Below are 70,110 nucleotides of genomic sequence, written 5' to 3'. Positions count from 1 at the left end.
TATTGTACTACTCTCCTCCAAGTCAATTTAGGTCTACCTCTTTTTTTCTTTCTATCATCTAACCTAATGTGCTCTACTTGTCTAACTGGAGCCTCCGTATGTCTACGCTTTATATGACCAAACCACCTCAATCTCTCTTCTCTCAACTTATCCTCAATTGGCACCACTCCTACCTTTTCTCTAATACTCTCATTACGGACTTTATCTAGTCTAGTATGACCACTCATCCACATTAACATTCTCATCTCTGCAACTCTTATCTTAGATGCATACGATTCATTTAGTGCTCAACACTCACTATGGCTGTATGGTAAAATTTTCCTTTCAACTTATTGAGAATCTTGCGATCACATAGAACTCCCGTGGCACGTCTTCACTTTAACCATCCGGCTTTAATCCTATGACTAACATTCTCCTCACATCCCTCATCTATTTGAAGGACTGAGCCGAGATATTTAAAGTGATTACTTTGGGACAGTACCACTCCATCAAAACTAACTCGTTCTCTATCACCAGTTTGGCCTTCACTGAACTTGCAATGCATGTATTCTGTCTTCGTTCTATTTAACTTAAAGCCCTTTGACTCTATAGTACTTTTCCAAAGCTCTAGCTTTCTATTGACTCCTTCTCGCGTCTCATATATCAGAATAATATCATCCGCAAACATCATGCTCCAAGGAATACTCTCTTGTATATGTTTCATCAATTCATCTAAAACTAATGTATAAAGGTGAGGGCTTATAGCTGATCCTTGGTGTAAATTGATATTGGAAAATCTCTTGTGTCCCCTCCCATTGTGCGCATAATAGTAGTTGCTTCTTAATACATATCTTTCAATACTTATGTGTACCTAATAGATACCGTCTTTTATTCTAACACACTCCATAAGACATCTCTTGGAATACTATCATGAGCCTTCTCTAAATCAATAAAAACCATGTGTAGATCTTTCTTCACATCTCTATATTTCTCTATCAAGCTTTTAAAGAGAAAGATCACTTACATAGTTGAACGATAGGGCATGAAGCCAAATTGATTGAGAGAGATAGAAGTATTATGACGTAGTCGATGCTCCACTACTCTCTCCCATAACTTCATAATATGACTTATGAGTTTAATTATCCTATAGTTCAAGCAACTCTGTATGTCTCCCTTATTTTTAAAAATAGGTACTAAAACACTCTTCCTCCATTCATCAGGCATTTTCTTTGAGTTTAGAATCTTATTAAATAATTTAGTTAACCATGCCACTCCCATATCTCACAAATACTTCCACACTTCAATTGGTATTCCATCGGGTCCACAGGCTTTACACACTTTCATTCTTTTAACTACTCCCTTTACTTCTAAATATCTAATCCTTCTAGTATAATTCACATTCTTTTCTATTGTTCTATAGTCTATATCCACGCTATTACCATTTTGACTATTATTAAAGAGATCATTAAAAAAATTTCTCCATCTTTCTTTAATGTCCTCATCTTTCACTAACACTTTTCCTTCTTTATTCTTAATGCACCTAACTTGATTGAGATCTTGACATTTCCTTTCTCTCCTCCTTGCTAATCTATAAATATTTTTCTCCCCTTCTTCAGTTTCAAGTTTCTCATATAACTTTTCAAGACCTGTGCTCTTGCTTGACTAACTGCCTTTTTTGCCTCTTTCTTTGCTATCTTGTACTGTTCATATGCCTCATTATTATCACATTTAGGTAATTTTTTTATACCATTCCCTTTTTCTCTTCACTGCCTTTTGTACTTCCTCATTCCACCACCATCTCACTTTTGAGGGTGGTCCATGTCCTTTAGACTCTCCAAGTACTTTTTTAGCTACTTCTCTAATCTTTGATGCCTTCTATATCCACATATCATTGGCCTCCATATCCAACTTTCATGCTTCAGACTCGAAAAACTCATTTTTGAACGTCACTTGCTTTACTTCTTTGAACTCCCATCACTTTGTTCGAGCTACACTATTTCTTCTGACCTTACTTAAATTGTTCCTAAACTTGACATCCAAGACCACTAACCGATGTTGATTTGTTAAAGCCTCTCCTGGAATGACCTTGCAATCCTTGTATAGAGCTCTATTTGTCTTTCTGGTTAAGAAGAAGTCGATTTGGCTTCTATGTTGCCCACTTTTGAAAGTCACTAAATGTGACTCTCTTTTTATAAAGTAGGTATTTGCTAGTATTAGGTCGGATGCCATAGCAAAATTTAGGATGTTTTTTCCCTCCTCATTTCGACTGCCAAAACCAAAACCTCCATGAACATTCTCGTAACCTTGCCTATCACTTCCTACATGTCCATTCAAATCTCCACCAATGAAAACATTCTCTTCATTCGGTATGCTTTGCATTAAATCATCCATATCTTCCCAAAACCTTTGTTTACTTTCACTATCTAGTCCTATTTGTGGGGCATAAGCACTAACTACATTTATTGTTTCTCATTCTAGTACTAGCTTTACTAATATAATTCTATCTCCTACTCTTTTCACAGCTATTACAGCATCTTTCAATGTCCTGTCTATGATTATGCCCACTCCATTCTTGTTTCTCTCCTTTCCGGTAAACCACAGTTTGTACCCTGAATTACCCACTTCCTTGCTTTTCTCTCCTACCCATTTAGTCTCCTGAATGCAAGTAATATTCACCCTTCTCCTTTCCAAGGTATCCACAAGCTCCATTAATTTTCCTTTAAGTGATCCAACATTCCAAGTAGCAACCTTGATCCTCCTCCTGTCCTGTTCCTTCCTAATTAGTCTCCTTCTATGATATCTTCTATTGTTTTCTATGTCTATTTTTTGTTCTGTTCCACTATCTGTTCTACTATCTGTCTTATGGACTAAATTCTTTACCCACACCCGTCCATGATGTGGAACCCTTGCTCACTTAACACCACACCCAGGCGCCAACATGGCGTGTCGCTTTCGTTGAACGCCCTACACCCTTGCATATTTCTCACTACACCCGGAATTTGATGTAGCGTGTCATAAGTAGAGGATGCCCCAACATTTATATCATTTGAATCCATATCATAAGGTGTGATGAAATTTTTATGCTGGTTGTCACCTACCACAACCATTCTCCTTTATTTGGGCTTGGGATCGGCTAAGCGCAAATACTTAGGCTGAGTTGTATTTATTATATACACTTTAATTAATTTTATACAAATCTAAATATTAATATTTGATCTAACAATAATTAGATTTATTCTCATATGAAAGTAAGTTTATATTAGATACACTATTTTATAATTTATATACAGCTTTTGATTTCATCATTCATTAACTATTTATAGTTACATTTTAAGAACTTTACATTTGATGATAAGAGACTTCTTATTTATTACCTTTGTTTATTTTTATCTTTTGCATGATAATTAAGAAAATAATTAAATCATTTAAATTATAATAAAATTCTCATTAAATTTATTAAATTGTATTTTATCTCATCTAATTAAAATAAAAAAGAAAGTGACAAAATAAATCATATAAAATTATAAAAATAATTATTATACTTGGTAAAAATAACAATAACTTTTAAAAAATAATTAATACATTTTAATATATTCTTAAAGTGAGAGATAATTTTTTTGTCCTCAAAGATTAGATTTTCACTTACTAGAAATTGGGTTATGTATTCTATAGCAAATTATATATTCAAAGCCAAATATAGATGATTTTATTTTTCAAGATCTTGGAGTTTGTTTATCTCAAGTGTTGAAGGGTTTTCATCTTTTACGAGAATTCATTATTTTTTATTATTATTAATTCAAATTCAAAATAGCTGCATGTATTATTTAATAATAAGAAAAAATTATTATTTAGTCTCTATATTTTAATAAAATTAATTATTTAGTCTCACATTTTAAAAAATTTACTGTTTATTTTTTATATTTTACTTTCATTAAACTATTTAGCATTTTTATCAAATTTTTTATTATTCATGCTATTTAAACTATTATTCAGTTCCTTTATTTTAAGGAAATCAATTAGTTGATCCTTATATTTTGAAAAATACGACTATTTAGTTTCTTTATTTTAATGAAATTAATTAATTTGTCAATGTATTTTGAAAATATGGTATTTTGAAAATATAATATTGAATAAAAATAGAAATATTACCAAGTGGAGATTAAATATGAATTTACATTTTTGTTTTAAATTTCCAATTCCTTATATATCATTTTTATATTTTCTTTACTGAGAAATAATTTTCCTTAATTACTTAAAAATTTAAGAAAATTGAATAATTTTTTTGTGAGACAACTTGTATTGTTTTTACTAATAGATAAAAGCAAAGAGAGAATAATGGGAAAAAGCGCGGGCGTAAAGGAGATGAAACATGCAGAGGGAGAAATAAAGGAAGATCAAAGATAAATATTTAAGTATAAAAAATAATTATGAGACTAAATAGTTAATAAAGTCAAATTAAGGGATTAATTAATTTATTTTTTAAAAATATAGGGATTAATTAATTAATTTTACTAAAATAAAAGGACTAAATAATAGTTTAACTAATATTGACTAACGAAAAATTTAATAAAGAAATTAACAAGAATAAAATACAAATACTAAACAATATATCTTTCAAAATATAAAAATTAATTTTATTAAAATACAATGAATTAAATAATAATTTACCCTGATAATAATAACTAACAAGTAAATGCCACACACGACACGAGAACAAGATCTCTTGCATGGCTCTATACTGAGATTCATGAATGGACCTGAACTCGAATGGCATAGAACAACTCTTATTTCTATTTCTTTTTCAAAGTCAAAAGGAATATAAATTACTTTGCCTGCTGAAAAGAATAAAAATTGCTTTGGTTGCCGAGGAATAAGAAGCTTTTGCATTAATTCTGATACGTAAATGTTCCTTGGGATGATAGCAATTGACGATTTGGCCATTAGCACAATTTTTTATCATTCTATTTTCGAATTATTGTTTCCTAATTCCTATAACAGAGAATTACTGGTAATATAATGATTTGCACTGCAGGATCTGATTCAGTGACTTTAGTTAGCTTTTGAATAGAATTAAGTGTTGAGGCCTATTCCGCTGTTCCGCGATTATTTTTTAGATAACGTTTAATATTTTAATTAAAGTCAAAATAATATTTCTCATGTTTATATGGTTTGAGAATATAGTATTTTTATTAGTAAAAGATTGAGAGAATAGTTTATAAAAAATTACTTCTTATAATTTTTAAAAATTGAAAGAGTATTTTGATTAGAGTTGATAAGATTATATTTCTATTTTATTTTTATATTTAATAGTTAATCTAATAACTATTTTTACTAAACACTCATGTTTTAACTGTTATATACATAACTAATCACTAATTATTACTGCAACAACTAATATTATTGAATAGGGCCTAAAAAATTTAATTCAAAAATCAAATTAAATTAATATAATAGAATTTCTTTTATTAAGCTTTTAATTAATTAAATTTTAATTATATATTTTAAAAAATATTAATTAATTGATTTAATTTAGTATAAAGAGGAAGCCCCACTCACTCCTTGCTGTAATCGCCATGCATGGACTTCAACAAAATTTGATTTTGATAATGGAATTTATTGGGAAATTTAGGAGTTAAGAATTAGGAATTTGTGAATTGTTTAGTTAGTGAATTTATGAGTGAAAGGATTGTTAATTTTTAATTTTTTTATAGTTTGTTTTCAATTGAATTTCTACATTTATCAGAAAATTTTTATGATTATTGCTGTCTATGAAAATTTGGAAAATGAAAGAAATCATAGGTAAGAAAAAAAATATATAGAAACTGAAAAATAAAATAAAATTAAAATAATTAAGTGAATTCAATTCGATTTTTGTATTTTTACATTTTTAATAAATTAAGATTTTTGATTCAATTTAATTTAATTAAATCAATTGAATGCTCACCCTACTCATAGTATTGACAAACGATTTCAGCTTCAGTATTATATTTATAAATATGAACTACTAACACTTCCAACCAATGATTCAATGAAAAACTGAAAAATTAAATCCAACTCCTTAACTAATGATCAATTACTAGAAGTCTTGTTGAGTAGCATTCCATCTGTCTCGAATTCCTTGCAAGGCTCTGTTAGGAGCAACTTTTTCAAATTTGAACTGTAGTCGTGTTTAGTCTGAATATTACAAGAAGATTCACGTTACCCAACTCTCAAGCTATTGACCCAAGCATCGACACTAATGCCTCCATGTGCTGCTCCATTCCCAAGATGGGAGTGTCTTCCTATATATTCCCATGGCAAGAAACTCGAAACCATAAAAGATGGGGAGACAAGTGAAAGTGACTGAAGTTAGCATTTCTCATTAAATAAATATTATTAGCATGTTTTTTAGACTTGCTAAATATAGGATAGAGTATTCAATTCAAGTCTTTACTCACCAATCACCCCTCATTTATCAGCACTAATTACCATATTCAACCATATATTTCATCATAGATATTGAGGGTTTGTTTAATAGTGAAAAACAATATTTTTTATTTCTTTAAAAAAGCTATCATTTTCATATTTCATAGAAAATAAAAAAAATAGAAAATGTATTTACCTGTAAATAATAGAAAATAATTTTCTAATTTTAAAAAAACAATATCTTTTATAATTAAAAAATTATTATAAAATATCTTAATTTTTTTATTTTTAGATTTTTTAATTTGTTACTCATTTATTTTATAATAATATGATTAATTTTTTTATTATTATATATAAATATTTTTCTTAATAATTATTTAATTTTAGATATTAAAAAGTTAAAATATAATTTTAATTATAAAAAAGTCATGATTTTTCATTTGAAAAATAAAATATTTATTATAAAAAAAATTGAAAAATAATTTAAAGTTGTTTTCTAAATTTTAGTTAAAATTTAAAAAACTAGCATATCTAAATATGAAATTTAAATTGCAATTTTCTTATTTTAATAAGTTAAGACATCTGTAAGTGGTCCAACATCAAGACTAGGGTTAGGGTTGGCGTTGGTATCACGTTGATAAAATGAGCTAAGCGTACATCGCAAAAGGCATTTTGTGAGAGAGGATTGTCCAAGTCATATGTGAAACATTTTTTCTTAATAGCTGGTTGATGTAGGACTTAACAAATTCCATCTACCTCAATATCAATATCAACTCAATTTAACTACATCTACCTCCCTATCCACAAAAACTCTAGAGAAATAATCATCCACCACCACCTCCATAACTCAGATTTATGTGAGAGAGATCGAGACGAAGACAAACAAAAAAATCAAATGCAAAATATATTGATAAAAAAAACCCACAAATCAAATTTAAATCTACAAATTCAAACAAAGAAAGACAATTTAGGGTTTTAGAGGGAGAGAGAAGGGCATATAGAGAGTCGTAGAAGTTATTATTCTTAAGAATGTTTCACAGATGACTACAATCGCTATGATAACAAAATAATTTTTTTTCAAATAATTTTTTTCAATAGCATCTAAAATAATATTTTTATTCAGAAAAATAATTTTTGACTTCAAAATCCAATGCTAAACAGGCATTCCAAGAGCAAAACAGACATGGCAAGAATGAAATTGTGAAGCTACTATGAGAATATCATAAATTAGACATAATTAAGGATCATAATAAAAGAAAATTAAAATGAGGGTGAGTTTGCCACCCGAGAATATCACCATATAGTCTTTGACTCGAAATGTAAATGTGCTCACTCATTGCTGTAATTTTGCAAAACGAGACGTAGCACACATTTCTTAAAGGAATTACATCACCGAATATGCATGCATGCATGGGCTCACCGCCTGATTACTCCATTAATTAAGAAAGTCTACTTGATCACAAAATCTTTATTTCCTACAATGGGATAATCTTCTCTACAATGGTAGAATCTTTATTTCCTCAGCTTTCCTACAAATTCATCTTGCCAAATCCAACGGTGGCTAGGGAAAAATTAGAGAGCCATTGGCAGACCATGTTAAGAAATACAAAGAGATCATCTCGACCTTGCCGAGAGAAAAACGCGGCTGGAAAGGGTCAGATTATCTGTCAGTACCAAGGCTTTTGGTACCATGACATTTTCTTGGATGGAATTATGTCAACTCAAGGTCACTTTGACGCTCGATACAAACTATGGCTCCTATTTGAGCATTGAGTTTAAGAGAATAAAATTATTTTTCTGAATAAAAATATTATTTTAAATACTGTTAAGAAAAATAATTTATAAAAAAATTATTTTGTTATTTTAATATTTTTATGATTAAAATTGATTAAATTTAATTTTTAATTATTTTTTAATATTTTTTAATTAATATATTTAAAAAAATAATTTTCTCAGTAGCATTTTCAATAGTAATACTATACAGGTAATGTTAATTATCCAAAAACTGGCACAACTGGGCTTAAGGCCCTTACTATTGATATTGCTACTAGAACTTCCTTCAATAATTCAACCAACCGCCCTTTAGGGCTGAGCAGAATTCGTTTCAAACTGAAAAATTGAATCAAACTGAGTCAATTTGGTTCAATTAGTTTGATTTTAAAATTAAATCGATATGATTCGGTTTTACATTATGAAAATTTCAGTTATTTCAGTTCGGATCGGTTCGGTTTTAAAGAGAAAAAATTCGGTTAAATCGAACCGAACCGAATAGTAATTTATATAGTCAAATCAAACTAAATCGAACCGAATTGATTTTTGAATTGATTTATTTTATGAAAAATTTATGAATTATATTTAATTATATATATATTAATTATTTAATTTCATTGATTAATGGTTATTAAGTTCAAACCAAAGTTAAAATTAGATCAAATAACTTGAAAATCAAGCCTAAATTAAAAAATCAATAAAAAATCAAACCGATCGATTTAAATCGAATCAAATCAAAATAGAACGATTCAGTTCGATTCGATTTTACAATCATTTTAGTTCGGTTCAATTTCTAAAATTTACAATTTAATTTTTATAATTTAATTTGATTCGATTCGATTCGATTCGATTTGAACTGAATGACCACCTCTGCTGCCCTTTGCTCTTCAAGGTGCCGCATGAATGTGTTCCATTTTTGGAGATTGATCTTGCAATTGACTCGAGTAATAGCGACATGGATATTCATCTTGCGGCCACTCGCCTACCCTATGCTTCTTTACTAGACTCCATTCTTGCTTACATGTAAAACTTGGCAGTCGCAAAAAGGCAGTCATGTCTATCGTCTATATGTCAGAGGACAGATTAAAAAATAATAAATATTTAATTATATATATATATATATACACACACATACACACACTTAAAATCCAACCCAAAAGTGGTGGTGGCTGCCTATCTATCAATGGGATTTTGCGTTTTACTTTTTTTTTTTTTTTTTAAATGAAAGATAAAGTAAGCAATTTCAATTGCAATTCAATCTGGAGCCTAGTAAATATTTTTAATTTTTTAACTAACATAATATTACTAAAAAAAAAGTACATAAACCTATCCCAAGAATTGCATCCCATTCCCAATTCATAAAAACTAAATGTGGCTTTATGGTTTTTACTATCATTTCTGGGGATTAAAGGACTATATGATCCAGCTTGATTTACTACAAAATATGAATTGTATATATATATAAAAAAATTATACTGAAAATAAAAATGATAACATAAAGGTCAAGTTATGATTTGATGTAGTCATTGACCAAACAACCCCAGTGCCATGGGTACTCTCAAACTATGAATAACCAGCAATTTTACATTTCCTCTAGTGGATAGATCATGAAACTAATTTTTAATGCGATGATATTAATGTAGATTTCAGCAGATATCATAAAAACACGTGAACAATTAAGCTCTTATTTTCAAGCATTACAGGAGCGAGTAGTCTGAAAGCACTCAACATTATTCATTACACATTTTTAAGCAAATTCCAGAATTTTAAAAGACTTAAGCAAATGTAGTTTACTAATACTACTCATTCTTGCACAGAAGGCCATATTGCAATTTCAGAATACCCATCTTCGGTAGCACAAGCACGAAACATGCCAGTTGTATTAAAGGGCATGGTAACTTCTCCACTAGCAGACACAGCTACCAACCCAACCTTGCCTTTTGGAACACACTCCTCAACCACATAAGCTGCTGCTTCCCGGAGAGAAAGACCTTTGAACTCCATAAGAGCAGCCACATCCCTAGCTACAGTACCGCGAATGATTGATTCTCCTTTGCCTGTTGCAGAAACTGCACAGAGACTGTTGGCATATGTCCCTGCACCTATTATGGGTGTGTCCCCAATCCTACCCACCATTTTGTTTACCAATCCACCAGTAGAAGTTGCAGCAGCCAAGTTCCCATTCCCGTCAACAGCCACACATCCGACAGTTCCAATTTGGCTATCTCCATCACCATCAGCAATTGGATTTTCAGTTTTCCCATCTTTTTGAATGGGTTGTGTATAATCAATCTGAAGATACATAGCAGAAGTTACATGTTTAAAATCAATTCAAAAGAAATGCATAAAAATTCAAAAAATATAGGTCTAAAATCAGGTTGGGCACATGCAAACACCAAACAGTAGCGAAACCTGCAAGGAAGAAGCATACCTGCACTCTGTTAGCTTCTTTTGCCTGTTTTAGCCTCTCAACATTTTCAGGAGTCACAAAATGACTCGAATTAACAGTCTCAACACCCTGATAAATTTAAAAATGACATAATATAATTGATGTAGAATAAAGAGAACAATTAAAAAGGGGAAATGAATAAAATTCTCAAATTCTTATTAATTCTCAACGGTCAACAATAATCATAATAAGCTGTACCAAAATACCTAAATTGCATGGGTATTTAAAGTCTAATAACTAATTCTACTAGTAATAGGTTTAGGAATTGCAAAATAAGAAAACACTAAACAAATACTAATTAGAGAAATAATAAACATAATAAATCTTTTTAATTATTCTTGAAAAATAATTCCTAAATAATAAAAATACTACTTCCTAATTAAATTTTCTAAATAACAAAATTCTCAATTTATTGATTTTAAGAAAAAAAATTAATGCAAAATAATTTCTAAATTTAGTTTTCCTTGACAACATCACTGATCAAGGCGAACAAAAGCAAACTTGAGACAGAATGTCACTTTTTTGATGGTGAAAATATATTGCATAAGCAGAGTAAGATCGTCATCACCTGTTCCCTTGCAAAATACTCAGCACCTTCAAAAGCAAGATATATGTGAGGAGTCTTTTCCATGACCAATCGTGCTAATGATACAGGATTGACAACAGTGGTGAGCCCAGAAACAGCTCCACAATTTTTTTTCCCGTCCATAATGCAAGCCTCCATCTCGACTGTGCCCACAGTGGTTAAGACAGATCCCTTACCAGCATTAAAGTTGGGATGGTTTTCTAATTCACGGACCTACATAAGGAATATAAGCTACAAAAGATTAGAAATTGGATAGACCACAATCATGCAACTGGAAATATCCACGATTTGTCAAGATATACCACTTCAGTCAGCTTCCTCAAAGGTAAAGAAACGTTTCTTGCTTTCACACACTCATTATTAAATACAGGAACAGGATCATTCCACATCAACGAACATCAGAATAGCATATACTAGAATTTTAGGATAATTATTAACAGTAGTCCAAGATGTAACTGATTAATGAACACGAGATAAGATAGGACATTAAATTCATGTACTTCACTTGTAGAATTATGCATTTGCTGCAAGGCACAATAGCTAGTTGCGACGGTTGCCGTTGCTATTTAAAACAACACATAGCTCAGACAGAACCGAAACGTCCATTTTTATGCAAGAAGAAAACCCCAATTAGAAATCATCATCACTAGGAGACTAGCATATCAATTCAAACTTTACAAAGCTTATGGAAGCCAACCGCTATAGAGCTTATGTAGAACATGTGCAGAGACACCGACCCCACCTGTACCGTACAGAGATCTATAGATGTAGTTATGTAGGTTTACGAAGATCACATACCACGAGTTCGACAACATCGAGAGGATGCTTTTGGGTTTGGAGAGCGTCAACACCGATCCGGAGGCAGTGGCGCAGAGCGGCCTCGCGAGGAAGACGTCGTTCAGGTGGCATCGAAAGTGATATATCACCCGCGCCTCCGTGTAGTGCGATCGCCCAACCCATTTTCCGCTCTCCGTCTCCCTATGGGAAACTCTCCCCGCTGCTCTCCTACTTCCCTTGGGCTGTTGGAGGGAACGTAAAGTCTGGAGACTTCTGCCCCTGGGTTTATGAGGCGGTACATGCCCAGTGAAACGTTATGTCGTTTACATTCTCCCCTTTAATTTTTTTTTTATTTTAAAAATAAAAAAAACCTAATAAACCATATACTTTTAAGCCCAAAATTAAGTTTTAACTCAAATAAGCATTTATACTTTCCAATTAAACCAAATAAACATTTACCTAATAAAATATTTTCTAATGATAAAATATTAATTTTTAAATATTAAAATTATTTATTATTTTTAATTAAAATAAAATTAAAAAATAAGAAATTAAAAAAATATTTAATATTAAAATTATTATTTTTAATATTTTATTATTAAAAAATATTTTTATTTATTTAATTTTAATTAGAAAGTTAAGTTATTATTTAGGAAAACCTGATTTTAGACTTATTTAGCTTTGATTGAAAATATAGAGACTTATTTAATTTTTTTCTTAATCTTATGACTATATTACATTTAGTAAAACGTAATGTAAATAAAATTTTTTACAAAAAGTTTAATTATATTAGATATATTCTATGATTATTTAATATAAAATAAAGTAAAATTATTTTATTACAAAAAAAAGTGATTTAAAGAAATTTTATAATTCATTTTATTAAATTTTTTGAAAAATATACTTTTTTTCGTATGGTAGTTGATTACAGAAAATTTATTAGCTTAACGAAAAAAATAAAATAATATATATTTTTCTGTTAAACCCAATAATCATAGAATACATCATTATATTATATTAGCGCAAAACTTTTTAAAAAAAAAAGGACCAAAATTAAATTGCTTGAAAACTAATTATGGTAATATAAGATTTTTCCTTTTTTGTAAATCTAACCTTAAATGAATGGTTTTTATTATAGGTATGGTTATGGAAAACTCAGTAAGTTTAAAAGTCATTAGATAAAATATTTATATTTAAATTTATGTATTTAATATATACATTTTAATTAATTTTATATAAATTTAAATATTAATAATTAATTTAACGATTATTAAATTTATTCTCCTATAAAAGTGAGTTTATATTAGATACACTATTTTATAATTTATATACATCATTTGATTTCATCATTCATTAACTATTTATAGCTATATTTTAAGAACTTTACATTTGATGATAAGAGCCTTCTTATTGATTACGTTTGTTTATTTTTATCTTTTGCATGATAATTAAGAAAATAATTAAATTATTTAAATTATAATAAAATTTTTATTAATTTTGTTAAATTATATTTTATTTCATCTAATTAAAATAAAAAAGAAAATAATAAAATTATAAAAATAATTATTATGCTTGGCAAAAATAAAAATAAGTTTTAAAAAATAATTAATACATTTTAATATATTCTTAAAGTGAGAGATAATTTTTTTTTTCCCCTCAGAGATTAGATTTACACTTATTAGAAATTGGGTTATGTATTCTATAGCAAATTATATATTCAAAGCCAAATATAGATGATTTTATTTTTCTAGATCTTGGAGTTTGTTTATCTCACGCGTTGTGGGGTTTTCATCTTTTTGGAGAATTCATTATTTTTTATTATTATAAATTCAAATTCAAAATAACTGCATTTATTATTCAATAATAAAAAAAATTATTATTTAGTCTATATATTTTAATAAAATTAACTTTTAATCATACATTTTAAAAATTTATTATTTAATCTCTATTTTTTACTTTCATTAAACTATTTAGTATCTTTATTAAATTTTTCATTATTTATACTATTTAAATTATTATTTAATCTCTTTATTTTAAAAAAATTAATTAGTTAATTCATATATTTAGAAAAACATGATTTTTTAGTTTTATTTGTGTGAAACGAATTAATTTGTCAATGTATTTTGAAAAATGTAGTATTTTGAAAACATATTATTAGATAAAAATAGAAATTTTACTATATAGAAATTAAATATGAATTTATATTTTTGTTTAAATTTCCAATTTTGTAGACATTATTTTTATTTTTTCTTTACTAGAAAATAATTTTTCTTAATTATTTAGAAATTTAAAAAATTGGATTAACTTTTTTGTAGAGACGATTTGTACTATTTTTATCAACAGATGAAAACAAAGAGAGAATGATAAGGAAAAGTCTATGTGTAGAGAAGAAGAAACATGAAAATAGAGAAACAAGGGAAGATAAAAGAGAAATATTTAAGTATAAAAAATAATTATGAGACTAAATAGTCAATAGAGTAAAATTACAAGGACTAATAATATGTTTTTCAAAATATAGGAAATAACTAGTTAATTTTATTAAAACAAATAGATTAAATAGTATATTGACTAATGAAAAAACGATGAAAAAATTAAACAGTTTAATAAAAATAAAATATAAAAACTAAATAGTATATTTTTTAAAATATAAAAATTAAATAATTAATTTTATTAAAATACAAAAACTAAATAATAATTTACCTAATAATAACTAACAAACTTTATTTGTAAATGCCACACAAGAACAAGATCTTGCATAGCTCTATACTGAGATTCCTGAATGGACCTGAACTAGAATAGCATAGAACAATTCTTATTCCTATTTCTTTTCAAAGTGAAAAAGAAAATAAATTGCTTTTGTTGCTGAGGAATAAGAAGCTTTTGTATTAATTCTGATAGGTAAATATTCTTTGGGATGATAGCACTTGATAATTTGGCCATTAGCACAAAATTTTTTATCATTCTATTTTTGAATTACTGTCTTCTAATTCCTACAATAGAGAATTATTGGTGATATAATAATTTGCACCACACAATCTGATTCAGTGATTTTAGTTAGCTTTTGAATAGGATTAAGGCCTTGTTGTCTCTTTTATTTATATTATTCAGTGATATAGTATTTATATTAGTACTTAGAGATTGAGAGAGTGATATATCAAAAGTTACTCCTCTTAACTTTTAGAGGGTACCATGTTGATCAGGATCGACAAGATAATACTAATTTGTTTACATTTAATAGCTAATCTAATAATTATTTTTTTCTAATATTTTTATTTTAAAATCACTATATAAACAGTTAATCATTAACAATCAATATCTAACGACTAACAACTAGTAAAATAGCTGACAACTATTAAAATAGTTAACAACTGCTAAAACAGCTAACAACTATTAAAACAGCTAATATTGTTGAATATGGCTTAAGTGCTAAGGCCTATTTGGTAGCAGTTTTTCTGGTGTAATTTAGTATTTTGATTATAATCAAAATATTATTTCTCTTATTTATATTGTTCAGTGACATAGTATTTACATTAGAATTTAAAAGTTGATGGAGCAATTTGACTAGAGTCAATAATATTATATTACTATTTTTACATTTAATAATTAATCCAATAACTATTTTTACTGAACATTTTTACTTTAACAATTATATAAATAACTAACCACTAACATTTAATATTTAACAATTAAGGGCTATTAAAACAACTAATAGCTGATATTACCTTTTAACCCCAAAATCAAATTAAATCAATATAATATAATTTCTTTATTTAGTTTGTAATTAATTAAATTTTAATTATATATTTTAAAAAATATTAATTAATTGATTTAATTTAGTATAAAGAGGAAGCCTCGCTCACTCTTGCTGTAATAGCTATGCATGGACTTCAATAAAATTTGTTTTTGATAATGAAATTTATTGGGAAATTTAGGAGTTAAGAATTAGGAATTTGTGAATTGTTTAGTTAGTGAATTTATGAGTGAAAGGATCGTTAATTTTTAATTTTTTATACTTTGTTTTCAATTGAATTTTTACATTTATCTGAAAATTTCTATGATTATTACTATGTCTGTGAAAATGTAGGAAATGAGAGAAATTAAAGGAAAAAATTATAGAAATTGAAAAATAAAAAAAATAAAATAATTAAATCAATTCAATTTGATTTTTGTATTTTTACATTTTAATAAATTAAAATTTTTAATTCCATTTAATTGAATGCGCACCCTGCTCGTAGTATTGACAAACAATTTCAGCTTCAGTATTATATATATAAATTTGAACAAATAACACTACCAACCAATGATTCATTAAAAAGCTGAAAAATTAAATCCAACTCCTTAACTAATCATCAATTACTGGAAGTCTTGTTGGGTAGCATTCCATCTGTCTCGAATTCCTTGCAAGACTCTGTTAGGAGCAACTATGTCAAATTTGAACTCTTAAGCTATTGACCAAAGCATCGCTACTAACGCCTCCATGTGCTGTTCCATTCCCAAGATGGGAGTGTTTTCCTGTTCCCATGGTAAGCAGCTCGAAACCATACAAGATGGGGAGACAAGTGAAAATAACCGTGGCTAGCATTTTTCATCATAGATATTGAGGGTTTGTTTAATCGTGAAAACAGTATTTTTTTTTTATTTTTTTAAAAGAATTATCACTTTCATTTTTCATAGAAAATAAGAAAAAAAATATAAAAAACATATTCACCTGTAAATAATAGGAAATAACTTTTTAATTTAAAAAAAAAATTATATCTTTCTATCAAGCTAAGGAAGAGCAGTAGCTTGTATTAGAGCTGTTAGTTAGTGTAAATGTAATCAGAAATTGTGTTAACTTAATTAGTTAAAAATGTTTTTTTTAGTTACAACTCATTGACAGCTCAACACTTAAATTTGTTAGTTACCTACTCTCTATATATATACTCTTGCTAAAGTAGAAATGAGATTGACTTACTTTTCCCAACTCCAGTTCTTTTGTAACATGGTATCAGAGCAATGATCTGGAGCGGTTATTTTTTTCTCTCGAATAGTTTTTCTTCATCTCTAGGGTTTTTTGGTTTTTTCATCTCTTGTTTTGCTTCATCAATGACGGATTCACAAAATTCATCTCATTCCTCTGATTCTGTTGGTACTGTCACTCATGCATGTAATCCATCTGAAGATATTTCTTTGCCTTACTATCTTCACCACTCAAAGGATCATAGTTCGGTCATTGTCACGCCTGAGCTCACATCGAATAATTTTGCTTCTTGGAGAAGGTCGTTCCTGCTTGCAATTTCAACTAGGAATAAACAAGGTTTTCTTGATGGATCTATACTGAAACCTACACCAAAAGATCCTCTTTATCTCTCTTGGGTCCAATGTAACTATCTTCTTATGGCACGTTGCTCAGGTCAGTTTCACCTCCAATTGCTTCTACTGTGTTCTACATGGAGGATGCAAAACAAATTTGGGAGAAATTGAATCAGAGGTTATCTTATCCTGACGATTCTAGAATCTGTCATCTTCAGCAGCTTTTGTGCACTAGTACTCAAGGTACGAAGACTGTAGATGCCTATTTCACTGAATTGAATGGAATTTGGGAAAAGTCAAGAAATTTTCGTCCATTTCCACATTGTAGTTGTGGTAGCTGTAATCAAGAGTGTTTCAATAAGTTTGTTGAGATTCAACAGAAAGACTATGTTTTCAAGTTCTTGAATGGGCTGAATGAAACGTATCAAGGGCTTAGGTCACATATTATCCTGATGAAGCCTTTTCCCTCACTTGATCAAGTCTATAATACGGTCTTAAGAGAAGAAACTCAGAGATCTTTGCTGGTTCAGTCTCAATCTTTTCCTGAGATGTTTGCAATGGCAATGAAGAAGGTAAAAAATGATGTTACATGTTTTCATTGTGGGAAGCCTGGACATGTTAAGGCAAATTGTTATAGGCTAATTGGCTTTCCTCCAGATTTCAAGTTCACTAAGTCTAAAGGGAATGTTGGTGGTTCATCTAGTTCTAAGCCTACTTCAGCTTATCAAGTCTCTACTGCTAAGGCTATTGTAGAAAGTGTAGCTGATGATCTGTCTCAAATTACTCTCTCTAAGGAGCAAGTTCACAAACTTATGACTCTTTTGAATGATCAAATTCATAGTACCTCAAACCGTAATATTTCTTTTTCACCAATTTCACCCACACCTCAAGTGAATGTTGCAGGTATTAATCCATATATCTTTTCTGCTTCCTCACAATTTATTTCTCATAATAATAATAATGTTCCTCCTTGGATAGTAGACACTGGAGGTACTGATCATATTGTTTGTAATAGTTCCCTGTTTTCTTCTTATAAATCATTGTCTAATGCATTTGTTTCTCTTCCAAATGGTGCTAAGGTCCCTGTTACTGTTGTTGGTCAAGTTTCATTTAATTCATGTCTTACTCTTCATAATGTTTTGCCTGTGCCTTCCTTCAATTTCAATCTCATATCTGTTAGTAAATTGGTTACTACTCAAAAGGTCTGTTCTATATTCATGTCAAACTATTGTGTTATTCAGGACCTTACCTCCCAGAGGATGATTGGAATTGCCAAACTTAAAGATGGCTTGTTCTTCATGTTACCTCATCATTCTTCAATTGCAAATTCCTGTTCCTCAGTCATTTCTTCAGCTATCTCATTTGACGTCTGGCATTACAGACTGGGACATCCAGCTGATGATAGATTACATGTGTTGCAGTCTTTGTTGTCTTGTAGTCCAAATAATTCTTCTTTACCTTGTTCTACTTGTCCAAAAGCTAAACAAAAGAGATTACCTTTTCCTAGTACCTTTTCCTAGTCATGTATCTAGTACTGTTTGTGCTTTTGAACTTGTACACATGGATGTGTGGGGACCATATTCGCAATATGATATTAATGGAAACCATTATTTCTTGATAATTGTGGATGATTATATCAAATGTGTGTGGACTTTTCTTATGAAGTCAAAATCTGAAGTTTCTTTTATTGTTCCTCAATTTCATTCTTTTGTTCAAACTCAATTTAAAGCTTCCATCAAGCAAATTAGAACAAACAATGGCACTGAATTTTTCCTTCATACTTTCTTTACTTCTCATGGTATTATAAACCAAACTAGTTGTGTTTATACACCACAGCAAAACGATATTGTTGAACACAAACATCAACATATATTGAATGTTGCTAGGGCATTATTGTTTCATTCTTGTCTTCCAATTTGTTTTTGGGGCCCTTCAATGTTGACAACAACTTTCACAATCAATAAATTACCTATGGCTCAATACAAGAATAAATCCCCTTTTGAGTTGTTATTTCATAAAATTCATGCATATACTTTCTTGAGATCTTTTGGTTGTCTATGTTTTGCCTCCAATCTTATGGCACATCGAAGCAAGTTTGATGCAAGGGCTAGGAAGTGTATTATGATTGGCTATCCTATGGGTGTCAAGGGCTATTTGCTTTATGATCTTGATACTAAAACCTGTTTTGTCTCAAGGGATGTTGTGTTTCATGAGTCCATTTTTCCCTTTCAGTCCAAGTATTCTTCCTATTTGTCCAACAATTTCATTAATGTTTCTGATCTAGTTTTGCCTGTTGTTCCACAGGTTTTTCCTTCACAATTTCTTCCTTCTTCCTTATCCCAATCTTTCTCTTCTTGTCCTAATTCTCCTATTTTACATTATGATCAGTCTTTTAACACTAGTAGTTCACATACTTCTGTTCCTATTTCCTCTTCTTCTTTGTCTATTGATCCATTACTTGTAGTCCCTTTGAGAAGAAGTTCTAGACAAAGTAAATTACCCACATATCTTCATGATTATCATGTTCATTTGAAGTCTTCTCCACATGTCTCATCTGCATCATGTAGCACTCTTTATCCTATTCATAAATGTGTGTCCTATGATAATTTGTCACCACGTTTTAAATCTTTTATTCTCAATGTTACTTCCACTTTTGAACCTTATACATATTACCAAGCAATTCAATTTGATCATTGGAAGGAAGCCATGAAATGTGAACTTGATGCCTTGGAAGCTAACAAGACATGGGTTGTTACTACTCTGCCTGTTAGAGCTAAACCTGTGGGGTGTAAGTGGGTTTATAAAGTTCAATTTAAATCTGATGGTACCATAGAAAGGTACAAGGTTCGGCTTGTTACTAAGGGTTACACTCAAAGGGCTAGTTTTGATTATCAAGAAACTTTTAGTCCAATAGCTGCTACTATGAGAACTTTTTTGGCTCTTACTGCTGTCCAAGGTTGGTATTTGTCTCAACTTGATGTTAACAATGCTTTCCTTAATGGGGAGCTTCTAGAGGAGGTGTATATGGATATCCCTCAAGGTTATGAGGTTAAAGGGGAGTATACAGACAAGTCTAAGTTGGTTTGCAAATTGCAAAAATCATTGTATGGCTTAAAACAAGCTTCAAGGCAGTGGAATCCAAAATTCACAGAGAGTTTGTTAAAGGAAGGTTTTAGTCAGTCAAAATCTGACTATTCTCTATTCACTAAGCAATTAACTGGTGGTTTTGTGGCATTGTTGGTTTATGTTGATGATATAATAATTGGGAGTACTAGTAAATTGTTGATTGATCAACTCAAAATTACATTGACTTCTTATTTCAAGTTGAAGGATCTTGGTAATCTTCAGCATTTTCTTGGCTTAGAAATTGCTAAATCCTCCAAAGGCATGGTAATTTCTCAAAGAAAATTTGTATTAGAAATGCTTGAGGAGTATGGACTGTTGGGTTCCAAGCCAAGTTCTGCTCCTGTGGAAGTTAATTTGAAAATTGTTCATAGTGATGAGAATCTGCTTGCTAATCTTACTTGTTACAGACAACTGATTGGGAAACTGATGTACATAACTTTGACCAGGCCTAATATTTCATATGGAGTTCAAGTGTTGTCACAATTTATGGATAAGCCTACAGAAGTACATATGGTTGCTGCAAACAAGATCCTTAAGTATCTCAAGAACTCACCAGGCCAAGGAATGTTTTTGTAGGGGTGAGCATTCGATTCAAATCGAACAAAACTGAACCGAATTAAATTATGAAAACCGAATGACATATTCTAGAAATCAAACCGAATCGAAATGGATGAAAAATAGAATCGAATCAAACTGCTCTATTTCAGTTCGATTCGGTTCAAACTGATTAGTTTTGGATTTTGATTAATTTTTAAATTTAGATTTGATTTTTAAGTTATTTGGTCTAATTTTGACTTTAGTTTGAACCTAATAAATATTAATCAATAAAATTAAATAATTTATATATATATAATTAAATATAATTTATAAATTCCCCATAAAAATAAACCAATTCAAAAATTAATTGAATTCGATTTAAATATATAAAATTACTGTTCAATTCATTTCGGTTTAACTGACTTTTTTTTTTTCTCTTCAAGTTGAACAAGTTGCTGATATCTCCACTAAAGCTCTACACCTAGCTCAGTTCAGACATCTTTTAAGCAAGTTGAACATATCTGATATCTATGTTCAACTTGAGGGGGAGTATCAAGCCAAGGAAGAGCAGCAGCTTGTAGTAGCTTGTACTAGAGTTGTTAGTTAGTGTAAATGTAATGAGAAGTTATGTTAACTTAATTAGTTAAAAATATTTTTTTTTAGTTACAACTCAGTGACAGCTCAGCACTTAAATTTTCTTTGTATATATATACCCTTGCCAAAGTAGAAATAAGATTGACTTACTTTTCCCAACGCCCTTTCTTCTGTAACACTTTCATGATTAAAAAAATTATTATAAAATATATTAATTTTTTTATTTCTAAAATTTTTAATGTATTACTCATTTATTTTATAATAATATGATTTATTTTATTATTATAAATAAATATTTTTCTAAATAATTATTTAATTTTAGATATTAAAAAGCTATAGTATAATTTTAATTATAAAAAAGTCATGGTTTTCTATTTGGAAAACTAAATCTTTATTATAAAAAAAATAATGGAAAATAATTTATTTTTTAAATTTTAATTAAAATTTGAATATGAAATTTATATTCCAGTTTTCTTATTTTAAAAAACTACTACAGTTATTTATAAGTGAACAAGCCTAAGCGCACATCTCATAGTGCCTCAAAAATATAAAAACTCAAATTTGGGACTTCTGACACATGATATACCTAAATCTGGTATCTACCTCATCACGTAGCATCATCAAACTAAACACCTCTACATAGAACTGATTATGTAAAAACTATCTACATAAACGATAGTATTAGTGATATTAGCAGATAGCATCTAGAACAATCTCTAATCTATGAAGAAATGATAAAATAATCATAACCCTTTCCCTTGCAACAAAGGTATAACATTGATCAATTTGAGAATTCAGGACATTGCTCTCCAGGGTTCCGAGAAGAGTCATGCATTTGTTCGAAGTAAGATTTCTCTGCATCCAGAACACCCTTAACAACAAAAAGATAAATTAGCCATCTATAATGAAAACAGCAAACATGTTCTGATTCTATATGTTCGAAGCAGAACCTTAATTATTAGAATAGCAGCATCCTTGTGTATCTCCTCATTGAACTCGTGACAAGCCATACTCTGAACATGCAGAAACAACAATTAATTATACTCTCAATAAGAATGACACAAATATTAGAGTCAAAAAGCAGTGACCAGTGAGGCAGACTTGAACACAACTCGGGCAACCAGTGATTCCGAAGCAGTGGCAAGATGTAAGAAGTTCCAAAGCAGCATAAAGAAGCTCAGTGAAATAAGGCTGAATCTGTTGCATATAAAAATATAACAGAATTAGGAGACAAGTAAACAAAAGGGCAACTATCATCTCCATCACTTAGCAACTTATAAACGCAACGCAGGCCCAAATCCTTAGAAATTAAAAAAAAAAAAAAAAAATCTTGCATTCCACAAAAAAAGGAAAATCTCAATTGAAACAGACTAGGAATTTTAGATAATTTGGCTGAAATGACCACAGGAGGAACATGGATGTTCAACAAATGCTGTAAAAACAAATTTTAGCTTTGTCAAATCAATGAACATATAAAATTCAAAACCTAGGGCTTTCTCAAAGATATACAATAATTATCAAAATTTAGAAAATTTAATCCAAAACCTTGCATTCTTTAAGCATAACAGCAAATTCACTGATTGATTTAGAAATTTCAATTTCATGTCAGTCACCTGCATTGAGACACCAGTCCCTCCTGGATGCTGATCATATACTAGAATTCTTTCAGGACAAAAGCGGGTATCATGAGGGTTTGGGCATTCAGGAGCCAAGTCAGATGAGTTGCATCTTATATATCTGCATGTCAAAGCATCTTAAAGCAGTCAAAATCACAATTACTTAAAAGAACATAGAATTGGTATAATTATCAACTTCAAGCAGGTACAGCATAAATTGAATGTTAAAACACCTGATTCGAATAGTTCTATTTTCTGGGCAAGCTTAAAAATGCCTATCAGCATCACACAGATAATGTCTTGAAAGTTAAGATCATAAACATCAAAGACTTACAGAGGTACTAGTTTAAGAAGAGCATGAGAAGCCGCATGCAGACCCTCACGGAATGGAAAATCCTTCTGTACTGAGTTTTTAACTGATTGAGGAACTTGAATCCAGACTGCCTGTATGCAATAAGATGTACAAAATAGATCAAGAAAAAAAAATTAAAGGAATGATAAATCATATTAGCATCATTAGAAAAGACAATGCCAAGTAATGATTGTCAAAAGTAAGAAATGAAATAGTAACAATTTTAAGTGCACCTGTGATTCGTACGAGTATTTAGGCAGTGAAAGACCACATTTATCCAGGATTTTCTTGGTCCGTCTCTGTATGCAATAGAAGCCAAACCAAGTTGTTGTTACTTTGCAAGAACTTGCTTGAGCTGTTGTTTTTAAGGACTGGTTATTGGAAATCCTTGCTAGATAAGCCTTGATGCATGCAGGACAGAAAGTTTGTGAGTACCATAATTCACTCTCCACTAGAACACATGTTAAACATGAGAAAAATACTTGCAAATGCCCTAAAACAAATATACTGATATTTCTGGGTCACAATGTTATGTTGAGGGGAGAGCTATAGTATTAGAACATGCTACCTCCATCTAATAGAAAGGCTCCTATATTGGTCTCTCCCAAAATGTTTCTTCCTCTCAAAAGCAGAAGGCAATATTTTTTTTTTTTTTTTTTTTTTTTTTTTTTTCTTTTTCTGAGCTCTTAAACTGGAAGTCCTTTTCCTTTTATCAAAGTAGAACATGAAGTGGGAATGCATTAAGAGGCTGTTTGACATTGAGGTTGAAACCTACTTCTTGGAAAAGTGTCTTTTAAGATGTTGAAAAACAATGTTCAAACTGGTAGTTTGAAGAATCTGCTTAGCTGCTTCGGAGTTTTTATGACTAAAACATGTCAAATTTAATATAAAAATAATTTTTGATAGCCTCCAACAAATTTAAGGTAGTACTTTTCTCAACAACAATTCAAACAACAATATTAAACAAGCTCCAAGTATACTTTCTGAATTCTGATCTCAACGAGAAAAATCAGCAGTGCCGAAGACCTTATTGGGTCTCCCTCCACCCTACACCTATTTTTCTGGTCAAATATTATGGTAAATAAACAAAATACAGTAAAAATAAGCACAATATACTAACTGCTGAATTTATTGCCTCTGTTTATGTGGATCATTCATGTGAAATTTCAATTCAATTGGCCATCAGGTTTGTTATCTAAATTGCTCTTTAAACCAAAACTTTTTGTTAATACTATTGTATAAAAATTGGAATTATTTTTCAAAGTAATGAACGAGGAGAGTTTTTTGCCCCCAATAGAAGGAGCAAAATGTATCAACAGATTCGACTGAATTACAATTTCAGTTTTGAATTTCAGTTATATGCTGCAGCTTTAGTTTCCAACAGTAATTAAATTTATCTATAATCAACCAGATGCGGCTCAAGTTTTCCACTGTAGCTAACTATCAACAATGAACTATTATGATGACTGAAAATTGGCAGGCAGAATATTGTTAGTAGCTACTGACCATTGAAACAAATTAAATAAAACAGCAGAATAACAAGAAGAAAGATTCACTAAAACAAATTGTTGAAAAGCAGGAAAAAAGGAAGGGGGGAAGAAGAATAAGGGGAAAACAAACTTTAAAGGCTGACTTACCATATCACCACCGCGGACATGAATATCTGTATAATCACGGGTTTTTGTATAATATTGCAAATCAGCTCTATGACAAAAAGCAATCTTTTCTGATATATTCAATTCCTCAACCAGATAGGTCTTCCCCTGGTGCATATAGACTGCCCCCTCGTACACCTAAATCAAACGAATTATGTTAAAAGGAAAAAGATGGAGGGAAGAATTGAAGAATAAACTAGCAGGTAAACAGATTATGTCTATGATAAATGGGGAACTGCAATTTTCGCAACCTGAAAGAAAGCCTTGCTTTCCTCTATCTCTTCAAGGACTTTGTTCTGTTTTTTGTCTATTACACTGTATCTTACAGTCTCTATTGCTCGAATGCTAATTCCGTGCGAAGGCATTTTCTATAAAAAGCAAGTAAACGAAAAAAATAATAAAAAAAAGAGGACAGTTGCTCAAACAAAACTTGACAGATTCTATATTTTGTACAAGTAACAGATATATTAAGCCTAAAATGTGCGAAAAAATAACCTACCTCATGCCCAATGTAGCTCCATATTCTAGCAGAAGAATCATGTGAGAGATTAGAACTCAGATATCCCTTATTTTTAAGGGACATTATTGACTTGCTCAAACCAGAGCCAAAATATTTTTCGTCATAAAGCAAACTCAATGGGTGCTCAAGGGCAGCGCAGACCAGTTGTTGTTCAAGCACCTAGAAAGAGGAAGGCATCAAAATATCAAATAACAAGTATAAAATTGCTTATGTAATGGATCAGCAAACAAAATTAACTCAAAGGCAATTGTTGCCTGTAGAGAACTTGAAACCTGCTGGTTTTGAGCATCAATGTGACAGCACTCAATTGGGCTACTGAAGAGTTTCTTTGGAAATTTCATAAAATATTGATCGAGTGGCCCATCAAATGCAACATACACAGCAAGAGATGGCTTTTCTCTTCTCCCAGATCTGCCAGCTTGTTGCCACAGGCTGAATGAAAGACAAAAAGGACCCCAACAAAAAGAATCAAACAAATATTTCATGTTCCAGAACAAAGCATAGGAGAACAAGAACTCTACCTAGCAATACTACCAGGAAAGCCTAAATGCAGCGTGGCATCAATGTGACCAACATCTATGCCCAACTCAAGAGCATTTGTTGCAGCAATACCACACAGCTTTCCACTGAAAAAATCTCTCTCTATTTTCCTCCGATCCTGTTTTATCAGTTGGCCAAAGTTACAACACAATAACTTGCTGCTGCCATTTATGTATGCAATCAGTTAATTTGTCCCGAAAAAAAAAAGAAGGAAAAAAAATGGAAACCAGTTATACAAAGACAGGTATGGCCAGCAATTGGCATGATGCTGGAGACAGAGGCATAAACATACCATATGCTTAAAAGTAAAAGTCAGGTATTGATGGTATTATTAACATTTCTTTCAAGAATCATGGTTCATCCAAAGCAATCAACTAGTGGTCTAGTTGCCAAGAGAAAGAAACTCATTTCCAATTCAGGGACTCTCTTTTGCATTGCACAACAAACATGAATAAGGTAATGTATCCACATCTATGTCGGCAAAGAATATAAAAGATCATTATCATCATTGCTATCATTATTGTATATCGAGAGAAAAAGTGAAACAAACCTACTGACCTCAGCAGCATAGCCGGCGCGATAAGCACACACTAAATCCACAAGGTGGGGAGCTGATTTTTGAAGAATCTCACACCTATCAGTCATAGAAATTACGAAGATCATTTTCTTTCAGCATCTGATGTAAAAACAATAAAAAGCAAAATCCAAAATGCAATATATCAGAATAGGCCTTTCAGATTGGATTTTAATATTCATGAAATCAATATGACATACGTGTATGACAAAACAAGCTCAGTGAGTTTGCGTGAATTGCAAAAAGCTATGCAGCGAAGTCCATGCTGAACCATTTCTGCAAAGAGGTATGACACTTCTGAAATTGGACTGGAAAAAGAAACAGAGCATTAGGTATTGTAATACCATTTCACAGTCTCCTCAAACATATAAAGAATTCTTTATCAAGTTTGTTATTATTCATCTAACACATTTTATTATATGCTTTAACTAAGCTAAAGATAAGAAGAGTTTGCTTACTAATGCAATATATTACAACTCACCATCTTGTACTATATTATCATATGCTTTACACCAAATGCGTACACGGAGGTCTTGTGCTACATCAAAATGTGCATTTGGGCCCTCAAAGTTCTATATTGTTCAACTGAACATAATTTTATTTTTGAAACAAACTGAACCTTCTTGAAATAAAATAATATAAAATTGCTGACAACACAAAAACATTAATATTTTATTCTTCTTAAAGTTTTTAAATTTCTAAATTTTTAAAACTTTTGATTCGTTACAATAAATATTAATTAGAACAATTTCTTAAAAAAAATTCAGGGAAAATTAATATTTAGTAACTCTATTTGAAGGAAACTGATTAGTTGATTCCTGAATTTTGAAAAATACTACTATTTAATCTCTCTATTTTAGTGAAACTAATCAGTTGGTCTATGTATTTTGAAAAATACATTATTTTAAAAAATATGATCTTCGATAAAAATAGAAATCTTGCTATGTGAGACTAAATCTAAATTTACATTTTTTTTTTAATTTCCAATTCCTTTGACATCATTTTATGCTTTCTATATTGGGAAATAATTTTCCTTGATTACTTAGAAGTTTAAGAAACTAATTAACTTTTTATGTAGACAGCTTGTACATAATATTATCAACAGATGAAAATAAAGAGAGAATGAAAAGGAGAAAGGTGGGAGTGTAGAGGAGAAGAAACATGGAGAGAGAAAAATAAAAGAGGATAAAAGAGAAATAAAGATGAGAGAATTAGGGTAGTTTAGATATAAAAAATAACTATAAGATTAAATAGTTAACGGAGTTAAATAATAGGGACTAACTAATGTGTTTTTTCAAAATATAGGGACTAACAAATTAGTTTCATTAAAATATTTTCAATTTTGACAAACCACTCTATCAACTTGATCCTAAAAAAACTTGGTTGATAAAATAGACTAGATCTAACTCCACTTGAAAATGTACCTTGTAGGAGGAGGATTGCCCAAGTCACGCATGAAGTAATTTTCTCAATACCTACCCCATATGGGACTTAACACACCTCCCTTACAACCAGGATTGGACATCTAGAACATTAAGATTGCAGAACTAGTTATCTGCAGGTAGCCCAACATCGAGACTAGAGCTGACTTTGATACCATGTTAATAAAATGGACCAGACTTAACTCCAATCCAAAACGCACCCTGTGGAAGGAGGATTGATTAAGTTATATATGAAGCATTTTTGCCCAATACCCAGCATATGTGGGACTGTTGAGAACAATAAATTTGGAGAAAAAATCTATATTTCTTATATGTTTAAACATATACAAGGTTCCCTATTTATATAGGGTGAGTTACAAACATAAAAAGAAGCTAAATAAAGACCTAGCTAATTATAGAGATTCTAATTACATAGGTTTCCTATAATTACTGATACATCTAATAATTACAAGGATTCTAACACTCTCCCTCAAGTTAGTGCATGGACATCACACATGCCCAACTTGCAAACTAAAGTGTGAAAAACTTTGCTGCCGAGACCTTTGGTGAACACATTAGCTAGTTGCTCTTTTGAAGCTATATACACAACAGTTAATAAGCCATCTACTACCTTTTCTTTTATGAAGTGTCGATCAATCTCTATGTGTTTGGCTCTATCATGCTGAACATGATAGTAGACAATACTAATAGCAGCCTTATTATCACAAAACAAGGATGAGCTATTTGTTTCTGACAACTTCAATGATCTAGCAGTCACACTCTGGTTCTTGCTTCTCCAAGTAACAAGGTTTCCTCCAAAAAATGTATAATATCCTGAGGTTGACTTTTTGTCATCAAGAGAACCAGCCTAATCTGCATCTGTAAAAACTTCTATCTGTAAATGACCATGCTTAGAGAAAAGCAGACCTTTCCCAGGTGTAAACTTCAGATATCTGATAATATGAAACACAGCCTCCCAATGAGATTCTTGGAGATCATGCATATACTGGCTTACTAGGCTTACTGCATAGGCTATATCTGGCCTAACATGCGAGAAATAAATTAATCTCCCAACCAACCTTTGATATCTCCCCATGTCAACTGAATTACCAACACAAGCCTGTAACTTATGGTTGGTTTTAATAAGAGTGTCTACAGGTTTACACCCTAACATGCCAGTTTCTTCCAAAAGATCCAGGATGTATTTCCTTGAAGAGATAAAAATCCTTTTATCAGATCTAGCAACCTCAACTCCAAGGAAATACCGCAGCTTTCCCAAATCCTTAATTTCAAACTCTTGGGCTAAGAGAGTTTTCAATCGAGCAATTTCCTCCTTATCATCTCCTGTCACAACTATATCATCCACATAGACAATAAGCAAAGTGATCCTACCTCTAAAATGTCTCATGAATAGGGTATGATCAACATTGCTTTGATTATAGTCAAAGGAAATTGTTGCCTTACTGAATCTATCAAACCATGCCCTTGGTGACTGTTTCAAACCATACAAGGCTTTCTTCAATCTGCAAACCTTTCCTTTAGCCTTAACATCATCAAAACCTGGAGGAATTTTCATATACACCTCTTCTTCTAGATCTCCATGTAAAAAGGCATTCTTGAAATCAAATTGTTGAAGATCCCACTCAAGATTGGTTGCACAGGATAACAACACTCTGATGGTGTTCATCTTTGCAACAGGTACAAATGTCTCCCCATAATCAACTTCATAGGTCTGTGTATAGCCCTTTGCTACTAGTCTGGCCTTGTATCTTTCAATTGATACATTTGCCCTGTGTTTCACTGTGAACACCCATTTACATCCCACTGGTTTCTTTTTTAATGGAGGGTCAACAAGATCCCATGTTCCATTTTTTGCCAAAGCTTTCATCTCTTCAACCATAACTACCTTCTACTTTGGATCAAGGTATGCCGCCTTCCAATCCTGTGGTACAAATATAGAAGAAACAAACAATACAAAGGCTCTATAGGAGGGAGACAAAGAGTAATAAGACACAAATTTGAAAATAGGATGTTTAGTACAATATCTAACTCCTTTTCTGATAGCAATGGGAATATCAAAATCATTAGCAGAAGAATTAGAACCAGAGCCTTTATTTATATCATTAAAGAGTCAAAGGAAATTCACCATGAACTTCTTCTGAATGCTCAGAAATTGAATCCAGGACATCAGGTTGATCAGTGGTATCATGCTCAACTCCTGTATCACCATCAACACTTTATATCCACCTTGTTCTGTCGAGTATACCTCAGCAAATCCACTCTATCCAATCTCCCTAAGGTTTTTGGTTTGAGTGATTGATCCTGGTTAGGAACACCACTAATAGGTAAAGAACAAGGTAGGGATTGTTTAGAAATATCAGAAGACACCTCTTCCTTCCTATGCTCCCCCTCAAGAGGGGACTATGTGGGAAAATAAGGTTCAAACTCCCTAAAAGTAATATCCATGCTTACAAAATATTTTCTTGATGGTGGATGATAATATTTATATCCCTTTTGGGTTCCAGAATAACCAACAGACAAACATTTAAGAGCTTTAGGCTCTAATTTGCCCACATTGATCTTGTGAACAAACCAAACACACCCAAAGATTTTTGGGGGAATCTATAGAACCTCTAAAGAACTCTTAAAGTTCAATGTCCTAAGGGGCATTCTATTGATTAGATATGTTGCTGATAAAACAGCATCACCCCTATAAGGTTTAGGAAGGTTCATGGTGAACATAAAAGACCTAGCCACCTCAAGCAAATGTCTATTCTTTTTCTCAGACAACCCATTCTGTTCACTAGTGTTTTCACAACTAGTTTGATGCAATATACCAAAAGAATCCAGATAGGCACTAAAAGCACTATTAACATATTCTGTCCCATTATTTGTTCTGAAAATTTTAACCTTTGCATCAAATTGAGTGCAAATCATTTTATGAAATTGTTGGAAATAAGTAAACACCTCACTTTTTGCTTTCATCAAATATACCCAGGTTAGTCTGGTGCAACAATCAATAAAGGTAACAAACCATCGACAACCAGATAAAGAAACAGTTTGGGTAAGTCCCCACACATCAGAATGAATAGTATCAAAAGCAACCAATCTTTTATTATTAATTGAAGGGTAAGAATGTCTTGTGTATTTAGCAAACTCACAAACATCACAAACAAGTAAATCAAATTTGCACTTTTTAAACAAAATAGGGTATAAACTTTCTAAAACTTGAAAAGAAGGTTGTCCTAAACGTCTATGCCACTGAATAATCTCATCATTAGTAGTCATTGAGTGTCCTAGTAAAGTTTGGTTTGGAAAGCCACATTTATCATCCAAAAGATGCAAGCCATCTTGTAGTCTACCACTGCCAATCATCCGTCCTATTTTCAATTCCTGAAAAACACAGTGTGTAGAAAAAAACTCAATTTTGAAATTAAGGGCTTGAGTAAGAGCACTGACAAACAACAGGTTTATAGGAAAACTAAGAACATGAAGAACTGAAGTAAGGTTAAGTGTAGGAGTGCAAATAACAGAACCTGTACAAAAAATAGTGGTTAAAGATCCGTCCGCTATACGGACTTTTACTTTTTCTGAACATGGAAAGTAAGTCAAAATTTTGTTTGAAGAACTTGTCATATGTTTATTTGCTCTTGAATCTATAACCCAAAAAGATTTATCAAGATTGGCAAGAAGAGATGTACCTGACTTAACAAAGTTAGAGGAGCAACAGTGATTGGTTTAGACTACAGTTGTGACAACTAACATTTCAGGGTCTGAATTTCTAAACTTGAAAAACTCTCATTATCAGAAACCTCTTCAGATGATTCCACTATCTCAGAAACATGTGTTTGAGGTTTGGAAGAACCCATCTTTTTTCCTCTACGCCCCTTAGTTGGACGACCATGTAACTTCCAACAATATTCCTTCGTATGTCTCGACCTACCACAATAGTCACAGTGTAAATGATCCTTATCTGATGGACCCTGAGTAGCCTGTGATTGTTCTTTAGAGGAAGCACCTATCAGTCCTGCTTTGTCAACTGGTAAAGAATGAATCATGGCATTTCTGCTACTTTCCTCCTACTGTACATAGGAGTAAGTCTTCCTTAATGAAGGCATGGGCTCCTTACCAAGAACCTAATTCCATATCTGATCAAACTCCATATTTAGTCCAGCAAGAAAATCATAGATCCGTTCTTTCTAAACCAACTTCTGAAATTTAACAGCATATGTAAGACATGTGGCCTGAAAGTCCTGATAGTAGTCTAGTTCCTACCACAAACCAGTCAATTCAGCATAATACTGAGCAACAGTCATCTCACCTTGTTTAATACCATGAACCTTGTTTCTCAGCTCATAAACCTGTGCATCATTCCCAATTTGAGAATAAGACTAGGAAACAGTACTTCAAATGGTAGTTGCACTATCCAACAGCAAATACCCATGAGCTATATATGGTTGCATGGAATTGATGAGCCATGACATAATAAGAGAGTTTTCTGACTCCCACTGACTGTAGATAGAAGTCGAAATGTCTGGCTTCTTTTTATCTCCGGTAAGATACCCCTGTAGTCTTCTAGCCTGAATGAATAAAAGACAAGACCTTGACCAAGCAAGATAGTTGGCTCCATCAAGCTTCACGGGACTAATTTGCAGAGAGGGATTGTCAAAATTAATTTTTGAATTCACTGTCTTTCCATCAACCATATTTTAAAAAGGAATAACAAAAAACACACTGATAGTGGTAAAATTATTCTAACAGTAGAATCCTCACAGGAACAGTACCAAACAAAAGGTTGAATCAATGAACAAAAGCAAACCAGCAAAGAGTAATAGGTTGAACAAGGTCGCAGCACGTAGAATCCTCACAGGAACAGTACCAAACAAAAGGTTGAATCAATGAACAAAAGCAAACCAGCAAAGAGTAATAGGTTGAATAAGGTCGCAGCACACTGGCGAGGCTGTCAAAAGAAGATTCGGTTGGAAAAGGTAGCCGGAAAATGCCCCACATGCCGGCGCGTGTGAGAGACGCTGGGCACAAACAAGGCGCGTGTACTCACGCCTGTGGCCGGACGATAGCGCTTCCTCCGGAAAAGTGCTGATCAGCGAGTAGGCTACCTTTTGAGGTGGGTGGTGACCTCCAACTCCCATCGTAGGAGGCGCTTCAAGTACTGACCTTAATAAAACCCTAGATCTTGGTACTGTTCAGGAAATTTCACACAAAAAAATTTGGCTATGCTTTGATACCATGTTGAGAACAATAAATTGGGAGAAAAAATCTCTATTTCTTATATGTTTAAACATATACAAGGTTCCCTATTTATATAGGGTGAGTCACAAACATAAACTCAACTCAACTCAACTCAACTAAGCCTTTATCCCAAAAATTTGGGGGAATTACAAACATAAAAGGAAGCTAAATAAAGACCTAGCTAATTACAGGGATTCTAATTACATAGGTTTCCTATAATTACTGATACACCTAATGATTACAAGAATTCTAATAGGGACTTAAAACACCCCCTCATACCCTGGATTGGACAACAGGAGTGTGAAGTTTGCAAGACTTAGACATATGCAAGTAGACCAACATCAAGACTAGGGTTGGCTTTGATATCATGTTGATAAATTGAGCTACGCATAACTCCACCCCAAAAGGCATCTTGTGGGGGAGGATTACCCAAGTCATATGTGAAACATTGTTTCTTAATAGCCGGCTGATGTAGGACTTAACAAATTCCGTCTACCTCAATATCAATATCAACTCAATTTAACTACATCTACCTCCCTATCCACAAAATCTCTAAAGAAATAATCATCCACAACCACCTCCTTAACTCAGATTTATGTGAGAGAAATTGAGATAAAGACAAACAAATAAATAAAATGCAAAACATATTGATAAAAAACTCACAAATCAAATTTAAATCTACAAATTCAAACATAGAAAGATAATTTAGGGCTTAAGAGAGAGGGATAAGGGCATATAGGGAGTCGTAGAAGTCATTGTTCTTAAGAATGATTCACTGATGACCACAATCACTTGTTAGAGTGAAGGCTGAAATAAAGGAGGAGATGGAGCTCCAAATTTCAAGTGGAGTGAAGGCCTTGGACCTTCCTATTGCTAAAAGATGTCTTCCTAATGGGACCTGATTTTGCCTTTCTCCTTAACATCTTTTGTTCATTTCTTTTGTATTTGATTTGACGACAAGAAAACAAAGGCAAATAGAAGGGAACTGATTTTCTTTAGTTATGATTCTGGTGAAGATTGTTGAGTTTCCATGAGCATAAGCCAAACAAAAATGTGCTACGGACAAATTGGTTTCTATTTTTTAATTTTCATAACATATTATAAAAGGATTAAAAGTTAAAGAATTTTTAGAAAATAGGAAATTTTTGGAAGTAATAGAAATTTTTAATTTATTAAAATATTATATATTGTTTTATTTCAAGAAGGGTCAATTTTTCTTGAAAATAGAAGTTTTGTATTCAAAACAAAATAAAACTTTAAGGGCTCAAATTCAATTGCACATTTTAATTTAGTACAAGGGCCTCTATATGCATTTGACCTATGCTATCGAAATCATGTTTTCAGAAACAAGAAATGGAAAAGAAAAAAAATTAAATCTAAAAAAGCTACAAAAAAAAGGACAAAAAATAAAAGAGAGTCACCGTCTTCCCAGTTCTCATTGAATTATATTTTTATGCTGATATCCCCATCCCCATCTGGAGTGTTAAAAATCCAAGTATCTGACTACGAAATAACTGACATGTTACCAATATCATTTTGGCAGCATAAAAACATAATGTATAAAGTACCACTCTATAATCATTTGCAATGTCATATAGACAATATTTCACACACATGTAAATGAAGCTAACATTCACCTTGTTCTTTTATTTGCTGAGTCATTGTCATCTTTATTTGACACCTGTAATTTGGCAATGTCTGCGAGTAGTAAATAAATACCATCTTCTTATGCAATTCTATAGACTTATTGAGAATAAGAAGAATAGCAATGCACCTACAGTTCCAGGACATGACATAGGATTCCAAAGAGCAAAAAATTTTTGTGAAGAAGGACTTCCATCATTGTTAATGAGCTCCAATGTTGATAGGTTTGCAAGTTCCTGAGCATCACAATATATATGTTTCGATCATAAATACAATAAAGAAAAGCAGAAACAAAAGCCTCAAACTGATAACTGTGATGTGTACATGCATAAAATTTAGAGTCTTATTCTAAACAACCCTAAAAGGGTATATTTTGAACAATATTACAGCGCTTCAAGCTGAAGCACCATTTGGATGTCCCACAAAGAACACGGGATTTGATGAGGTAAGCTGCGTAAAATCAAGAAAATGTTAAAAACTAGCTAGCTTATGTATCTAATTGATCTCTACAGTTAGCAAGATGGCCCATGAAGAAGCAGAAGATCCATTTATGAGCATGTGGTGACTATTTATGCAAAACAAACAACGATTCCTTTAAATTTTTCAGATTTTTGCACTGGTGTATGTAAAACCACACTAGTAATTCAAGCAAAAACAATGAATCTTATAGCTTGTCAATATCATTATATCACATATATGGTCATCCAAATATTATTGATAAGTATGAAGAACTTTTATAAAAAAGAAAATGAACTAGAAAAGGAATAAGGAAATAGACGAAGTATTGCAAGCTGCACTACAATATAATGAAAAAATGGGAAACAACCATAATATTTCAATCATTCTCTAATCTTACCATACAATGCTCACGAGGGTTGGCTGAAGTTGCAGTTGAGAATATAAATGAAGGATTACTGCCATACACTGCATTTGAAATCAGAGAGTGCATTACCATTGTCAATATTATTATTTTTGTTGTTTTTATTATTCCAAGTCTAGTTTAAGGGATAATTGATATGAAAAAAGGGGGATCTATCTTTTGTAACCATATGCCGAAATTGTACCATGAGAACAGATCCGGCGGAGTCTTCTCAATATAAGAGCAGTATGGCATCCAAATGCTCCTTTGTAAGCATGGGCTTCATCAATCACCACAAACCTAATTTAAATAAAGCAAACCTCTAAAAATGCAAACATGTAAAAAAATATGATATAATTCACAATGTAATCAATCACAGAAGCTTTTGAATAAAATTCTAATTCCTAAGCCCAAAAAACTAATAAACCGAAATTAGAAATAATTAAGTAAATAGTAGTGAGATGATACCTAAGATTTGATAAAATTCGACTGAATTGTCTGTGAAATGGTAAGATTGAAATGTGTAACATATCTGGATTTGTGATCAGCTGCATTCCGAAAGTATGAAAAAGTTTTAAGCACAAGAAAATTGTCATTTTTATGACAGCTATAACCTACTAAAATACCAGTCTGGCATTAGTGCGCAGCCATGGCCTTTCAGTCTGAGAAGTATCACCATCATATATACCAATATTTATGGTAGTGTCAAACCCTTTTGTCATAGCTAATAATACTCTTAGTTGATCTTGAGCTAAGGCCTATACACACGAACAAAAAGTGTTATCTACATAATGTCCAAATGTATTCTAAAAAATCAACAGTATGCAAGTGGATTTTGCAGGATCAGCGAATCCAAAGCAATAAAAGCTAAGATACACTGAAAAATCTGCAGCAACATACCTTAGTTGGAAACAAGTATAAAGCACATGATGACAAATTCTGGGACAGTACTTCCAGAACTGGCACATTATAGCAAAGGGACTTCCCACTAGATGTCATTGTTGACACTACAACATTCTTCCCAGCAAGAGATGCCATGATAGAATCCACCTGTGAATATTGCTAGACTTGAAACCTACTGAGGAAAAATTGAATTCAAATGAATGTGCTGAAGAACAAAGACTATACCTGGTGGCAATATAATTTAGTGATCCCCATACATTTCAGGGCAGACTTTGTGTTATCTGAGAGTTCATGTGGTATTTCTACATAAATGGCTTTTCTGGCACCAATATCTTCAACATGTACCATCTACATTGGTCAAACTTGAAGAGTTTAGCACTGAGCATGCCAATTTTAATAAGATCTGTTAAATCCATAATATATTCATTCCGATTATGCCCTGAAAGCATCATGTTAAGTACTTTTTGAAGTCAGACCACCTCATCAAAAATATCTGGCAAGTGTCAAACATGTTCCAATTTCTGACCCGAAACTAATTGAAGAGTAAGTATACAAATTACTTGTCCATTTGATCCAGAGCCCTCTCGGAGATGTTGAACCATTTCCACTGGGAGCAGTTGATTTGTCTCCTGGTTTGTAAAGAAGTTGTTACTATATTTCAGTTCAAAGGATTAAAAAAGAAACATTGTTTCCACAAGACCATTTTCTTGTTGCTGGAGTGCCAACAAATACTCCAGTAAATGTTTGCATGGACCAAGAACAAATATAGTTGACCTAGCCTGTAAAAACAAATCTGAAAAGAAACTGAAAAATAAATTATTTTATTTATCTTTGATGAGTAAAAACTGCAAAAGTGAAAAATCTGTAAATTAAGTAATCAAAATGGAATTTTGACAATAAAATATTAAATGAGTTTGGCAGAAAAAAAGGGTTCTTTATAACTTACTTGGTTCCCATTTTATTTTCACTTTTGGATGTAAATAGTTATATGCATGTTAATCAGAAGCACAGGAACACAGCACTACCACATGATAACTAATTAAAATAAGGAATACCCATTGAGATAACCTACAGAGCATCGCATTTGGAACAAAAAAGAGTGTGGAGCAGAGGACCCGCTTCCCTTTTTCTGTTTTGCTTCGTTTCCACTTGCAGGAACCCCACCTCCCTTCACAAATTTGAGTAAATCTTCCAAGGAAAAGTGCATCATAATTGCATTTCCACTTTTATACTGTATGATTAAGAAAACAATAGCATTAATCTCGACCATCCAAAGTGTCATGCATCTTGTAATACTTCCACAACAAAAATTATAAACCATAATATAAATGACAGCAGGAAAGTGCTTCCAGATTGTCACAAAGATGTGAAGGAAAAGGTTACCAAATTCAAAACATGCAGTATTTTCGAAATTCCAACATGGAACAGATACTACATGACATACATAAACTTCTTCTCTAATCATCTAAAGGAAAATATGGTAATCGAATTAGAAACAATCAACAGCAAATTTCAAATCTCTATTATCCAACAGAGGAGCTCATATGAGAAATCCAATGTATCCATATAGCTGACCCGAATATGTTATTCTGCTCATAAACCCACAAGCTTCAAAACTTATATCCATCAGTTGTCTCTTTCACATCTCAATTCTCAACAGCTCTTAATCTTATCCAATTCAGGATGCATAAATGAAGTGATCCTATGATATATGCTATGTAGCATATGAATGTGCATAAAATAGCACAATTACATCCAAAAACTCCAAAAAAAAGGGGGGGCTCACAATTCCAAAGAACTTTGACACCACCAATACTCTCCAATTTAAACCAACAAAGGTCTCTAAGGACTCTGGATAATGCTAAAGACAAAGAACAAATGTTACAGTCATAAAATGTAGCTATAGCTGGCATTGAAGGACTCACTCCCCTTAATAGGCAAAATAACAGAGAGAGAAAAAAAAAAAGGTGCATCACTGTGTGCATTTGCATGTGCATGTGTATGTAAGTCCTGAAAAGGTTGATATATTAATAAATATTCATCAATTCCATGCACAACAATAAGTTGAATTAATCAAGAATACCATTAGAAGTCTGGCAGCTTCCCACAAATCAGTTTTAAAGGAACTATCTCTTTTTCTCATCATCATAAACATCCTCGATAAAGACATGGCTTTTTGACCTGTGGAATGGGATATGGAAAAAGTAATAAAGCATCATTCGCTTAAAAGCTGATAATTAAACCTACAGAGAAGGGAAAAAAAATTATACATATTTTTCATTTTACCATTTCTAGATTTGATTACAAATTCATCTCTTTCTTTTGTTTCAGAATTGATGATAACAAGGGCATCAGCATAATTTCGAAGCTTTATGTCCTTATTAGCTAAGGATACAACCTGAGACAGAGAAAATACATATACTTAAACAATCCAGAGAAAAGAAAAGTTAAATGCCACTCCATAGTCATAGATTGGAGCATACTTGACAACTAGGGATAGAGCAAGGATTTTTTTGTTAGCAGGCAAAATATAAAAGTATCAGTTTGTTTGCCTAATAAGCCAAACACAACCACAACAAGGATTTTCACAACTAAATAATGAATGAATATGAACTCAGAAATCATTGTACATATATAAACAAAAACTTCTATGGTTTTTACAATGACTATCAAGTATTAACCTGATTAAGACAATGAAGATGGTTTTAACTTTTATTTGTTAAGGCAGAAGGGAACTAAAAAGATATGATTTTTTTTTATTTTATGAATTAGAAAACTCTTTTCTATTATTGGCAAGTGAACTCGTTTTTTCTAGTTTTTCATGGAAAATGAAAACTGGAGTTTCCTTAGAAAATGGAACATAAAAGAAAGAACTGTTTTCCACAAGTAAACAGGCCCTTAGAAATGCTCTCTAGGGAGTTCGAGAGATAAGAAAGTTGTGCTGCTGAAAAAAGGCAAAAATATGTCCTTACACGCTGTGTTTCACACCATTTTTAGTGTGAATTTTAAGTTCCTGTAACTAAATGAGGTGAAGCATAATGAGAGTTATAACTACCATTGTGTAACTTCCGTTACATTATGTAAGGCCATTTTTTGAAAGCAACACTCTCTCCACTAATCCAAAGCACATGAATTGGCCAAAAGATAATATGTGGCTTATGTAGATCTCAATAGTCAATATACCCACATGCATGTTTGTGTATACACATATATACGTAAATAAATTTTGACAGAGCCTTTTTTTCTGCAGCTTTAGCTTCTGTCAATATTTTAAACACTTTTGAATTTTAAGAAACAGAAATTGGTCAATTCTTTGACTTAGACTGCATCAAACATCAACCAGAACTGTAGAATGAGGAACACAAATTTGGTGGCAATAATATGTATTTATGTGTATGTAACAATAAAGTTTTGCAGGGAATAAAAAAGCCACACATATAGTTTGATTAGTAGAAGGATTCATATGCTTCTCCTACAACCAATGCCATTCCTGATTCAAAAGTTATTATTATTATTATTATTATTATTATTATTATTATTATTATTATTATTATTATTATTAAGGTAGGTTCCTCATTTCCAAAATTTGAAAATGATCAAGCCTTATTTGACTTAAAAGCAACCTCAATTAATGATTTGGAAGAAAGTCTTAAAAATTCAATCAATTACCTTAGGACAAAGAATAGAAATATGCTCTACATCCTCAAAGCCAGCTCTGAACCCAAATTTCCTAAGCTGCTCTAGTGCCTCCTTTAGATGAGCTGCGGTAATTTCTTCTTTCTGCATTTGGAGAAATCCAGAGAAAATATTCAAGAAAGCAAATGCCTGCATAATTCTTTTCAGCCATGCAGGACACAAGCACAAAGCCTTGTTGTCTCTGTTTTTTTGCCTATCACCATTAGCCTGATTTTCCAACAATACACAAATCCCAGTACGTGGATTTGTCAAGCAATTCGAGGATTCCAGAACCTCAACAAACTTTTCACAATTCTGGCCCTCCATAATATTCTTACTGGGACACTGCAGCACACTCCATAAAAAAGCATACGGTCCTTCTTCTTTATGTTTTTCATTATAGTTCTCAAAATTCCTTTTTCTTTTATATCCAAAATAAGGATCATCTGGCACATAATTGGGTGTTCTACTTGTGTTGGTTGATTCATCTAAAAAGGATGAGAACTCTTGCATCATATCTGAATAAACTGAATCCGCATAGCTAGAGCTCGAGCTTTGATTGGACGAATTTGTTGAAAAATCAGGATTTGGGGCATGAGGCCTATCCTTCTTGATGAATGGAACTAAGACTAACAATTCACCAGGCTCAATGGCAAGTGTGCCGATATGACTATGCAAGCTTAATTTAACTCCCTATACAAGAATTGCCAACAGTAATATCAAAACTTAAAATTTAAATATAAACAGGTGAGATTGTGTTAGGAAGCAGAAGCAGAGGAAAAGGAAGCACATTGAAGTGAAATATGATTCAGATTTGTGCTTACTTTTTTTACGGGGTTCTGTTTAATTTTGTACTTAAACATGCATCATTTCACAGAAAGAGAGAGGGAGAGAGAAAAAGGAAGTAAAACAAAATAGAAATCTTTAACAAGAACAAACAAGTAAAAACAAAGGGGTGCACTGGCGTAGAACCAGTTTCACCCATTAGTCTACATTTGTGTATGAAACAAATAAAGTTCAAAACTTTCAATTTTTTGTTCCCTGCCTCCGTTTTCTTGGCTACCAAGTGCAAAGTGAAATGCAATTAAAAATAAAACCAAAAACCCAAATTTCCAACACGAGATAAAGAGGAAGGGAAAGGATGCTAGCCTTGAAGAAGAGATGAAAATTGGGAGAGGACGAGGCGGGAGGGAATGTGCGGACCAACAATAGCTTCAGGTCCCTAATGGTTTTATTTGCCGCTATAGAAACCTTACTCGATTCACCAGACAGCGTACGGACTTCGATTTCTCTCTCTTCCTCCGCCATGTTTTTTTGTTCTCTCTCAGTGTGTGTGTGTATAGTGAAACAGCTTTAAGAGGCACAGAAAATAACCCAAAGCCTAAGGGCTTTTCTAGTCTCCTCCATTTATTGCTTTGGCGGGGAATCGGTTACCTTTCACTCACGTGCGCTCTCATTAGGCACGTGCCTTCGCGGTACAATCAACCCTTCAGCCTCCCACTCTCGGAACTGAATCCGAAACGGGAGAAGGAGATGTTGACCCTGGTGGTGGCGACCACCGTGGACCCGGCCTCCATTGGCCCAGCCTCGGCGCTGTTAGCCATGCCTGGTTGGCAACTTGGCCCCTCCTGGCAGGTTAGTAGTCATCTTACAGATTGTTAAACATGTTCATAATGTTATGGCACTAAAAATTCTCAAATTTTGAAATGCTTGAGGATAAGGCAAGAAGTGGCTGAGATTTTTATGCTCTAGTAGGTTTCCTTTTCATCTAACTCTGGTTGGTCAAGGAGGATGCACAAAGCTATGTAAACGAGGAGGTGAGGCTAATAAAATTAGATAACCGCCTTGTCAAGGAGGACCACTTAGATAAACGGTGGGAGGAGGCAACTGGTGAGTCTGTGGATGAGGTCATGTTTCTTAGCAAGCAAGTTGCTTCTTCAAAAAGACGTGCTTTCACAATTCACCCTATTGGCATGAACAAAATTCGTATGTACAGTATGTGATTAATCTCCATTTGGTTCTTTTCTTTTTACTCTAATTGTGAATTTGGAAAGGAAAATTCGAAATGATGAATGTAATGTTTGTTAAGATTGCGGTTTCTTTTCAGGTACTCCACATATTGGTGAAGGTGAGGTTCTAGTTGCTGGTGAAAAGGTAGGGTGGGCAGCACCTCCAAATCCTAGGATAGGGCCATGGTTGAGACTCTTGAGGACCATTTCTGCATCACATAATCTGTCTCCTGAATTTGAGGTGACATGTTAACATGATGATTTCACATGCTATGGACCAAAATAGTTGAAATATGCTGGGTTCTTTCAACTGTTATATCATATTTTAGGTAACCTTGGAGGCTACTTATCATGGACCAGTAATTAATTCACCAACCATGTTTGCAGAGATTGGTAACTTCTTATTGCATATTCTTTCAGCTTGCTTTGTGAAAGAATTGTTCTTTTTGGTTTTGCAATGTTTTTGTTTCCTGAAAATCTGGTTCTCCTTGTTTATCTTGAGGATGAGTAGTTGACAACATAGTTATGTTTTAGGCCTTAAGTGATCATTTCTTTTGTTGTTGATTGTCCCGGTCTAATGTATTGGAAATTGCCTCTTTTCTCAAGGTAGTACGGAAGAGTACTGGAGGAGGCAGGGCGCTGCACAGGCCATTGCTCTAGTGGGTATTTATATGTCAGAATAACTGTTGTTTGATAACTTGTTTTCATAAATGCCTTGTTATTCCATGCAATATATTACTTATCTTGAAAATAATAATTATAAAAAGGATTAAATTTGATCCCAAAAGGAGTTTGAGATAATTTAAATTGAACTGATTTTTCTCTCAAAAATATAAAAATTAAAAAAATAATAATTTGCATCAATATGCATTCTGCTAGCGGAAAATTATTAGGACTCTGGGTTTGTTTTGAGTGGATTAACTAGTAGGAAAGGTAGGGAAATACTTGGATATATAAGGTTCTTTTTAGATGAAATGGTAAAAGCTTTCAAGTTGAATAAAAAAATGAAAAAAGACGAAACAGGTTGGTTTTCTTTGTACTGTAAGCTGTATCAATTTTGCAATGTTTGAAATCCAGGATGCTACATGATTGAGGAACAAATTAATTTACAATAAAAATTGGCACCAGCTATCACTTATTCATGAAGACATTCTGCACATGTACGCCACCACCATTTACTCATTTATTGCTTGCACTGTGTCATTTACTACATTTGAACATGTACCTGAAAGAACAAAGTTATTTGACTATTCCAAGCTTATGGGTCCCATTGTTGTTAACTTTCATGCATTCAAGCAATTTCTTACCTGCTGAATTCACTGTCATTTGCATTTTATTTGAAATCTGAGCATTCTGTTATCCATAGTTTCTCTCTCTCTCTCTCTCTCTCTCTCTCTCTCTCTCCCCCCCCTTTTCTTTTGGCTCCTTTAACTGCACATAAGTTACAGCTTGCAAATCAGTGTAACTAATATCAAGTTCAAAGTTCATAACAATTTTGATGCTTTGTTTCTTAGTTATATAACAAAATTGTTTGTGGTGTTTGAAGTTAGTGTGGCAAGGATTGGGTCTTGGAGATGGCATTGCTGTGGGAGACTGTCCTAGGTACATAAAAATAATTTTGTTTAGAGCAACGGCTTTGCATGAGGCTGTGTTCACTTATGAGGATCCTTATTGTTAAGCATGAATCTGGAAGTTCCTTCTTGGTTTCTTGTGTTAGGGGGTTCTGCTTGTGTTATAGTAGCATGTTTGACCATGTTATTAGTTTGAGTGAATGCAATTATTTTTGTGCCTTCTTACCATCCTTTTTCCATGTCAACGACTTCTTTGGTTTTTCTATCATGGTAGAGATAATTTTTCTTGATTTGTTGAGAATTTGAATAAATAAATATACTTTTTCTTTCTTTTTCATTTTTCCTCAAGAAAAATAGCATTAGTAGTTAATGCTGTTAATGTTCTTCATCTGGTGTAATTGTTGCATAGACTCGGTCTATGTAGGCCAAAGTAGTTAAACTGCAAATTCGCAATGTATTGGCACAGTCTGTATTATAGTTTTTTTCATGTTTTATAAAAATACATATAAAAAACTTTACCGAAAAAATTTAAAAGGAAATAAAAGAAAGAGTAATATTAATATGCCAAAAACCTGGGTGCTTCTATCTTTATAGTTGCAAATCACTCTTTGAATAATGCAGGAATAACGGCAGAAGCAAAATCCTTCTTGGAATAGGTGGTGGGCATTATGTGCCACGGCATCTGGATGTTGTTTTGTGAGTTTCCATATATTACATGTAGCCAATGAGATCTTGAGTCATTATTTTGTACTTTATTCTCTTGATCTTTTAAATTTCTCCAAATTCCAAGTATTATTCTTTTAAATCAATTTTCTGCCCATTCAGAAAAGATGGCGTTTGGGTAGGCCATCTGCTCTCTGGGTATTCCTTACCAATGGAAGATCCTATTCCTAGCCAACCAAAAGTACCAGTGAATGCTAATGCTGTGGGTGGAACTTGGAGGGAATCAAAAGTTGCATTTGAGGCTACCAAATTGGCTTTACCTGGGGGAGAAGTTCTAGCCCATCTTGATCAAAAGTTAGTCATGCCATGAATGAGTTTCTGTTTACCATTAGCTTAGTATGCCTCGAATGTTACTTTAGTATTCTGTCTGATAGTTGAGATTTCTAAAGAAAGCATAATCAGAATAGCCAAAATAACTGTCAAGTGTTTGAAAACCCAACTTCACATCTATGCTTTCAAGAAATCTGCATAACCAAGTGATACACATGCAATTTGTGCATGAACTTGCATTAACTGAGAAATTACGCAAAAGGATCTCAAGAGATGAGAATTTCTTTCTTTACATGATGCTCCAGTTCAGAAATTCCTTGATGCATTAATTTAATACAAGTAATAAGTAGCTCCCCACACAGCTTGGGTGGAAAAGGAACATCTGTTCTGACTGAATAATTTGGGTTCAATCTGACATCATGAAATACATCTTTCTCTACTTCTGGTCTGGCATAAAATTTATTTCAAGTTTCTTTCCATTGGATTTACTGCCCATGGCACGTGTAGACAAATTAAATCAATAGAATTAATTGTCATGTATCTTTCGCCCAAAACACTTGTGTATATGGTGTTGATTTATCTATTCCAAGGCACCATATATGAGTTTTCTATTGGACTGCATTTAGGTTCCATTATGTATTGAATCATGTAAAATGAAGTCGAGAAAGTTTGTTATACTTGTTAAAGTTTGGTATACTTGTTTGGTAGAAATTCTATTGGCTTTTAGGGAACATTTGTTTTATTCATGTTTTCTTTTTGCTCACGCATCAACTTACTTGAGTCAAATGGTTTGCATTTTTTTTTTCCCTCCTCCTTCCTAGGAAACAGCTACATTGCTAATGCACTGATACTATTCATTCTTGGCAAATGCAGGAGTTTCAAGAGTTGGCAGAGGAATGCAATAACAGGTTTCTTGGTGGAGCAGAACATAAAGATTGGTAAACCCAGTGACATTTGATACTGTAAGAAAAAGTTGGTTATTGATTTCCTCTTGCAATGTCTGTTATTATTGCAAATAACAATTTATTTAGAAGGACCACTGCCCATTTGATTTTAATATTATTTCCTATTTTACTGCAATTTTTGTCCTCTTGTTGACTTTTCCTTTTTTTTGGTTGGGAATAAATTTTGTTTTATGCAAAATTAAAATATTAGCAGTGAGGACCAAAATATAAATTGCATGCAACTCATGATGGGGTCTGTAAAAGTGTAATTTATTTGCCATACTAAAAAATTGTACATTAACTAAAATTCATGAAATAGGTGCCTATAAACTTTGAAAACTATCGTGAATGTAATGATAAAAGAAAATAATTGAAATAGCATAACAAATTTGACAAAGGCATCAATGAAAATGAACTATCCTAGTGTTTTGGAGTTTAGTTGAACAGTCTTGTTTGCTTCTCTCGAAGCTTTCATGGCAGAGATCTGCTGCATCTGTAGGACCTTGTAGGTTGTAGCTTGGGGTTTTTTCCCTCAAAAGATACGTGATCTAAATGCAATTCTGAATAGACTTCTTAATTTTCCAAGCTTTTTGGTTCACCGGCTTCTGCAGTCTGAAACTTTGACAGAAGAACGAAGAAGCATCATTTTCTTTAAAGAAAGTCTTCATGAAACTTCAAGTCAATAATGTTTTTTTCTCCATCTTCAAAAGAAAGACTTTGAAATTAGTTGATAGTAATTAAATCACCACCTGGGCCACGCATTAGGCACTAATCTTCAACACAACTAAAATTCAACCATTGGAACCTTGACAAATGTTTCCAACACCGTTGGATACGTATCGAAATGGGAAGCAAAAGTTTTGAATATGTAGCGAAGAAAGGTTCAACCAAGAACCACACCTTCTTGTATATATATTCATGACTAATACCCTCTTCCAACGAACTTGTATTTCTAAAAGAAAAATACATTGTTTGCACTTTTCGTGTTAGCCATGGCACTAGAAAGCAAACTTCTACTTCTCTTTGCACTGCTTGTGTTCTCCTTCGATCACACCGCGGCCTCGAAGATGAAGTCCAAGGTCACACGAATGCAGTTCTACATGCATGACATTGTGGGTGGCCCGAATCCAACCGCAGTCCGGGTTGCAGGCCGGTCCAACTTCACTGGCTCAAATCCAATGGCAGCTATGTTTGGATCCGTTTTTGTTATGGATAATCCACTCACAGCCACACCAAACCCGAATTCTACAGTGTTAGGGCGTGCACAAGGGATATATGCCATGTCCTCTCAAGAAAGTGAGTTTAGCCTTCTTATGACACTAACATATGGGTTCATTAGTGGACGTTACAATGGCAGCTCTTTTAGTGTCCTTGGCCGGAATCCGGTGATGAGTGCGGTGAGGGAAATGCCGATCGTTGGTGGCACAGGAATTTTTCGGCTTGCTCGTGGGTATTGCTTGGCGAAGACTTACTCAATGGATCAAATGGATGCTATAATTGGATACAATGTAACCTTGCTGCATTATTGAGTTAGACTTAAATTTATGCTACATTTTCAATGTATTAGTTTTTCTCTTTAACAAGGCTTTTTTTTTTTAGTTTATTTGCCAATTAGCCTTCTTTGTAATAAAAGCGATTAATTTTCTATTTTTGAGTTTTTAGTAATATTAAAATCGTTTCAAGTTTCAATCAAAATCAATTATACAACAAAAAGAATATAAGAAAAAATTATTTCATCATTTATTATTAACAATCAATATTTAATTATCCACCACCATCCATATTAACAAATAACCATATTCCTAATAAGAGTAATGTTTGAATTTTTCATATTTTCATCTTGAAAGTATTCCGTATAAAGAAAAAAGAATTATATATAAGGAAAAATTAATAAATTATTTGTAATAATAAGACCGACCACCAATTACCTCTCCCCCAAATTTCTCTCTTCTTTTACCTTGTGTAGAATCATAACCGATTCTTTTTCATCATGTGTTGGCACTGTGTAACTCCCCAATTTATGCAGTCCTTTATTCAAATTCAAATGGCCATTTCCCTCTCCTAATTAATCTTCTCTTCTCCCCATTCTCTTCTCAAACTGTTTTCCTGCAAGAGAAAACAGAATTAATCATGTGTACACCATGGACAATGACCAGGTTTATTAGATGGCGACTCAGGGACTGGGTATCTTGTTTCTTGCCCTGCAAATTTCCTCTGGGTATCTAAACAAAACTGGAGCTTCTTTTTATCTAGCTTAACCTGCCTTTAGAACCAGTTTAAGAATAAGAATAAGAGGGCATTTAATTTTTCAAATTTAAAATCTCTAACGGTCAGAAAATCTTCAACATCTCTATCCTTTATTAGCAATTTTCAATACATAATCTTTAGTATTTTTGTATGCTTCTTGCAGATGATGACCCAGGTAGAGTTTGCACTTCATCGCCTCAGCCACCTATCAAGAACATGGTTTTTGATATCAAGAAGGATGAGATGAAAGGCAAAAGGGCTAGCAAGAAATTGTTATGGCGAAATAGATATAGAAACGAGAAACAAGTTAACCATGATGTAACACTGGATAGAAACACTGTTTCAATGGAAAATAAGAGCAATGATTCAGGCTGGCCACATTTTCAAGATGAGGACTATATAGTTTTCTGCTTTAAAGAAGATGGTGCCTTTGATGTTGTTAAAGATGGCAAGCTAGAAGCTTTGGAGCTCTTTGATTCTGGGAACAGAAGTCCAAGGCCTGTCGTTAGAAAGGTCAGCAAGGATTTTTCCTTCTTTTTCTTCTCAATGGGTATTCAACAAGTTACCTGACCATAACAAACAAGTGAAAGAAAGATTGGTTTATGTCATTGTCTTTTTGTGTTGAAATGCAGCTTAATTATGGTGAGGTTGCAGAGACATGCGAGAAGAGCAGCCATGGGAAAACTTCAAATGCACAGGGCATCGGACAAGGGCTCAATCCTGTTGAAGAGGTACGCATAGCAGCTCTCCGATGATGTAAATTTGAAATCAAAATAGGACACAAGACTAACACCAGTATCAATCATTTTTTGTTAATGGTATCAACTGGAAGAAAATGAAGCAATTTCAATGTTTCAGCCTTAGAACAGAAAAATGGTATCATGGTTTTGAAAATTACATGACTTGATAACCTCTTGTTTAGACTAATTTTCTTCATTACTCTCCATATAAAGAGCTTGAATTTTTACCAGATAGACATTAAACTATTGATTACTAGCCAAATGGCATGTTGATACGAACAACAATGAGCAATAGTACTAAGATCCTACCCTCTGATGTAGGTGACACAGATTTAAACTTCATGTACCAATTAGAAATACATTTTTTTTTTCCTTTTTGCTCCTTATTGGCAGGACGAGGAAGAACAGAACACTTACTTGGACATAGAGTCACATTCGGTTGCCAGCGCCAGGGGCCATAAATTTGAAGTAATGGAAAAGCATGGGATCAGAAAGCAGTCTGTCGAATCGAGCGACTCCAATCAATCAGAAAGCAGCACAGGGTCTTTTTCTTTTCCGATGTAAGCTTGAATCTTGTGATAATTCAAGTAGCTACTAACTCCAAATGGCTTGGCTCTTGTAGTTGATTGCTAAGCTAATTTGATTGAGAAAAAAAAATGCAGATTGCACTGGGAGCTGATGGGCAGTCCTGCACAAATGCCAAAATCAGAGGGCCTCTACATAAGGAAGCACAAACTAACTTGTGCTCGTTTTCAGTGTTGGAGATTCTAATCTGAAAATTTCCGTGAATTTTTGTTATTTTTTAGGAGAATGGCTGGTTTGAACATATAATTATTAGAAGTCTATCATTCAATTGCCATTTATCAATAATTTAAAAAAAAAAGTCACATTGCTTCAAGACATTCTACCATAGAAAACTTCTTGCTTATGTTGGGTGTACTTATGTCCTGTTTATAACCATATTTACCTTCCTAAGTGTCAGAATCAATAATCCCAGCTCCCTCCAACGGCAACTCTCAAGGTCCTGTTACCACCAAATCAAAGACTTTGAGTTAAGATTGAACAAAAGGTGACCGCTATATTTTCCTTTTCTTTCTCTTTTTTGAAATATTGAAAACCATTCATGTTCATCTCATGATCTGTTAGCAGTTACAGCGAATTTGTTTGTTGGGTTAATAATGACCTAAAGAAATTTCAAACCTTAGATATATTTGCAATTACGGCCATTAAAAAAAATGGTGGCAGGCTCTGCATAACTTGATTGTAATCGCCAATTGAAATGCGCGTTTTGCAATTTTCATGGTAAGTGTAATCCTTCCGCCAAAGGCAGCGAATAATTCATGCAGAGAAGAAGAAGGAAAAAAGAGAGGAGGTAAGCGTTGAAACAAAGTAATACCAAGTGCTATATAGATTAGCGACATTCGCCTTCCATGGAAACAAACCATGTACAAATAATATGATAAGGGAGATCTTGAGTGGATTAGATACATATGATTATCAAAAACAAAATAAACCAACCCATTAAACGAGAAAAAAAAATTTATAATAACAGCAGAAGAAAAAGAGGCGAAAGAGGGTTAAAAGTATTTAGCCTGTTAATCACATGCGTGCTGGACCACGGGTACAAATGCTCCACAAGAATTAAGAAGCTTGTGAAACCTGGCCATTGTTAAAATCCTTACCAGCATTCATACTGTTGGATTTAAAAACAATAGACTGAAGACGTAGTCTTGCACTAGCTGCGGCAGCAATAGACTCTTCATCTTGCTTTTCCTTTGCAGCAGTGACAGCAATAACATAAGCTCGTCTTGCTTCTTCCATTTTTTGCATCTCCTTGTGATCAATATCATCCTGTATGGATATGGTTCAGCAGCAAATAAGATCAAACCAACAAGTGTAAGTAAACAAGATGCACGCGTACATTATCAGGTGAAGGGGGAAAAAACTTCATTTTCTTTAATATGCTCCCTTTTACCAAGTTAACAAACCATGATCTAAAAATTCAAGCCACAGCAGTTTTTCCCCTATACAATAAAAGCTGGTATTTAACCATGGCAAGGTGATGCCAAGCATGAAGAGCAGAGCAAGTGAATAACATAAGATGAACAAAGGTTTTGATTGTTGCTCGCCTTCTCCCATTATTATCAATATGACAAGTAATAAAAATATCTGCAAAAAAGAATGTAAATGGTAAACGCAAAAAAAATATTAGACATGCAAAAATGGGCTATGTGCTTACAATATCAGGAAGATAATCTAAATAACGTGGTTTGACGTCATAATCTTCAGCATATACTGTGGAATCATTATTAGCCAAGCCTTCAAATAACATTGTGAATGATGAAATGCCTCCCTGGAGAGAATCTAGGTCTTCCTGGAGCTTCTCCGCTTTCCTATTGGATGTCATTGCTTCCCACTGTATCTTCTCCAGGGCAGCTTGTTTGTCCGCAAGCTTGATCTGTATAAAAAATACAGCTGTTACTAGCAAATGAAACGACTTTCTAACAAGGAGGAGGTTGGGGGGAAGAGTGAGAGAGTTCATTTTAGACATGTGGCTTTATTTCCACCCTTCTAGGATGACATAACTCAGTCAAGATCTAAATGATATAAATAGCTTCAAGGATTTAACATTCTCTAAGAATGGAATATAATGGAAAAAAAAATTAAATTTTAAAAACATTTAATTTTAATTTCAAAGCATTATAAGTTTCTCAAGTTAAAAATGGCCTTCCAATTAGTTCTTCCTAGAACAAAAATGGATCTCAAGCATCATAACTTTAAGCCACATAAATTGTCCAAGTTTTGCATTTGCATCAACGAAAGTTGAATCTGCGGGATCTCAAAATTGGCTACAATCACTAGGATCAGAGTGCAATCACATTATATAATATCATCAAATCTGCAATTATTGTTATGAGTCATTACAGTTTATTAATAGGCAAGAAATATTATTCATGGTAACAAATGAATAAAGACTCATCATGCTAATAAATGATACAAGCAAACCAGTAGATATTATGTACCTTCGCATCAGAAAGTTGTAGTTGAGTAGACTTAATTATGGAATCCTTCTCTGCGGCCTCGTGTTTCAGTTCATCAAGTGTTGTATAAACAACATTCATCTGGTTCTTTGAAATTTCAGCTGATTTCAGAAGTTCATCTTTCTCCAATAACTTCCTTTGCAGATCCTCAATTTGTTCCCTCAATCTAACTAGCTCTTCTAAGTCCTTCTCTGCAGCCAAATCCCTCGAGGAAAAAATTGAGAAGCCATCAGCAACTTGATTATTACTTGCATTCTTGCTTTGGTCCTTGTCCCTATGTTCCTTTTTCTTTTTTGGTGGTAAAGACTGAGATGGATACCTTCCTTTCAGATCAATTGTCTTCAATAATAAGAAGGGAAGAATCAGTGTCGGTTGGAACATTGACATCCATATTAAAAAAAAAAATTGCCTGAAGAAACTGATCACCAGAGACCACAGATGCACAATGACAATACCAATTACATGAATAGAACACAGATAACCAAAGTAGTCATCAAAACAAGATTTCTTTAAAAAAAAAAAAAAAAATTGAGCATTCAGTTTATGTGACTAAATCTTTATATAAGGTTTTAGGATATGTAGTTAATTTCCACAAACTACAGAAAAATTGCTTTGTTCGCTGTTCAAAGATACGCATCAGGGCATAAATAAAAACAGTATTCAAGGCCTAATTAAATTATTGCAACACTGACAGAATGCTGTTCAGAAAAATGCTTGTGGTTTAACACTTTGACACTCTAAGGGATGGAAAAATCTTTTACACCAGTTTAGTACCATGAGATTTCATCTATTGTCACTTTATTACCATTTGAACTAAGATCATTATAATGATATTTAGATAATATTCCTATAGCATAAGATAACTCATTATATGAAATAAAAAGTTTTATTGATGTTACCTGAAATATGTCTGGGAAAAAAAATAGAACTTCTTTTTTTCGCCACAGCAAAATCTTATCTTAAGAATAGGGGGAAAAAGGAAAAAAAAAAATTAATGTAGCACTAATTTGATGTCATATGACTATCGTAAAGACATCATATGGATAACACTCAAGTCTAATTGTCATTTTATGAGATTTGGGGTTTAACGATATCAGCATATAAAGGTACTAAAGTGATAATGAATAACCTTGTGAACTAAAACAACACTAAAAAAGAAAATTCAATCCTCAAATATCAAAGGACCAAACCATAGGATTTTTGTTTTTTTTTTACACCATAATAAAATTTTATCTTAAAAGTAGGGAGGAAAATTTAGCTTTGGTGTCATATGACAATCATAATGATATCATATGGATAATACTCAAGTCTGATAGTCATTTAAGTAGACTTGGGCACCACATATGTATGGTTTTAATGATATCAGCATATAAGGGTACTAAAGTGATAATGAATAACCTTGTGATACTAAAACAACGGTAAAAAAAAATTCAATCCTTAAATATCAAAGGACTAAACCAAAGAGTCACATAAATGGCCACATTATGGCCAAATGCCAAAATAAAGCAGGGTTCATGCTATTGTTGTTCAAATTAATTATTTCTCAATAAAAGACAAGGAATTTAAAAATAAAAAAATAAAAAAAAAGAAGCTCAACTAAAGTTGTGTGAATGCCTAAGCACTTTCGACAAAACATTTGGCATTAGCTCAAGTGCAGAACAAGTGATCAGGATTGGGCAAATTCCAAGTTTGAACAATATACTGCTGAACACTTGTCACTTTATTACCATGAGATTTCATCTATTGTCACTTTATTACCATTTGAACTAATATCATTATTATTACATTTAGATAATATTCCTATAGCATAAAATAACTCAACTCAACTCAACTCAACTAAGCCTTTATCCCAAAAAATTTGGGGTCGGCTATATGGATCCGCTTTTTTCACTCTGAACGATTTTGGGTTAAATCCTCAGAAATGTGTAATACTTCTAAATCATGTTGTACTACTCTCCTCCAAGTCAATTTAGGTCTACCCCTTTTTTTCTTTCTATCCTCTAACCTAATGTGCTCTACTTGTCTAACTGGAGCCTCCGTATGTCTACGCTTCACATGACCAAACCACCTTAATCTCTATTCTCTCAACTTATCTTCAATTGGCACCACTCCTACCTTTTCTCTAATACTTTCATTACGGACTTTATCTAGTCTAGTATGGCCACTCATCCACCTTAACATTCTCATCTCTGCAACTCTTAACTTAGATGCATACGACTCTTTCAGTGCCCAACACTCACTACCATATAACATAGCCGGTCGTATGGCTGAGGTGAAAAAAAATGCAGCACCAGAGTTGTCAAAGTCTCACCTCAGGTGGACTCATGTGCACCTGAGGTGAGAGGCGCAACAGGTTCAAAGGGCGACACCTCAGGCCATGGAGGGCGGGCGACCTCACCCAGGCGCAGCGAGGTGCACCAAGGCGTACCTCTCCCTGGTTCAGCGACAGGTGGCCTTTTTTTTGTTTTTTTGGAAAAACTCAACCTCACGTAGCCCACATTGTGTCGTCCAGAAGAAGAAGAAGAAGGAGCACTTACCAAATAGCTTGCTGCCCTATGCAGTATGCTCCTTTTCTTTTTTTTTCTTGCTTCTTCTCTTCTTCTTTTGGTCTCTCTCTGTTCACGGCATGTTCTTTCCCTACCGTTATGCTATGGAAAATTTTTTTTCTTCCATGCTTCTTTTCTTCCTTCAATCTCTTCCACATTCTTCTCTTCTTGAATCATGTGGAGTTGTAAACCCTATAGGCCTAACCAAGGGTTAGAGTTTATGTTAGTGTCTTCAAATGGCCATGATGAGGCTAGTCTCTTCTTGAGTATACCTTAACTATAAATAGAAAGAAGATTTGCTTGAATGTTAGATGAGTTACATTCCTCTATAGGAGGTCCTTGAGTTGAGTAGCCTGCTTGAATAATTTACAACAGATTCTTCACATCAGTTTTTTAGTTAGGTTCCATGAGCAAGTAAATATTAAATATTATGGATTCAAAATGTTAAATATTATGCTGCTTCTTGAATCTTAACTAAATTTCTTGATTGAATTTTGCAGTTTTTAGTTCTTAGAGATATTAAGATGCTAAATTGTTAATAATGCTTAATTAGTTGAATATGTCAAATAGTGATTATTATTATTATTTGCATTTGTCTTGATTTCATTTTTGAGACATTAAAAGACTAGTTTCAATATATATATATATATATATATATATATATATATATATATATATATATATATTAGTGTTTTAAACTATGACTATGAGTAGCTTATTTTAATTTTAAATGGATTGCAAACTTAATTTTTAGAATGCTAGTTATTATTATGTTTAACTTTATGTTATTTATAGTTGTCTCATTTATTTATTTTTTATGAATTTTTTTTTATTTTTGCGCCTCGCCTCGTTCAGGCCCACGCCTTGAGCTTAGGCCCCAGGACCCTTGGCGCCTTGGGCCTTTAATAACTATTTGTAGCACTAATTTGATGTCATATGACTAACATAAAAACATCATATGGATAACACTCAAGTCAAATTACTAATTGTCATCTTATGAGACTTAGGGTTTAATGACATCAGCATATAAAGGTATCAAAGTGATAATGAATAGACTTGTGAACTAAAACAACACTAAAAAAGAAAATTCAATCCTCAAATATCAAAGGACCAAACCATAAGATTTTTTTTTTTTCAGCATAATAAAATTTTATCTTAAAAAGAGGGGTAAAAATTTAGCTTTGGTGTCATATGACTATCATAATGATATCATATGGATAATGCTCAAGTCTAATAGTCATTTTAGGAGACTTGGGCTCCACATATGTATGGTTTTAAAGACATCAGCATATAAGGGTACTAAAGTGATAATGAATAACCTTTTAATACTAAAACAAGGGTAACAAATCCAATCCTTAAATATCAAAGCACTAAACCAAAGGGTATTTTTCTGAAATCTTTCCAAACAATACAACTGTCTTAGTAAATTTAGTCAAAATGTCACATATTTGGCCACATTATGGCCAGATGCCAAAATGAAGCAGGGCTCATGCTATTGTTATTGAAATTAATTATCTCAATAAAAGACAAGGAATAGAAAAATAAAAAAATAAAAAAAGCTCAACTAAAGTTGTGTGAATGCCTAAGCACTTTTGACATTGTGAAAACAAACATTTGGCATCAGTTAAAGTGCAGAACAAGTGCGCAGGGTTCGGCAAATCCCAAGTTTGAACATTATAAGTGCTCAACACTCGATTCTGTTCACCCCCCCCCCCCCCCCTCCCTCCCTCTTTTGGGTCATTGTGCCCTTTCATCTGCTTGTCATTCCTACATTAGGCCACCTTTCCCCATGTTTAACGCATACAAGTCATAGACAAAGCACATGAAAGACTTCAAAGTTTAAACACTTCAACTCAACTTAACTATGCAATTCAGGCTCAGGGTCAGAAAATAAGAGATGAATCCAATCCATTAAATTGGCAAATCTAATAGCAAAATTTTGACCCTTTCTTTCTTGATGGACTTCCCTCAAGAGAACCAAAGAAGGAAAAGCTCAACATATTTGGAAACCATGATCAACAGAAATCCTTGCCAGATTTAGTGAGGTTTCAATAGCTCCTAAAGAGAGAAGCTAACTGACAAAATGTGAAGCAAAGCTGTTTATGGTTATGCATAGTACACAATCCCTTGAGACAACTACGTTTGAACAAACTGTTTAAGATCTCATCCTTTGTGCTGGAAGGGAAATAAACCAAAGCTTTTCCAGAAGTTGTCTCAGGTCATGAACAACTACATAAAGCCATCTTCTATTTCTCTTCTGATAAAGAATGATTGTTGGGCACATTGAATTGCAAGGCAACAAAATCTATCATGCATAGTGAGAGACAAACATGAAAATAAATTGGTAAATCAACAGTAGGATGTAACTGAATATAATCAAATAAAAATTCAATAAAAAAAACTAAAAATTAATTTCATTACACTTTATTAGACTTCATCATTGTCTACCGAGCATGCATTTAATTCATCATATATTCACAACCTAACAATGTCTCAGTGACGTTCCCATAAATTCACATTGGGAGTTCTTGAGTTACATTAACATGACTATACTAGAAGTAAACAAGGAAACTTTAAGCTTACACGTTACATCATTAAAATAAACTACCTCACATCGCATGCCAAAAAGAGGAATTAATCATACAAATTTGGCCAGGAAATGAAAAAACAAACAAATTGCAACATACAAGGTCCAAATGCTATAAAAATATAAGTAAAGAAACGAAAAATTAAAAATTGAAAACCGTACTCTTTTGTATAAAGATTCTCTGGAAGGCGTCTTTGTGTAGATAATGGACCCGCGCCGCGTAAATGAACTGCTGGCTTTCCGATCCTACACAATATTCAAAGCAACCCAGCAGGATCCACTACCTTGTGAGCTTAGCTCACGAAACTTTAATTCTTTTCTCTTCATAAAAACCGAACTGAGCCTTATATTACTCCTGTTACTTAAACAGATTAAATGCACAAGTAAGGGGGAGAGAAATTACGATGAGGGACTCGACGAGAGGCACCATCTCAACTAGATTGTCATAGAGGACGCGATCGACATTGCCGGCTGCTGCAGTGGTGGAAGCAGAGGTGGAAGTGTGGGCGGAGAGTTGGGACTGAGCACGTCGGAGAGTCGGGGAAGAGTTATCGTCGCCAGAGAGCCATGATTTGGGGTCCAAGAAATTGGAATTTCCTTGCAAATCTACGAAATGCTGAGGATCGTACATCGTTTCGGAATTTGATTCTTCAAACCGTCTATAACTATGAGTAGAATGAGAGCAGTACGAGCGTATTCGAGAGAGAGAAGAGAGAGAAGAGTTGCCGAAGAATGCTTCTGACTGAAATTTGAATTCGTCTTCTTTTCAGGACATGGATCCCCAGCGTAGATCGGAAGACAAATTTAGAAGTACAAAAATGCCCCTTTATATTTTCAATTTAAGTATTTTTATTAAGTTATATTTATTAATAAAGAAATATATAAGAATAGAATTTGAACTTCAACCACCCCAAACAAAATGCTTCTGCCATGACCTCTGGCTAGAACCATTGGTATATAATTGGGACTAATTTATCTGTATACAGACTGTGAAACTACAGACGCAATTATTGAATGGCTGTGGTGCTAATTTATCCATTTCTGTCGATCATAAAATCGCATTTGGTTATTGCTAGAGAACAAACACAACAGAGACTGAAAGTATAGTGTCCTCTAGCCCTGAAAGCCTGACAAGTTCGAGTGAAGGAGAATCTATAGCTTGTTCCCCTGAAGCTAATCGTCCCTCAGGCCAGATAGAACACCCAGAGGTTAGCATCTTTCCTCCTTCAAGTAACAGCACAGCCAACGCATTTTATTTCCCCATGTATTTCCTAATCCTATTTATCTATAGTTAATTCATTATTCTCTCTATGCCTAAGCTTTTTCAGCAGTTTGTTCGCATTTCTGCTTTTATATGTTCAGATTGACCACAGAATGCCCTGGGACCCCTAGCATAGATGCTGATGGGAGACAAGGGCTGACAACTGCTGATCACCAGACGCAACTGCATAGGACCCCACGTTTTTTAGCTGTAAATCTCTAAAATGAGTGAGAATTGGTGGAGTTGTTAAAGTATTTCCATTTCATATATTGTCTTTCTAAGCATTATATACAGCATGGATGAGTCTTTTATAGCACCTTAAGCTTGATTTCTTCTGATGGAAGTCAGGATGTTTCTGCTTGGCTCAATTCTATATAATTGACTATGCGCACCGAAGCATTTCCATGTACCGGAAGCAAAACTGATTTCTAACCCAATTTCTTCAATTCATACATCATTCATCACATTGCTATCTAGAACAACTGATTGATAGATCCCACTTCAATATGATGTCCAATCAAATACCCTCCTTGAGTTGAATGAAAATTTAAAATTTTATACTGGAATTAAATTTCTAATCTCACTACAAACCAAGTTCGTAAGCAAACATTCGACAACCTAAATTGCAAAAGAGATTTGTTATTAAACATAATGGGAAATACGTGCCAAGCATTGGCCACCAATGGCATGAACAATTGAAGTGGTCATTGGCACTTTGGAAGGGTTCCACACGTTGATGTCATGGCTAATTAATAACAAGCAAAGGTTTTTTGTTTTCCAAACTTTTTATTAAAAAAATAAGAGGATGTTAATAATTAAAGTTTAGATCTTCCGTACTATGAGACAGCACCTAATTAATAAAAAATGACAAGCTGAAATGCAATGTAATTTATCAGCAAAGACAATGCGTTGTAAGTGCCCAGCACCAACGGCATGCGCAAGTCAAGTCACCCCTTTTACCAGTTGAGGGCCTTCAGGCTTCAAATTCAAACCAGGCCTGCCCAACTCAAAATGGTGCGAGGGATCATTAGCATTGCAGCCCAAAGCTGTGGGATTTCCCCCAACTACATACAATCATTAAATAAATTTTACAAAATTTCATGAACTTTATTCCCAATATAAAAACTACAGGGTGAATCAAGGTATGGCTCGAATAATTCCTTAGCAGGCTGTTTAAGGAAACACAGTCAAATTATTGCATTTTGGTGGTCACCTAAGTGTATTACCAATTCCTAATTAAAGATTCTGCCCTGTAGTGAAAAACGTTTGGTGGAAGCAGAAAGGCCCCAATTGAGGAAGTAAACCAATTGGATTTGCAGGCATCAAAATCAGTGCCAAAAATCGAAGGACAAATGCTTAGGAGGACTACCACATCCATGTGCCAAACTCTGAAAAGCACAATATAATTATCCATCCAGTCATCATCCATGGTCCTGGGCAGGCAAGGCAAGGCAGTGGCAATAGGTCTCTTTGACGAATTCTTGTAATTTGGCTGGTCTTTTCAGGCAATTAGAATGTGATAGGCCACTAACCTCCTCAGCAGGTCACATCTCATCTATTGCACGCCTAGCTACTACAATTAGTCAATTATTCATCAAATTCTACAGAGGTTAAGTTATGGCAGACACTTTGATATGGATCTGGCGCACAGTTGTGAATTGGCCTCCACCTGAATTGAGGCTTTGATGTCAGCTGATTTTGTTCAAACCTTGTTTATATTTCAGATATGTGAGACTCACATGTATCATGCACAGCACTGTAATAATAAAAATATTTAACTGTACAAGGCGTAGCAGAGTAGTGATACATACGCTCATCCTTGCAAGCAAGTTTAGATAAATTGCTTGACCTGAATGCTTGCGTGATCGACAAATTATACACCATCATTAATCGGATAAGTCTCTCCAACACAGAAGGCAGAGAGAAACAGAAAGAGAATTCTCCACTCAACTCTCATGCCCAAGACCTGACAACCACTGAATTGAATTTAATCAGCAAGATAAGGTCGGAAAATATATGTTAATCATAGCAAAATCACATCACTAATCAAAAGCAGTCCACGTCGTTTAAAAAAGAGATGACCACCGTTTTCTTTCAAGTCAAAACTAAATAATTCGAAGTTAGAGAAATGAAACGAGCCTTAATCATATTAATAATTCGATTCAAAAGGGTTTAATGCTGATTTCAGTCTACTTTAATGGTGGTTTTTATTCCCATTTAATTTTTGAGTGACTTAATCGGGTTCAGTCCACGTGGCATCTTTCCACATCCATCACATTATTTTTTTTTTAAATAATTCAACTTAAAAAATTGAATCAACAGACCCAACCATTGATTCCATTTCAAAATTAAAAAGAAGATCAAAATCAACTCTCCATACAAGGTTTAGGATCAATTAAAGCCCTTAAACCTTTATCTACAGCCAAATTCAAAACCTATTTTCGCCCCTGGTCAATAATTCATGGGCCTGAACCTCGTCTAGCTCAAAAGGACCACTTGAAATTTCAGCACCATTTTTTTCAGTTGTCACCCATTGGAATGGACCACTTCCTCATCACCCCGACCCCGCCCTACCTACACCAGACTAGAGAGACTGTTAGAGAGCATGCAGCAATGTCACACACAGTACTACGAACCCATTAATTCTCACAGGCATGCATTATATAACTTGCACAGGAAATTAAACAGACACGCTAGCTATATCCTTGCGAGTAATCACACTGAGCAGCAACCTCTGAGCTCTCGTCATGAATGCCCTAAACAACATGGCCATTCTGTCCATCATCATCATTCTTCATCAAACAAAACACACCGAATGTGTGTCACGTAAAACTCGCTCACAGTCATGCCCACCAAATGCGTGACTCGTACGGTCGATGAGACACACTTCCCTGCACATGCCCCCGTGGCCCCCACCCCCACAGTTTACCAGTAAGCAGAAACCACCACCCACCTAATCTCTGTCCCACTTGCCGAATCCACGTCATCCGCACTTTCACATTCACTCACATTTCCCTGTCCCTTTCAATCTACCCTGTTCTGCCTGCACTCACTAGCTCTACTTTATCCACAACCTCATCACAGTAGAGAGCCACGACAAACCGACTTCATAGGTGTTGCCCAATCAACTTAACCCACGTGGTCTCCGGCATTAAGACCCATTGCCCCCCTCTTCCTACCATCGCCACGTGGAGTCATTATCACGCATGGGACTAGTCACTATGCATGTGGACCCCGCCTACCGACTGGTACACTCCCACACTATAATCCGTACAGTCTCTCTCATTGCAAAGTTTTGCAACCGATCAATTCCCAATCCACCGTGTAATTTATCGTCGCGAGGCCACCATATTAGCTTCAATATCGATGACGTGGCACATGCTAATGTGAGTGTTTTGGTTTACTGTTTGTTTTAAAGGAATTAATCAAGCATTAATATGAGAAAAAGACGTTACAGTTGCATATGGAAGCAAACAAAACCCTATTTTTCCTCTATATTTTCATTTAATTTAATTTCAGATACATCAGAAATTTTAATAACTTCCAAAAAAAATAGAAAAAAAAAAACTAACATGAATGTTAGTTGCACATGAACATCAAAGATCAAACCCAAACATCTTCCAAAATCACCAAAATAAAATCTCGAAAAAAAAAGAAAATAAATATTGAAAAAATTACAAAGAAGACAAAGCAGTCATATTCATATTTTTCATATAAACTCTCTCAAATTATCTTCTTTTTTTTTTAATGTTTTTGAGAGATTTTTTCTTCATTTTTCTTTTTAAAGTTAAAAAAGGTAAGGAGATTTACGGGAGATAGAGACTGGGGGGATCTTGATCAGTCCACTGACTCTGGCTCCAGTAAGCTTGATCAACGGCGTTAGGAAGATCAAACAAACCTTGATCTCCAGTACCCAGACAATCCAACGGTCCAAACTCCCCATTTCCTGATCTACTACTCTGCAGAGCTGATAACTCTAGGTGAACCGTCTGATCAATCAACCCTCCCGCCATCTCCTGCATCTTCATCTCCTCCCCACTCACACCCACTATCTTCTGCTGCTGATGTTGCCACTGCTGATTCTGGTTCTGTTGCACATGTTCAAGACTCTGTTGATTCAGTATGCTACTAAATCCAAAGGGCAACTGCTCATTTGTTGACGTAATTAAGCTTGTAAAGTTTCCAATCTCTGAGAAGATCCCACAGTCCGATCCTTGCTCTAGCAACCCAGGCTCAAAGCTCGGATTTATGTTGGCATGTGCAAATACCTTAGATTCACCAACACCATTCAGTATATTATTCGAGGCTGAGCTCGAAGAATGCGCGGAAACTGCTTCTAAACCAATGTTAGCCGTTGTGGTATTCGTGGCGGTCAGACTGGAGCTTTCGCTGCTAGAATGAGAATTTGACAATTTCCGCTCTGGTTGTTGTTGCTGCTGCGGCGGCGGCGGTGGTATTGGCGTCGTACTAGCAGTGGTGGTTGCTGTATTAGTTGAGGTAGTGGTAGTATCTGCCGTCGAGGTGGTTTGTTTGGGCTTGGAACGCTTCGTCTTGCGACAGCCACCGCCTACGGGGACGTTGCGGAGGACGCCGCCTTTAGTCCAGTACCTGCGGCAGCTCTTGCAGAAGTGGCGTGGCTGCGAGAGGTTGTAGTTGTTGTAGTAGCAAAACTTGGTGTTAAGTGAGTCGCACCTGGGGCACTTTAATGCTTGGTGGTTCTGCTGGTGATGCGGCCTCAGCCTCCGGTCTCCACCTCCGCCGCTAAATAACCGGCCTCCGCCGCCAATTGAGTGGATATCTTGCATTTCGTAGCCTCCGCCACAAGTCGTACTCGAAAGAAACACTGAACTTGCTAATATGTATGAACCAAAATCGTTTGTTAATAGTGCAAAACGAGTATAAAAAGCAAAATTGTTGCTTACAATCCAGTTTCCCTCTTGAAATTGCTCACATTAACCGACCACGAAATGGAAACTCAGAATCGAGAGAAAGAGAGAGAATCGAGAGAGAAAGTCGGAAGAGATTCTGAACTCTGACAAATATTCCCTTAAAAATCTTCTAGTAACAATTTTTTTATGCAACCAATGACCAAATTAACCCTCATGAAAACCCAAATTTGCTTAAATTGTCCCCTGTAAAAACTCGAAATTAGCCATTCCAAGGCTAGGAAGGCGTACGTAATTTAAGCATTGGATTAAAGTAGAATCAACTCAGTGAAATCTGAGATTAAAATCAATGAACAATTGATAAATTTGAAACTGAATTGAAATCAATTCTAACGAAGGTTGATCATAATTTTGCTTCCTCTCTTTAAAAATTTTTAAGGAATTAAATTAAAATTAATTATTGAACTTGAATGATGTAATTTGATTTGAATTTTAAAAAATGAGAAAAGTTCAATTATCAAAAAATTTAATTAAATTATTTTAATTACAATAATTCTCAACCTGAATCAGACTTTTTTTTATTAATCAAATTTTAAATCGAGTTGAAACAGTGAGAATCAATATCTAATTAAATTTATTATTATTATTATTATTATTATTATTATTATTATTATTTTAGGTTTAAATCTATTGTTGGACATGGTATAATTTCTCAAATTATAGGGTGAATATGTGAAATGATAAGTTATTAAAAATTACTTCTTGGTAACTTTTTTAAATTTCACTTTCATATGTATATATTCAATTTAATTATGTATTTAGTTATTATTAATTTATTATTTTATATAAAATTTTTATATAAAATCAAACGTTTTGCTTTGAAAATATATAAAATTAACGTTTTATAATATAATTTCATATAAATAATTCTACATAAAATCATCCTCATATAATTTATTTTCTTATGTCAAACGGATGTGGCTTGGATTTGAAGAGCAAGGGTTGGACCGTACGGAGGGAGAAGATCAAGCCGTCGAGAAAGAACACGTGGACGGCAGATCAAGAGGGATAGTTGCTGTCCACAAAATCTGGGTGTCTACTTGTCGGCCACCCCCACTTCTATCTGCTATGCTAAATCGGTGTCAGTACAACCGGTTCATAGGCTGCCACGTTGCGAATCATAATTGGTAAGTTGGCAAAATTTGAAAACACGAGTGTTAAAATATTTAATTAAAGCGATACCCTACTGCGCATCTGCCCTGATAATGTGCAAGCGACCTTCGTGATCGGGTTGTTAATATTTTTAAATTAAGGTTAATTTAATATAAAATTAAATTTATATGAAAAATGAATTTAACACATTTTATTAAATATTTATATTAAAATATATATTAAATTAATTATTAAATTTATTCTTATAGGAACATAAGATGCTAATTTTTAATAATTACACTTTTAAATTAATATTGATAAAATTATTTCAAGTAATAAAAATTAACAAAAGCTTGAGAACGTGGGATAAAAAAAAAAATACTGGATGGTTTCCGAGACAAATGACAGTTAAAAGAATGGGAGGGTTTTCTCCGGGCAGTGGGCTAGTCAGTTGTGTCGCCGCCTTTTCCATGACAAATGCAAACATTCGATTACGAGGTGATGCATCGGCAGACCCAAGGCATTAATCTCGTACAAGCTCAGAATGTATATAAAATAATGTATCTACGTATTATTTTAAGATTTTTTAATTATTAAAATTAATTTAAGTATATTATAAATTATATTAAAATTTAAAAGTAAAATAAATTTTATTATTTATTATTAATAATGTTTATTTTATATTCAATAGACTAATAATCCTAAATAGATAGTATTATAAAAGTCTATAAATATTATTATTTTTAATATTTTTTAGATGATGATAATAATAATAACAATAGTTATACTATTATAACAAAAAATAATAACATTGATTAAAATCTTACTATTTTAAAAATCTTATTTATTTTAAAGTTGTGTTTTTAGGAAAAGAAAGTATAAGAAATATTGTTAAAATAAATTATTATATTTTTCTTATAATAAGATAAAAGTTGGATATTTTATTAATGTAATATTAATGTGTAAAATTATATTAATTAATTTAATAGAGATAACAATAATAATAATTAACATAAATTTGATAATTAAATTGATAAATAAATAAATAATAATTAAATTAGTAAAAAAAATTAAATTCATATCTGAACACTTGAGTGGTTTAAAAATAAAAATTTAAACGGCATGTGCTAGTGTCATTAAACCCGGCTGAAGGTTAACTCAAGTGAATGAGTCAGTAATTCAATCAGTGAGTAACTAAAAATTAATTAAATATAACACCTATTAATATAAATAAATATAATTAATTAAATTTTAATTATTTAAAATAAAATTTTAATATTTATTAAGTTATATTTTATAAATTTTAATAGTATTTTTAAATTTTATATATAAGTATTCATGTCACGATCCGATTTCTGGGCAGAATTAGTACTATGGTCAGCATAAGACCACCGAAACCTGTAGTAAGTCCAATTATTTATAGCCCAAACATAAAACCCATAAAAATAGTCAAATTTCAAGAAAATAAATGGACAGAGTCCGTCAATAAATTGAATTATTTAACGAAAAACATTACTCACCAAACCTGTAAACAAATAAAAACAATAGTATAAGAAACTCAGCTCACCCTCTCAATCCTTAATATAAATAAATATACAATTAGGAGCTCAGCTCCCTCCATCAACGGTGGTAAATATCTCATGCATCCAAGCATTCTCACATAAATAAACTCACAACTCCAAAAAATAAGTTATTACAATCCCATATAAAAATATTACAACTACTGGTACATGCGTTGTTCTAGAATTGAACAAACGATAGTAAAAGTAAAACTAAACTTTTTATGGTTAAACCTGCAAGAAAATAAAGCAGGTTATTTTCAATAAGTTCACCTGTTACCTGAGAGAAAACAGTTGAACAGGGGTGAGCGTTCAACTCATAGGATAAGATATTGATTTTGAATATAATTTATATAACTATCTAGATCTACTGCATTTTCTATATATGAAATGTAGCATAATCATATAGTATCAAACAATTCAAGCAATACTCGCACAAAAGATAATATGAAGTACGCACACACTCGTATGTCACATCAATACATATATGAGAGTTGATCCTCTATACAACTCTCTTAATCTAATACCTGCCAGCAATGTCAACTTAAGTCGGACTTTCACTTAATAATCCAAGTGCGGCGGTCAGCGAGATTAACTCAAAGCCGTACTCACTCCGACTTATCCATATATGAGAATCAGGTCCCAACGACTCAAGCTCCAGCGGTGACTGCCCGTTCTACCTAAGTCCACATCCATATCATACACACACCAACACACGCACATCGTTTCAAATTATTTTAAGGCGACATCCACAAACAAGTTCAATAAAGTATGCAATAAAAGAGTGTGCTTAGTATTTAACTAAAAATATACATACATATATATATATGAATGCATGAACATACTTTGAATATAAATTATTAATATTGAAATTATAACTAAAATCAATATCTACTCACAAATTAACTGAAGATTACTGTGACGGCTAGGAAGAGGAGGGTTGAGTCGGATCACTTAAATAATTATATTCATGAATTTATCAATATTAAAACATAACAAATGACTTAAAGAATTAAAGACACCCTAGATTTTATGTCAAAAATCCGTCAGAATTTTCCTTATACCTAAGATCTACCTAATTTATAAAATAGTTTAAACAACACTTCTTAATCCAAATGTCTTAGACCCATAATACAACAATACATACTGTCCCTCCTGGACCTGTCAAATTAGTCAAAACTCAAATAACTACACAATTCTGCTATTAAGTTTAAAACTAATATTCTACAAAAACTATCCAAACTAACCCAAAAAATTCTATAATCATGCCTCACAGTCCTTAGCAATGTTATTTTACTATTGCAAAAGTAATTGTAATTTTATAGCTACCAACGAATACTTTATAAATTTTATTCTAAATCTATCATTAGGCAAAAAAGGCAAATTAGAGTTTGGATTTATCTACGCTAATTCTGACACCTGGAATGCGTTTGGAGTGTCTGAAAATAGTGAAAAGTACTGTAATATTAACTCACTTTTGAAGTGGATCCGACAGCCTACCTATCTGACTCAAAAATGCAATCCTGATCACCAGTAGAATTTCCTCGATACGAAGATACCTACGTGAAGCTCACAATACCAGGAGTTAAAATATAATTTTTATTTAATTAAAAAAGCCCGTTAAAGACTGAAAAAATCACGGGTAAGTTTGTGGGACTCACTGATTTTTTGGTGTCAAAAAAATTTTAAATTAGTATCGTTGCGAAGTTCTCGACGAGTGGAGCATGCTGGCGGTCTCAGAATTTCAGTGGGATTCACGGTTTATGAGAAATTTAGCTCAGAAGTCGAAAATGACTAAAACTTTTTGGGTTCGATTCGCACAAACCGCTTAATGAAAATTAGTAAAATTGATGTCTATGGAAAACTCTCGAAGAGTAAAATATAAATGAATTGGACTCGGTCCAATTGGTGGCCAAAATCGGCAAGAGAAGCTGAAAAGTCACGCAGAAAGAGAAGGGACTTTTGAGTTCGTTTTTCGGCCGGACGGAGGGGTAGCAACTATGAGGGAGGCTGGTCGGAGGGGTGCCGTGAGGGAGGAAGGAGGGGGAGTGGTAGCCAGAGGTGGGTGTGAGGGAGGAGAGAGAAAAAAAAAAAAAAAAAAAAAGAAAGAAGATAGAAGGGAGGGTGTTGCAATGTGCGGGAGAGGGGAAAGAAAAAGGAAGAGGTCTGGTCCAATTGAAGATACTTGAAATTTGATTTTCCCTCTGTCTTGGGACACACAATAAGGCTTAAAAATTATGAAAAAAAAAATTATGGAGTCCAAATATATTTTTAAACTTGCCACGTGATTTTTAAATTAATTTTTAAAAATAATTAAAATTAATTGTCTCGAAAAATAAAAATCCAATTTTAAAAATCTAGAAAAATTCAAATTAAATACCATAATATTTAATACATTAAAATGTTAAAATTTACATATAAAATAATTATTTAAAAATTCGGGATGTTACAATTCAAGTAGTATAATAAATATATAATTATCTTTTTAATATTTATGAAATATTAAGTATATATTAAAAATAAATATATTGAAATGAAAAACACATAACTACCAAGTTAGTTCAATTTATTTTGATTTTAAAGAATTTTTATGAGGTTTTGAGTTCAATTTTCTATACCAATTTTTTTTTTTTTAAAAAAGAGAGCTTATTAAATAATTAAACTAGCCGGGTTAATCGAGTCATACCGGTACACCGGTTCAACTACTGGATAGATTGGGTCACGTCAAGTTGCTTCTTTATCTGATTCAATTATAAACTCCGATCGATTTGAGGATCAATTCATGGTTTAACCGGTCGATTCAATTTGGATTTAATAACTATGGCATGCGTCATTATATAATGGATCTAAGGCAATATTGAAAAAATCACTATCATATATGCTTAAACCGTGGTCATAAGTAAAGGGCATCAGTTTGAGAACTACCATATCTGCCTCTAGTGTTATCACATCAATCAACAATTTGATTACGTTTTTGTTGGATAAAAAACGTTGCCTAAATAGGTGTAAATCATTATTATTGTAACAATTTTAATAGTAATTTTGTTAAATTTGTTTATATAATTTATCAATTTGTTTGAAATAGCTTTAAACTGTTATAAAAATGCTGCCTTGTATGTATAAAATAATAATTTTATAACTATTGCTAAAAAATTGCTGCCCTAAATCTAATTTGTAGTAGGCTTTTTAAAAGAGTTTAAAATCGCTTTAAAATGGACATGAGACCTATTTATTGACAAAAATTAACATTTAAAGATTAAAACAATTATTTCTGAAAAAAAAAAAAAATTAGAGACTCAGATATTAATTGTGATATAATTCAGTGATTAAGCAGTAAATTTTCCAATTAAATATTTAATAGGCATTACATTTTCTATTTTAGAAATTAAAAATAGTCAACTATAAGAGATTAGATTGGATTAGATTAGATTACATTAGATTAGATGAGGATTTACTTGAACGGAGTGTGTATGTCAATTTTTGTCCAACCCCACTTTGGGTGAGCCATAGCACATCTCAAATTCTCTGAGAAATAATAATATTTCAAGTTTTTAATCTCCATGCCATTGAAATGACAAATCCTTCTTCTTAAAAACAAAAATAAAAAAAAATATATTTTTTTTTATATATAGAAAACTGGCTCATTCAGATAAGTCACATCTCACTGTTTTGAATTATATATATTTTTGAAATAAATTCATCCGAACTCTGACTATTACTAGTTTAAGATAAAAATATATAAATTTAATTTATTTAATATATAAATTTTATTTTATATTTTAAATTTATAATAAATTAAATTTAATAATAATTTTGGTATATTTTCTCTCCCTCAATGTCACTCATAATTATTTATAATTATTGTATCATGATTTTCAAACAGACGATTAGCTCTTGACCCCACCTCTATCCCCACGTCGGCCGTCCATTGAATGTTCATCATCAACAGTCACTGCAAACCCTAACACTAGTAGACCCCCACCTCCAACGTTGACACTTGGTTTAGAAGTAGGGCTGTCCAAACCATAATCAATAAAATCAAAATATCTT

General features: G+C 33.0%; 7 protein-coding genes and 2 long non-coding RNA genes across 18 annotated transcripts; 4 read left to right on the top strand and 5 right to left on the bottom strand.

Annotated features, from left to right (window-relative positions):
• Window positions 1-9,808: 9,808 nt before the first annotated feature.
• On the bottom strand, window positions 9,809-12,241 carry LOC110660756 (isoaspartyl peptidase/L-asparaginase 1). The gene is made up of 4 exons (XM_058132377.1): window positions 11,988-12,241; window positions 11,172-11,402; window positions 10,586-10,672; window positions 9,809-10,446 (listed from the first exon to the last, which is right to left on the bottom strand). The coding sequence occupies exons 1-4, from the start codon at window positions 12,147-12,149 to the stop codon at window positions 9,958-9,960; spliced, it is 969 nt and encodes a 322-aa protein (XP_057988360.1). The 5' UTR covers window positions 12,150-12,241; the 3' UTR covers window positions 9,809-9,957.
• Window positions 12,242-22,127: 9,886 nt separating this feature from the next.
• Window positions 22,128-42,093, bottom strand: LOC110660749 (uncharacterized). Of its 7 annotated transcripts, none has more exons than XM_021819171.2 (27): window positions 41,959-42,093; window positions 40,519-41,217; window positions 39,136-39,247; window positions 38,933-39,030; window positions 37,922-38,080; window positions 37,410-37,478; window positions 37,075-37,197; window positions 36,847-36,996; window positions 36,573-36,704; window positions 36,415-36,494; window positions 36,152-36,246; window positions 35,944-36,011; window positions 35,218-35,323; window positions 35,081-35,141; window positions 26,973-27,080; window positions 26,757-26,832; window positions 26,180-26,316; window positions 25,931-26,090; window positions 25,638-25,817; window positions 25,390-25,506; window positions 25,121-25,276; window positions 23,717-23,884; window positions 23,466-23,575; window positions 23,129-23,252; window positions 22,617-22,712; window positions 22,466-22,528; window positions 22,128-22,370 (listed from the first exon to the last, which is right to left on the bottom strand). In XM_021819171.2, the coding sequence occupies exons 2-27, from the start codon at window positions 41,038-41,040 to the stop codon at window positions 22,206-22,208; spliced, it is 3,435 nt and encodes a 1,144-aa protein (XP_021674863.2). In that variant the 5' UTR covers window positions 41,041-41,217; window positions 41,959-42,093; the 3' UTR covers window positions 22,128-22,205. The 7 variants fall into 7 exon arrangements, with proteins under 7 accessions (XP_021674863.2, XP_021674858.2, XP_021674855.2 ...); XM_021819166.2 differs by lacking the exon at window positions 41,959-42,093 and adding an exon at window positions 41,674-41,832 and having other exon boundaries at window positions 22,128-22,386; XM_021819163.2 differs by lacking the exon at window positions 41,959-42,093 and adding an exon at window positions 41,674-41,832.
• Window positions 42,058-46,177, top strand: LOC110660754 (D-aminoacyl-tRNA deacylase). The gene is made up of 9 exons (XM_021819178.2): window positions 42,058-42,159; window positions 42,312-42,519; window positions 42,632-42,774; window positions 42,863-42,926; window positions 43,140-43,192; window positions 44,080-44,135; window positions 44,726-44,800; window positions 44,930-45,121; window positions 45,971-46,177. Exons 1-9 carry the CDS (start codon window positions 42,058-42,060, stop codon window positions 46,053-46,055), a joined length of 978 nt encoding a protein of 325 aa, XP_021674870.2. The 3' UTR covers window positions 46,056-46,177.
• A 148-nt stretch (window positions 46,178-46,325) lies between these two features.
• LOC110660753 (dirigent protein 22) lies at window positions 46,326-47,688 on the top strand. The gene has a single exon (XM_021819177.2). The coding sequence runs from the start codon at window positions 47,034-47,036 to the stop codon at window positions 47,568-47,570; it is 537 nt and encodes a 178-aa protein (XP_021674869.1). The 5' UTR covers window positions 46,326-47,033; the 3' UTR covers window positions 47,571-47,688.
• A 136-nt stretch (window positions 47,689-47,824) lies between these two features.
• On the bottom strand, window positions 47,825-49,590 carry LOC131171938 (uncharacterized). Its single transcript, XR_009142595.1, has 2 exons — window positions 49,446-49,590; window positions 47,825-48,147 (listed from the first exon to the last, which is right to left on the bottom strand). It is a non-coding gene; the product is annotated as an uncharacterized LOC131171938 (long non-coding RNA).
• Window positions 48,128-49,815, top strand: LOC110660752 (protein BREAKING OF ASYMMETRY IN THE STOMATAL LINEAGE). The gene is made up of 5 exons (XM_021819176.2): window positions 48,128-48,259; window positions 48,452-48,801; window positions 48,921-49,019; window positions 49,422-49,588; window positions 49,691-49,815. Exons 1-5 carry the CDS (start codon window positions 48,172-48,174, stop codon window positions 49,797-49,799), a joined length of 813 nt encoding a protein of 270 aa, XP_021674868.2. The 5' UTR covers window positions 48,128-48,171; the 3' UTR covers window positions 49,800-49,815.
• A 592-nt stretch (window positions 49,816-50,407) lies between these two features.
• On the bottom strand, window positions 50,408-58,136 carry LOC110660750 (protein MICROTUBULE BINDING PROTEIN 2C). The gene is made up of 5 exons (XM_021819172.2): window positions 57,606-58,136; window positions 57,365-57,448; window positions 52,052-52,408; window positions 51,268-51,486; window positions 50,408-50,879 (listed from the first exon to the last, which is right to left on the bottom strand). The coding sequence occupies exons 1-5, from the start codon at window positions 57,831-57,833 to the stop codon at window positions 50,670-50,672; spliced, it is 1,098 nt and encodes a 365-aa protein (XP_021674864.1). The 5' UTR covers window positions 57,834-58,136; the 3' UTR covers window positions 50,408-50,669.
• A 146-nt stretch (window positions 58,137-58,282) lies between these two features.
• On the top strand, window positions 58,283-58,728 carry LOC110660755 (uncharacterized). Its single transcript, XR_009142596.1, has 2 exons — window positions 58,283-58,410; window positions 58,565-58,728. It is a non-coding gene; the product is annotated as an uncharacterized LOC110660755 (long non-coding RNA).
• An 828-nt stretch (window positions 58,729-59,556) lies between these two features.
• Window positions 59,557-63,506, bottom strand: LOC110660751 (dof zinc finger protein DOF5.4). 4 transcript variants are annotated; one of them, XR_002495995.2, is made up of 3 exons: window positions 62,274-63,506; window positions 60,275-60,439; window positions 59,557-60,132 (listed from the first exon to the last, which is right to left on the bottom strand). XR_002495995.2 is itself a non-coding variant. In XM_058132374.1 (2 exons), exons 1-2 carry the CDS (start codon window positions 63,266-63,268, stop codon window positions 60,417-60,419), a joined length of 1,008 nt encoding a protein of 335 aa, XP_057988357.1. In that variant the 5' UTR covers window positions 63,269-63,505; the 3' UTR covers window positions 60,223-60,416. The 4 variants fall into 4 exon arrangements, 3 of the variants coding, with proteins under 3 accessions (XP_057988357.1, XP_021674867.2, XP_057988358.1); XM_058132374.1 differs by lacking the exon at window positions 59,557-60,132 and having other exon boundaries at window positions 60,223-60,429; window positions 62,274-63,505; XM_021819175.2 differs by lacking the exons at window positions 59,557-60,132; window positions 60,275-60,439 and adding an exon at window positions 60,766-61,866 and having other exon boundaries at window positions 62,274-63,505.
• Between the last annotated feature and the right edge of the window lie 6,604 nt (window positions 63,507-70,110).

This window comes from Hevea brasiliensis, chromosome 13 (assembly GCF_030052815.1).
Source record: "Hevea brasiliensis isolate MT/VB/25A 57/8 chromosome 13, ASM3005281v1, whole genome shotgun sequence".
Classification (NCBI taxonomy): domain Eukaryota; kingdom Viridiplantae; phylum Streptophyta; class Magnoliopsida; order Malpighiales; family Euphorbiaceae; genus Hevea; species Hevea brasiliensis.
The sequence above is the reverse complement of the archived record's forward strand: the minus strand, read 5'-3'. Positions and strand labels throughout refer to the sequence as shown.

What these genes read in the sequence shown, in the direction of transcription:
- LOC110660756 (XM_058132377.1), bottom strand. Translation starts at nt 12,149, where the DNA reads ATGGGTTGGGCGATCGCACTACACGGAGGCGCGGGTGATATATCACTT. An exon ending in TCGATGTTGTCGAACTCGTG is followed by an intron (nt 11,403 to 11,987) that starts GTATGTGATCTT and finishes TTCCTTATGTAG; the next exon opens with GTCCGTGAATTAGAAAACCA. An exon ending in AGTATTTTGCAAGGGAACAG is followed by an intron (nt 10,673 to 11,171) that starts GTGATGACGATC and finishes TAAATTTATCAG; the next exon opens with GGTGTTGAGACTGTTAATTC.
- LOC110660749 (XM_021819163.2), bottom strand. Translation starts at nt 41,832, where the DNA reads ATGGCGGAGGAAGAGAGAGAAATCGAAGTCCGTACGCTGTCTGGTGAA. An exon ending in CTAAATTATATTGCCACCAG is followed by an intron (nt 36,997 to 37,074) that starts GTATAGTCTTTG and finishes CAATATTCACAG; the next exon opens with GTGGATTCTATCATGGCATC. An exon ending in TTGATGCTCAAAACCAGCAG is followed by an intron (nt 25,818 to 25,930) that starts GTTTCAAGTTCT and finishes TCCTCTTTCTAG; the next exon opens with GTGCTTGAACAACAACTGGT.
- LOC110660754 (XM_021819178.2), top strand. Translation starts at nt 42,058, where the DNA reads ATGTTGACCCTGGTGGTGGCGACCACCGTGGACCCGGCCTCCATTGGC. An exon ending in AACCATGTTTGCAGAGATTG is followed by an intron (nt 42,927 to 43,139) that starts GTAACTTCTTAT and finishes TCTTTTCTCAAG; the next exon opens with GTAGTACGGAAGAGTACTGG. An exon ending in CTAGCCCATCTTGATCAAAA is followed by an intron (nt 45,122 to 45,970) that starts GTTAGTCATGCC and finishes TGGCAAATGCAG; the next exon opens with GAGTTTCAAGAGTTGGCAGA.
- LOC110660753 (XM_021819177.2), top strand. Translation starts at nt 47,034, where the DNA reads ATGGCACTAGAAAGCAAACTTCTACTTCTCTTTGCACTGCTTGTGTTC.
- LOC110660752 (XM_021819176.2), top strand. Translation starts at nt 48,172, where the DNA reads ATGTGTACACCATGGACAATGACCAGGTTTATTAGATGGCGACTCAGG. An exon ending in GCCCTGCAAATTTCCTCTGG is followed by an intron (nt 48,260 to 48,451) that starts GTATCTAAACAA and finishes TGCTTCTTGCAG; the next exon opens with ATGATGACCCAGGTAGAGTT. An exon ending in GGGTCTTTTTCTTTTCCGAT is followed by an intron (nt 49,589 to 49,690) that starts GTAAGCTTGAAT and finishes AAAAAAATGCAG; the next exon opens with ATTGCACTGGGAGCTGATGG.
- LOC110660750 (XM_021819172.2), bottom strand. Translation starts at nt 57,833, where the DNA reads ATGTACGATCCTCAGCATTTCGTAGATTTGCAAGGAAATTCCAATTTC. An exon ending in CTCTCGTCGAGTCCCTCATC is followed by an intron (nt 57,449 to 57,605) that starts GTAATTTCTCTC and finishes AATATTGTGTAG; the next exon opens with GATCGGAAAGCCAGCAGTTC. An exon ending in TACAACTTTCTGATGCGAAG is followed by an intron (nt 51,487 to 52,051) that starts GTACATAATATC and finishes TTTTTTATACAG; the next exon opens with ATCAAGCTTGCGGACAAACA.
- LOC110660751 (XM_021819175.2), bottom strand. Translation starts at nt 63,268, where the DNA reads ATGCAAGATATCCACTCAATTGGCGGCGGAGGCCGGTTATTTAGCGGC. An exon ending in CCCCCCAGTCTCTATCTCCC is followed by an intron (nt 61,867 to 62,273) that starts GTAAATCTCCTT and finishes TAAAACAAACAG; the next exon opens with TAAACCAAAACACTCACATT.